The sequence below is a fragment of the Macrosteles quadrilineatus genome, unplaced genomic scaffold, assembly GCF_028750875.1.
Source record: "Macrosteles quadrilineatus isolate MER2022 unplaced genomic scaffold, UCM_ALF_1.0 Scaffold_5__1_contigs__length_97177068, whole genome shotgun sequence".
Classification (NCBI taxonomy): Eukaryota; Metazoa; Arthropoda; class Insecta; order Hemiptera; family Cicadellidae; genus Macrosteles; species Macrosteles quadrilineatus.
This window is the reverse complement of record NW_026542598.1, coordinates 71,224,840-71,284,404: the sequence shown is the minus strand read 5'-3', so window position 1 is coordinate 71,284,404 and position 59,565 is coordinate 71,224,840. Positions and strand designations below refer to the sequence as shown.

The following is a 59,565-nucleotide window of genomic DNA, read 5'->3' as shown; positions in this document are numbered from 1 at the left end:
GTAGAGTAGACTGGAACTGTATAAATGAGTTAGGAACTTAAAACCCAATTTGGAAAAGACTCTAAACCCCAATTTTGAAAACCCTTAACATTTTCTTACCTGGACCCAAGGCCAAGGGCCTTGGGCTCCAGCTCCCCCAGCAGGACCCCGTCCTCAGGTGCACCACACAAACACTACACACCAAAACTGACCCCTTGATCAAGTGCACTGGCCTACTTAAAGCAACAGCCTTCAGTAGGTCAGCACAACAAGTTATTGTTTAACAACACTACCAGCCTACTCACACAACATTGCCAAACACTTCCTCTTTACAATATTTGACCCTCCTATTACACTAATTTAACCAAATCCAACCTAACCTAACCAAACCTAACCTGTCACGTGAATAAAGTAGTAATTGACAAATAAAAGTGTAACAATACTTTGGGGAAATACGGTATGTATATTGACAGTTTTACATTAAACACATATCATATCTCATACCAAAGCACAACAAAGTATAGTCCTCGTCACCCTAAGTTGAGGCAGCCCAAGGCCGCACGGCGTATATCTAGTACGGCTTATAGCAAACCGTATTCCTTTCAATGCTGGCCAATGTCAATGTGGCCAATTCAACACTGCAACAACCACCATAGTCTATTCTATGCTACAGTATTACCATTGAGCATCTCCCAACCGTTCTCATTCTTTCAAGGTTGAATTTTAACTCAACAGAAGGTGGTCTACGTGCTCAAAAACTGTCACTCCGTTACTGACGTCACAGGAGATGATTACAACGTGATTATTCGGTCACACCGTCGACGTGTCAAAACCTGTTTGGACCTACAACCGAGGACTCCGCGAGGGACGGCACGTAGAGATAATAAGGATGGGTTATTAGAAGTTAATGTCGAGAGGGGTTATCTCGAGTCGACGAAAAGTCGGACAAGATCACGTAAAAATTGCGAAGCGATATTTTACAGCCTTTCAGATATTTTGCTAATTGATACCTTAATTCTTTTAGAAATCAACAGATAGTAAGGGAATGATGGAGTTGAGTTCTAGCATTTATCGAGGATTGTTTTACAATCCGCACAACAAAGATATCTTCAAGCCATTAGATTCATGCGGTTGATCAAATAGGCATCCCTTAAGATAACTAAAACTTATTATATTTCAGATACCGTACGTTAAGCTTTTGTGATTATTTAACTTTGTATTCTTTTGTTAACACACCCAATTTTCTCAAAACCCGAGGGTCTTCAGGTTTTTGCGCGTATTGAAGTTGATATTTTCTTTTGATATTTCCTAGAACGACCAATTTTTATTAATCTTATCTTATTAGCGAATTTCCCATATAGGGAATAAGCTATTACCGTAGGTCTCATGGTAAGACCTAGACCCGGGACCGATTTACTTTTTCGTTTTGAGGTCCCCAGAGGCCAAAAACACCATCCGTTCAAATTCATATATATATATATATATATATATATATATATATATTTATATATGTGTCCGTTAGCGCGATAACTCGAGCAAAATTGATCCGATTTTGATGAAATTTGGTACAAACGTGTAAACCTACATTTATTCGAACGAGTTCGCGAACCAGCATAATCGGACCATGGGATCAGGGGTTTATGGGGGGTTTTATGGGGTAAAAATGGGTTTTTCTCGTTTTTGACCCTAAAAACTTTAAATTTCTAAATTTCTCTAAATTTTTTTCTAGCTTAAAAAAACAAATAATTTAGTATATTGAAGTGTTTTTGAATGTTCATTGACTACGGAGAAAATTAAAAAAATTGTAAATTTAAAATTCCCATGTTATTCTTATGGAGAATAAATAAACTGTTCTAGTTTGCTTGTTTATGGATATTTTTTAATCAAATTTGGCAATTTGGTTTATTTCATACTAAGCTATCAATATTTCAATTGAAAAAACACACCTCAACATCTTCCCCGTAGCAGCAAACCTAACTACTCACTAAAATAATGTTATTTAAATAGGAAATAAATCTGAAAATTTATAGGGAATATTTTAGTAGAAATCAAGCCGGGTAAATGGAAATTCGCTTAGTATGCAGGTTTGCTGCGACGGGGGTATTTTTTAGAAGTTCTTGGGCGAATTGTAATTGGTATATCTTGAGAACCTAAGGAAAGTTCCGAAATTTCATAACCACGTTTTGCTTACTCATTTTGAAGTTTACGTCCTTCTAGAAATTTAGAAACAATCAAAATTCTGTAAAAAAACTGTTAAAAAATTTCAGAGCCGTAAAGTTCTTATGCTTATAAAGGTTGAAAACCCAACACCTAGAAAAGATATTGTACTTAAAGACGATAGAATAAACCATTTTAAGTTTATACAAAATAAAAATTGTGGTGAGAGCAATGTAATGATAAATATGTTTGGAATCAATTTGATCAATGGTTAAATACATGTTTTCAATTTTATTGTTGCCAATTGTATGTAACCTTTTACTAGTCTATAAAACCCCTTAATTAAACAAACAAATTGGAAACCCTAACAAAAAAGTTAAGTATAATCAATAAGTTTTTCCTACAATATGTCAGATCTACGTCTACAGACAAAGAAATACAAATTGTAACAGCAATAAAGTGTGCAAGTCAAAGTGACGTCTACATTCGCAAGAGAGTGGTTCAAAGGCTGGATTAGGTCTGGGGTAAAGGTAAAACGTAGAACTTCCTCCATAAGGTCTAAATTCATACTGGAATGGTTCAAAGGCTGGATTAGGTCTGGGGTAAAGGTAAAACGTAGAACTTCCTCCATAAGGTCTAAATTCATACTGGAGTGGTTCAAAGGCTGGATTAGGTCTGGGGTAAAGGTAAAACGTAGAACTTCCTCCATACGGTCTAAATTCGTACTGGAGTGGTTTCATAGGCTGGATGAAGTCTGGGGTAAAACGTAGAACTCCCTCCATAAGGTCTAAATTCGTACTGGAGTGGTTCAAAGGCTGCATGAAGTCTGGGGTAAAACGTAGAACTTCCTCCATAAGGTCGTACTGGAGTGGTTCAAAGGCTGGATTAAGTCCGTGGTAAAACGTCGAACTTTCTCCATAAATTAACCGTTTGACAGATTCAGAACAGTCCAGTGACTGCTTAAACCTGTTCCGGACACATGGAACTGGTTGTTATGATGTAACGTAACAACTGTTTGTAACAGTTACATAAAAAAGTATATGGTGTGGTTCTCTCGTAAATGAAATGTTGGCAATTCAGTGCTGTTATTTTTTGGTTGCGATTTATAAGGACCTATTTATTTCCCACTAGCTATGACAATAAGATCAGCTGTTTATTAATAACTCAACGATCATAACTCAGGATAGCTGTCCTTTTTTTTCAATTAATAGTACCGGGGTGCCAAGTCAAGTCATGGATCGGTATACTGTAGTTAATTTCGATTGTAAAAACAATATAAAGGAAACTCATGTTTTATTTGCAACAAGTTTTGGCTTTTATTATCTAATTTTCACTTAAATTTCGATTTGTATTATGATGGAAATTTAAACCTGGCAATCCACAGCACATTAATTTATTTTACAATCGATGGTAAAATTCACTCGTTTATAAGAGCCTATATACTTGCATGAACATTGTTTTGACAGTAAATTTGCAGTTTGTTTAAATTAGAAAAGTTGATTGAACATTTTTGTTCGAATTCTAGTTTGCATAAAAAATATTGTTAAATATTGATTTCACTGCTAAATTAAAGTTTGCTAACAATTGCAATTGCCTCAGTACTTCGGGGTTTACTTTTTGGTAGGAGAGAGAGCCAAGTAAAATAATCAGTATTTTATCTGAACTACAATCTTTCCCTCTATATCTAGTAATATTTGCTCTACCAACTGATGTTTTCCATTTGTTCTGTATATTGTAATTTGCTAGTATACTGTGTACTTCTTGTTATAAACACATGTTACAAGCATTTTCTTTACTTTTCCTTTTTTATTTTTATCAACCATTGGCAACCCATAAGGCTAATGTTAAATTTCCAAATGAGTTGTGTAGCCAAATACGAATTTTCCTGAGGTAATGGCTGTCGTCAATCGCGTTTTTGGGCCAGAAATAAAATATTTACAGCATTTGAAAGAAATCGTCGAAGCCGTTCTCGAGATCTTTGAGCAAGCAAGTATACATACATGTAAGCAAAACATTGCTCACAAGAGGATAGGAAGAGGATACGTTGGATCCTGACGAAGTCGAGTACAGTATTTTGTTAAGTAAATAACAAATAATAGGTTTGCACTAATTTACTTATCTCAGGATCGAACCAGGACTTTCTCATTGCTATGCAAGCACTAAGTTATTCAGCCATAAATAGTTTTGATGATTTTAACATTATTTGTTCACACCATTTAAGTTTGTTTGAAATAAAATTGTTGATAATGTTCGCCCAAATCATCTCTCCTGCAACCAATTTTGGCTTGGTTAAAATGTTAACACGTTTATTACACTGCACAAAAACTCCTAAATTAAAAAGGTTGTGTATATAAAAAACAATTGCAAATTTTAAAAAAATACATAAAAGTTATAGTGTGTCGACATAAGACAGCACAAAATAAATCAAATTTTACCTAATTATTCCCTATGTGCTCTGTAGAATAAGCAAAATCTGTTCTTCTTCTCAGATAACACAGTTTTTTGTGTTTATGTTTGTCTACAAGATTTTTTAATATTTTAAAAAGATGTTTTATTTGAACTGAAACGCGAAAAAGTAACGTCTTCGAGAGATGTACATTAGAAGAAGAAGATTTCAATCTTATCTTTAAGAATAGGTACTTTTTAGTTTTAGAAACTTTAATATACATACTAATACTGTATGTGACAAATGAAAATTTACTCTGCTAACAATATGCAGTCACCTGCAAACCAGCATTTGACTACATGCTATTTTAACACCGTAATGTTGAAACGTATGCGTTTGTAAAGCGAAGGCACTACTGTTCGTGAAGAATAATAATGCGCTATTGCATTGGGATGGGATTGATAATTCTTTAGTTGTATTTAAAATTAGGTGATACCTGTCGACATCGACGGTTACTTTTATGTTTAAATAACACCAATCCAGTTTACTGTAACAGTAGCTGGATTGGTGTGACACTGTAGCATTCATAGGATAGAAAAAGTGAAGCTTACTGGATCGCTCTCGTTTTCCAATAAGGCTTTGTTGCGACGTATTTAACGTACTCGGAGTTTAAGGCACAGAGTTATTATTCACGATTGGAACTCAATAAACTTCTTCTTCGTCGTGGAAATCTGTTGGCTCAAGAGCAATGACCGGAATGTCACAATCCAAATCCAAAAATTAGTGCTCAAGTAGTGCTGTCGAATGGTACAAATATAAAGATTAGTGCTCATCATTAAGACAGTTAAAAAGGGGTCTCTTTTTTGGGTCAAGAGGTCAACCTGCCCCAGCCCCACCCACTCAAAATAAATTTTACCTTCCAAGTTGTGTCAAAAATTAGTGCTGAATTAGTGCTGTCGAATGGTGTAAGTATAAAAATTAATGCTCATCATTAAGATAGTTAAAAAGGGGTCTCTTTTTGGGGTCAAGATGTCAACCTGCCCCACCTACTTCAAATTTTATCTGGAGAGGGAACTTTAAAGGCCTCTGGGGCAGAGCACCAAGGAAATTTACCTCTTTTCTCTTTTGGGCTCATCTACAGAAAATACCTTTCTTTATACACCCCTACCAAAGTTTCTACGCCCAGCCGTTCTCACAAATTAGCTGTGCCAAAAAAACCCTTTTTCCTTCATGAGAATAACATGGGAATTTAATTTTAAAGGTCACTGGGGTAGAATTCCAAGGGAATTTACCTCATTTCTCTTTTGTTGGCTCATCTACAGACCAAGACCTTTCTAGACACCTTCTACCCTCGTACCTCTAATCTACTCTACAGTAGTGTACCGAGTTTCTACGCCCAGCCGTTCTCTCAAATTAGTGGAGATAAAGAAAAACAGTTTCAAATTAATATATAAATGCTACTGTTGGTTGGGAAATAATCAAACCACCGAGGTTCGAACATTTGTTGGCAGTCAAGTCCTTACTAGTTAGTGTTAAAGTCCATATTGCGTTGACTTAGTGAACAGAAGTGCAAGTATTTTGATTTCATCATATTTTTGAATGTGAAACCTGTTTTATATGCGTCTCATATTGGTGAAGTGTATATGATCGATGTCAACTAGATGTTTATCTCTTATTTTAGAGTATATATTTTGAGAGATTTACTCTCATTATGGTTTAAATAGCCTACCAAGAAAAAATAATAGTGTACCAATAAGAAAAAAATGTTTTTCCCTGAAGTTTAATTGGGTTTGAAGTTAGTTAATTCAATTATACAAAGAAATATAAAAAAAGCTTCATATGCATAAATTGAACGGAAAATTGGCCTTAAGATTGTCTTTGGCTCAGACATTTTTGAGTATGGTAAATAATGGACTTAAGGACATGTGACAAAATATTTGGTACTCAATATATTTACACCATAACTAACTACCGGTATTATTGGTCTGGGTAGCCGAGTGGTTACAGTGATCGCACCTTCAAGTTCAAATCTGAAGGCAACTCGATACCAATCGATATTGTTAACACATCTAGAATGTCATTATTCGTTGGGCTTTCAAATTATGCTATCTAAGAAAAGATCGACGTTATAAAGTATCACGGGCAGATGGAACATCTTGCAAAAAAAAAAAAAAAAACATTGAAAGCATGCGTAAAACACACACACACACAATTGAAGAAGCCCGATGTGAGGTGACATTCCCAAATACAAACGCGATCATTTTGAGTATAAAAATAAATCACAACCATTGACAATATATACCTAAATGTATAGAATGACAGAACATAAAATGGCAAAACAAGATAGCCTCTATCCGCGATAAAAAAGCTTTCAGTTCTTGGTTGGGCAAGGAACTAGAACCATTACCTGGATGCAGTTAGAAGACGGGAGTATAAAGTCACACCAGTAAGTGCACGCATACTTGATATAAATTGGTAGTCAAAGAAATCTTGGAAGAAGTATTAACCAAATGAACGGGTAGTCATGACATTATTCAGGTAGATTTACTCATCTGGCACGTCACAGTCAATCAAAATATTCTTTTTTTTGTAACATTTTATTTAATTTACAATCTGTTCAACAAAAAATAGAACAATAAGCAAATTTGTTAAAATTTAAACACAGAGTTAGTCTTTATCCAACAATAGAGCTAACACACAAACTTTGCATATTTGGTACAAAGTTTAAAGTCTAAAAACGACTACTTAAGTCCAAAACATGGTATCTTTTCAATCTGTATGTATAGTTGCTGTTGTCCAATAAATTTAAAGCGAGGTAGTTAGGATGGTACTCTCTTTAAGTATTTGGCACTTAATTTTGAAATTTCTTCTTTGACTGTTGGGGTTCGACTGTCCCTGTGAATTACTTCGTTATTGACGAACCATGGTGCCAGGAGAATGTTTAGAACTTTAGATTGGAATCTTTGGATGATGTTCAGATTGGATTCACTGGATGTCCCCCACAGTTGGATACCGTACGTCCACACTGGTTTTAGAATGGTTTTATATAAAAGCAATTTATTTTCTGTTGTTAATTTAGAATTTTGATTTAATAGCCAAGAAAATATTCTTAAATGGATTTTCTATTGTGTTTTATATACACTCATCCGGCGCAGGTCCGACAGTCGCTCTGCCGGCAGTGGATTTACCTATTACTCTAGGATTTTTCCAATGTATAATGTGAATTTTTTCATTCCTATTACACCACTCAATTATTATAAAAAAATTAGAAAAATTTCCAAAACATAATATAAACAGCTTACCTTGCCAACACCCCCGGGCCTGGCGAAAGAAAGGAATTACATTTTTTCAGCCAACAGACTGTTGTAAAGCAGAGAGAGGCAAATTATATTTTAAATATTTAATATTTTAAACAAAACCCTTATATAATATATTTGAAAATATTACCTTTCAGTTTATTTTTAATCAATGCTTATTGTAGTGGCTTACATATTCGTACATATAACTCTATCGATTTATATTTTATTTCGTAATGATTGCATTGTTGTGGTATGTCCTACGTCATAAGTGTCGATAGCTGATTGGCCAGTTGAGCTGACATTCAAAAACTACTGCCTATCGAAAAACTGGGATACCATTGTCACAAGATTTCTTAGATTTCACTCAATTTTTAGTTCAAATAGATTCTTAATGGCTCAAAATATAAACCCTCTTTATTCTTTTCAAACTACACCAACTAAAAACACAGAAGAACGCCCGGGCAGACCCCAAGATAACCACGCAGTAACGAAAAGGTAAGACCATAGCAAGCTTCATTTTGGAGCCTCACTGAAAGTGTAACGGAAATCTTTCAAATAGACCCATTGATTACTTCAGACGTCTTTTGTAAAATCTTTGTTTGCCAGAGATTAGAATAAAATACAATTCAGTTTCGTGCCATTCTTAACTGCTTTTGGGATTACCCATTCAACAGAATTAACTTTCTAATTAGGCCTAACTTACCTTTGTTTTTGAGATCTTTCAAGACCTGTGTAGCCTATCAGAGATAGGGCTAGGCCAAATCTACCAGCAAGTACGAGCCTGTTATTTTAACGGATTTTATGTCTAGTCTTCATAATTTGTGGCCTCAATTACCATTTTATTGTTCTGTACCTATGTTTCAATGGCTAAGTTAGTCCATAATTTATTAAGTTAGCTTGTTGACATAGAAGTTAAATCAGAGATAAGTAAGCCTTGCTAGGCCTAAACATGTTTCGACTAGGCCTACAATTTTTTATAGCCTATTTTCATCTTAAGAAGTAGGGTAGGCAGCCTATTAAGTTATACACAAAAGGCTGTAGACTAGCTCTAAGGTGTAATGCCTTGATAGGTAGGGTAGGCATACTTTGTTCTGGGTTCGTGACCTAGCTGCTGCACTTTACTTTAGGTCCTTCACTCATTCGAATGAAAATATCTATCGATTAATCGATTGTTTCATCCGATACATCGTTTGGTTAGTTAGGTAAGGTTAACCTATTAACCAAACGTTATATCGAATGAAACAATCGAATAATCAATATTTCCATTCAAATGAGTGTAGGACCTAAAGTAAAGTGCAGCCGACCTAGCTTGTTCGTTACCGCAATCAGGGTTGCCACCTTAGGTTTGGAAAAAATCGGGACATTGCCCACCTCCCCCCAAATTACATTAACAGGCTTAAGTTATATAAGGGCGTAAGGAATCAAAATCGGCTCTGTCCCGCCAGAATCGGGACGGGTGGCAACCCTGACCGCATTAGTACTAAATTTATCATTCATATGGACCAGCGACGCACATATAAATGTGATGGCCGGTTTCTACCCATAGACTGGTCACATCAAAATAGACTGAGGTGGCATAGGTATTTGTGTTGGTGTTCCAATGTTAATAAACAGCTTATCTTCTTAATGGTCTATTTGAAGCCCCTGAATTCTCTGCAGTAGGGATGAGCATCGATAGGTCAACCACCGATGGTAACATCTACGTCATCCATCGATGTAGGGCCTACTAATAAGTTAACATCGTTGCGAGACCATCGTTTTTTTTCAGTTTTTCGATAGCTTTTTGTACTCTCCAGTAGGCCTATCTCAATACTTGGCCAAAAACGTTGAGGTTTTATGAAAACATTGTAACAAAAACATAGGGTAACCTACCATCGATGTAAAAAAACATCAAATAAGTTTATCGAAAGAAAAACATCGATGTTTTAAAAACATCGACTATCGATGCTTATCCCTACTGGTGGCTTTGGTCTAACTTACAGGGATGTCTGTCGCACATGTGCGTTGTGCGTCACTTTGTCTCTGTAGAAATGATGATTTAAGTTAATGATGTCATATCATAACTTAGTTGGAAAACGTTTTGTACTTTGCTGCATCTGAATTTTTTTAACTAGGTAGGCCTAGGCCTAACTAACACATTTCAACCCAAATATATGAGTGTAGGCCTAACTTAAAATGTCAGATGATCTGTTTTTAACTTATGTAGGTACCGTAGCTTTGTCATTAAGATCAGCTGTTAATGATCAAAACTGCATCTTTTTGATTGTTAGAAGAGCACTTTGACCACCTAGCTACGCAGACCACATAACTTAACTTATGGTTGCTAATAATAGGCTATTCTGGTTCCTGTAAAAAGGAAGAATGAAAGAAGAATCAACATGTTTAGCCTAGATAGCCTACAGTAGAGCCTGTACCTACATACTTAGCCTTTCTTAGAGGTTAACTGTAAGAAAGAACCTTGAGGTCTAAGTTCACATCAATAAAGGGATTTTCATTCATTCATTCATACTGTAATAAGATGGGTTAGGGTAATCAAAAACTGATAAATGTTATGCAATCATTTTACAGGGGTAAGTTAATTTCTGTAATGTGTTAGGCTAAGCCAAGGATGAACAGTACGTTAAGTTACTAAAATCTATGTATTGGACCAAAATCTTACTTAGTTAGTGATACTTAGTTCCTACGCGTTTTCGCCCCACTGTTACTTTCTGTTACTATTACTGATACCACTACTATTACTGATACGGTACCACTACTATTCTGATACCACTACTATTCTGATACCACTACTATTCTGATACCACTATTACTGTCTGGAATTACACTGTTGATCCAGCCAATATCTTTAAACGCCCAACCCTCCAATCTAAAAGTGTTAAGTTACTAACTTTTTTTTAATTATTTGGCCTAGCTTACCAACGATTTCTTGATTTTGCAGGTTGCAGAAAGAGCTCATGACCTTGATGGTAAGTGAAAAAATGTAATTGAATCTTAAAACCCGTAGGCCTAAGTTATTTAAATGAAAAAGCTACCTACTTGTGCAATTTTTAATAAATCTTAATTTTTTTATTTTATTATTAATTTTTTTGCTAAATTAACTATGGCATTCTAAGCACTTTTTTATGCTTACATTTTCGAAATAGTAAGTATTTTGCAATGTCTTAGCGATGGTTTAATTGCACAAGAACACTCTGGAGCTAACATACACTTACAACTAAATTAAGTTAATTTATCTTATAGCTTTCTACATAAAAAAAAAAAACACAAATTAAAATTCTCATACATTAGTCATATGGAGAAAAGAAAAAAAAAAACTGTGTACACCGCTAGTTGCATGTTAATGGATATATTTTGTGTGCCGGTAGGCCTAATTAATTTTGATCTAATTTGCCAAATTTATTTCAGGCTTAACTTATTCATCCTATAACATATGTGCTAAAAAAACTGTTAGCGAATTTTTAGGGGAATAAGCTATTACCGTACCGTAGGTCTCATGGTACGGTAAGACATGTAGGCCTACCCAGGACCGATATTTACTTTTTTTTGTTTTGATATTTCCCAAAGACCAAAAACACCATCCGTTCAAATTCATACACGTGATTGTTCATATAACCCGAACAAACATTATCAAATTTTCAAATCTTGGTCTTCGGCTAATGACAGCGTTGTTGAAATAGTGAAACTAAAGGCCGACGTTTTGGATGCATAGCATTTATTCATCTTCAGCGCAAACTACTATTTAACTCAGTTAAACTCCATTGGCCTGTTAGACCAACTGGTCATCACCCGAAGACCAAGACAATCAGCCGTGACCATAACTTAGAAGCCTATCATCTAGATTATCAAAATACAAATAAATTTGGTACAAACGTGTAAACCTACATTTATTCAAATGAGTTTGCGAACCAGCGTGATCAGATCATGTGAAGGGGTTTTTATGGGGATTTGCCGGTATGGGGTGAAAATTGTTTTTTCTCATTTTGACCCTCAAAACGTAAAATTTTCCAATTTCTCTCTATTCCATTTTGAAGAGCTTAGAAATCAATTTCTGTAGGCTAGCCTAATTAAGTTTTTATTTACAATTAATTATTGGTTAGGCCTACTTAGATAATAAAAAAAGTTTTACATTTAAAATTCCCATTATTGTTATGGAATAGGCCTAGGCCTACTTAAGTTAGGCCTATAAGTAAACTGTTATATTTTGCTTTTTTATGGATATATTGTGAAAAACTTGGCAAATTTATTTATTTTATAGGCCTACTAAGCTTTTAGTATTTTATTAAAAACACTTAATGAAATAAAATGAAATGTATTAATTTGCTTTTAACATGAAAAACATGCATTCCAATCGTCAATGTTATAGTCACTTATCATACAAAGCAAACCATGCAAAAATACAGATTTGAGCACAAAACCATGCATTCTACTCTACAAACTTCTAATGCAAGCAAAACATCTACTCACACAATAAGCATACATCTTTTCTTAATCCAAATCCTCAAGGCTGGCTGGACATCTATTAATAAGCCAAAATTTCAAAACATTTGTGATTTTTTTACTTTCCAGTTCCTTTATTGATTTGGGTAACTTATTGAAAAATATTGCCCCCTTGACATAAGGGCTGTTTTCTGTTCTTTGGAAATTTCTCCTCTCTCCCTGGAAAAATAATTACCCCTGTCTAGTGTCATGGTCATGTATTTGTCCTACATTAAAAACTAAATTACCAGAACAGCTGCTAAATTTAATCAAACATATAACCTGGTATACATACATTGCGTACATAGTCATAATACTATGTTAATCAAAAATAACTTTACTGAGAGTCCTCGGGCTGAATTTTGCAACTAATCTTAGAGCTCGTAGAGCCAATAGGTAGGTATTTGACTTGGTATTGAGACTATATTCTACTAGCCATAGTGTAATCATCAATGGTTTACAAATTATTCCAGATGTGTACTGACAAGTCCGTGTCTGCATTTCCTGATGGTGAGAACCTTTTCAAGTGGGTAGCAACTATCACCGGCCCAATAGAAACAGTAAGTAATGGATTGTTAATGCTTGAATAGTATTAAGTATGTGTGGTATTTTAGTCATGCTTTGTTCAGGCATACCAATGTATGGTTATAACAGCAGTTCGGTGGCCCCTTACCCATTTCTCTACCTCTCTATCCCCCTCTTACTGGCTGTAAATAGGAATAACATATTACAGAAAGTAAAGGAAAATGTTCTGATCACATTTTGTTTTAGGGTGTATATCAGAATTTTTTTAAGCCCCACAAATACGTATTCAAAGTTTTTTTTTTTTTTTTGCTGAAGTATAAAAAACATCTGTTTTGCAGGTGTACGAAGGTCTCACCTACAAGCTGTGCATGGAGTTCCCCAACAGCTATCCCTACACAGCCCCCGTGGTGAGGTTCACGACTCCCTGCTTCCACCCTAACGTGGACACCTCGGGCAACATCTGTCTGGACATACTCAAGGAGAAGTGGTCGGCTCTGTACGACGTACGCACCATCCTGCTGTCCATCCAGAGTCTCCTGGGAGGTAAGCATCGTAACTTACTACAGATAATTCTCCTTATTTGTGATAACTTAAGAAATACAATGGTGTCACAAATACAGGGTGAGTTTCTACTGACCGTGTTAACTTCGCCAGTAGGTTCTACTCACTAAAAGGAACAAAAAAGTTCATTTAAACCCATGTCCGATTTTCAACCGTTTGGCTGTAATAGGGGATTTTGTGTTTTTCTTATTTTATTAGACTTTGCTCCACAATTTATGTAATAAAAACTTAACCAATTACTTTGGAGAGTTATAGTTAAAATCATTGGAAAGAATATTAAATTTGCTATAAATCAAAGGTTTCATTCAGCAATTATACCATTACATAGTCCACGTTATATCCAAAATACAGTAAAAATGTCATTAAATTAATTAATTACGAAAATGTTCATGAGCCCACTTTGATACATAAACCTGCATTTTTGCAATGTTGAAATGCATAAAAAACTTGGTCATTTAATAATCTTTCAAATGATATGCTATTCAATACTATTATTGATATAAACCAGTGAAAAATTACTAATAAACTACAATAAAACACGGTTTACAGATTTTGTTTTTGCACAGTTTTACTGTTGATAATAATTACTGTATACTCCATGTTGTATTTTATTGAACAATCTGATAAGATTTGTACATTATTTTAACTTTTAAATATTTATTAAAATTATCTGAATTAATAAAATGTATAAACTCAAGGTATTTCACATTTTCAAAGATGTAGTGTGATTGATTCTTAAATGCTGTATAATTAGTTTTACCTTGTGCTTGATTAAGTCAGCTTTTATTGATTTGTCATCTATAGCTAGATAACTCAGCTGCTTAAACATACCTTGTTGAGTAATTTGCTGTTTTAACTTTATATTTCCAAGTCAATTTTAAGAGTTTTTTAACATTTATTAAACTATGGAGCCTTTTACCAATCAAGAGTATGCCAACATGACGAATACAGTAATTATTATTAACAGTACAAACTGTGTCAAAACAAAATCTGTAGACCGTGTTTTATTGTAGTTTATTAGTAATTTCTCACTGGTTTATATCTATAATAGTATTGAATAGCATATCATTTGAAAGATTTTTAAATGACCAAGTTTTTTATGCATTTCAACATTGCATATATAAATGCAGGTTTATGTATCAAACTACGTATTACGTACTAACTCTAGTTCCCGATAACCCGGCATTTCACAAACTCGGCACCCTTCCAGTCCACATTACGCCAAGTTTGCGGGACTCTACTGTACCACTAAGAGCTTTAGTGATATCATTGACTGGCGATATTAAGCCTTTCTGCAGCTGTTTGTTGGGGCAAGGTTGGAGAGTGTCCTTTAGGTTGTGTAACAGTTTTTGGTTGAACAGGATTTTATCAAGCTCATGAACATTTTCGTAATTAATTAATTTAATGACATTTTTACTTTATTTTGGATATAACGTGGACTATGTAGGTAATGGTATAATTGTTCAATGAAACCTTTGATTTATAGCAAATTTAATATTCTTTCCAATGATTTTAACTATAACTCTCTAAAGTAATTGGTTAAGTTTTTATTACATAAATTGTGGAGCAAAGTCTAATAAAATAAGAAAAACACAAAATCCCCTATTACAGCCAAACGGTTGAAAATCGGACATGGGTTTATATGAACTTTTTTGTTCCTTTTAGTGAGTAGAACCTACTGGCGAAGTTAACACGGTCAGTAGAAACTCACCCTGTATATTAGGCATTTTTTAATGTAAAAAGGTAATTATTGTTGTAGAAGTAGTATCTAAAAGAAAACTTTCAATAGATATCGTAAACAAACAGGGTTTTTACTAGCCAGTTTGAAGTTATTCCTTCACTTTGTTTCCTGTTTTATTCTTCAGATTTGGCAGTGCAATTATGATTTTTGGTCTAATGCTTAAAGGCTTTGTATGTTGAATTGGAAGTCGACAACAGCTCTTGTGTGATATGATTGAAAATCCTGATTTCTGGGGTCTAGGTTATTGTCTGTACGTGACAACTGGATGGATGTAGATAATTATTTAAGTAATTAAATAAATTAATAAATAAATTAAATTAAGTAGTTAATTATTAAGTGACACTACATCCATAGTTAAAGCAAAAGATATACCCAATCTAAAATTAGAACTCAACCGCTCACTCATAGATTTGTCCAGTTGGTTTACAGTAAATGGGCTTCAACTCAATAGTTCTAAAACACAGGTTATGTTATTTCAAACAATCGAAAATAGAGAGAATCAAAATTTTGAATTACGCTACCAAAGCGATACTTTACCATTCGTTGAAGATACAAAGTTCTTAGGCTTAATTATTGATAAAAATTTAACCTGGAAACCACACATAGACATGATACTAAAGAGGCTGAATACAGCCTGTTCTCAAATGTATGTTTTAAGGAATATAATTGATCTGAAAACTAAACTTACTGTATATTATGCAATGTTTTATTCCATCATGCAGTATGGAATTGAACTATGGGGCTCAACTTCATATGCCGACACAGTTTTTAAAAAACAAAAGAAGTATTTAAGAATCCTATCTTTTGCATCAAAAAGAGCATCATTTAAACCTATTTTAAAAAAATACGACATATTAACAATGCCTTCTCTATATATATTTAAAATGATGGTTTCTTTAAAAAGTAACTACCAATCATATGACAACAATCAGTTCATCCATCAATATCCTACTCGTTTTAAAAATAATTTGAAATATCCAAGACATCGCCTCTGTCTGTATGAAAGATCACCATTTTATATGAGTCTCAGGCTTTACAACAGTCTACCTACCAAATTCAGACAAATTACCAGTATATCAAAATTCAAAAGCGAGTTTAGAATGTATCTCTTACAAAAACAGTTTGAATCTGTCTCTGAATATTTAAATAACAGTTAAACATTTTTCTATTACATTTATTTAATTTATAGGAATGAATTGTAAATCTAGTTTTAATAATGGACAATGTCACCTGTTTCATCAGCATTGCTGAAAAACTTGAAATGTATTGTGACAATAAAGGAATATTTCATTTCATTTCATTTATTACAGTTTAGAGTCCTGCAAACTCGGCACTCGATAACCCGGCAGTCTGGATAACTCGGCCATCACCTGGTTCAGAAAATTAGTGATTTTTTGAGTCCAAGTTAAACATGGACACAAGCCAGCTCAAGTATAATCATTTGCAACTCGTATTAACTCTAGTTCCCGATAACCCGGCATTTCACAAACTCGGCACCCTTCCAGTCCACATTACGCCAAGTTTGCGGGACTCTACTGTACCACTAAGAGCTTTAGTGATATCATTGACTGGCGATATTAAGCCTTTCTGCAGCTGTTTGTTGGGGCAAGGTTGGAGAGTGACCTTTAGGTTGTGTAACAGTTTTTGGTTGAACAGGATTTTATCAAGCTTAAAAACAATATTAAATTTTGGGTTGCCGGAATTCTACCCTCAGAAATTTACCCCCATGAAAAAAGCCTAGGCTACATATCATTTTGATGTCACAGGTCTTGGGGGTAGATTTCCGGCCGTAAACTTTTAGGACGGATAAATTATTATTTATTTCAATCAACTCACATTTCACTGTTTACTTAGCAGTTGTAATTAATTTAAATCCCAATAAACCTAACACCGGAATCTTTTTGGACCCGGAAATCTACCCCCCGTGGTCGGCTACACTTCGTATCGGCCAAGATTCATCGTTGTAGTTGATTTTAGCGAATTTCCCATATAGGGAATAAGCTATTACCGTAGTACTCATGGTAAGACCTGGACGCGGGACCGATTTTTATTAATTGGTAACCTAACTTAACCTAACCTAATAATACTGGATATTAAAAGGCATGATTAACCCTTAGGAGACCCAGACCAACTTCCGATTTTTCGGAAGTTAGTATTTTTTCCTAAAAAGACAAACGGTTTTTCTAAATCAACGGCAGTTTAAATAAACGACTATCTGAAAAAAAATCAACAACAGCATGCATGAAATGTTAATGAGGGCTGCTATTCAAAAGTTATAGCATTTTTTCTATAACATTGCAGAAACTGTTCAAAGTACCCTGGTCCTACGCAGCAAGTCATATACTATAGGGTCGGTCTCTAAAGGGTTAACCGAAGAGCCGTTGATTTACATAATCAATTAATTAAATCAACTACAACAATGAATATGCCCTATACGTAGCATAGCCCACCACAGGGGGTAGATTTCCGGGGGTAGAATTCCGGGATCAGACATTTCTGATTTGACCACTGGGGGTAGATTTCCGGAAGTTAAATTCCGTGGTCTGGCAAATCACGTTATAAGCAAACAATTGTCATGTTGATTATTTAATTATATTATATTGGGGGTAAATTTCTAGTCACGGGCTGTTTCTCGACTATATATAGCGTTGTTGTCAAAATGATAATGGGGGTTAATTTCCAGGGCTAGAATTCCACTACCCCAAAATTTTTACTTTAAAAGATAAAAAAAATCCCAATTTTCATTATAGTCATCATGTAGAGCTTAAAAACAAATAATTTGAACAGAATGGAACCATTTGCCTATCTGTAGCTGACATGTACGCTTTGCTGTGCGTTGAAACAATTTTTAAAATTAAATCTCCTGCCGCATTATTTTTTTTTTCAAAAGAAACATCAGATGACATTCATGGCCAGATGACTAAAAATTATGACCCTAGTTCAATGAATAAGGGTAAAGTGCGGAAATGGGTTAAGGCGTTATAAAAAGTGGCCATGAAAACCTTTTTCCTTTGTGATCTCAAAAACCCAATTTCTTCTGAAATGGTACTTTTCACAGCCTTTTTTACTATATAAGCAAGGCGGAGGCTATAGGATAGGACTGTTCAATGACTAACATTCTATAACGATCTCATTCTCTTGTTACAGAGCCCAACAATGACAGTCCGTTGAACCCCCAAGCTGCTGAGTTGTGGTCCAGACAAACGGAATACAAGAAACACCTACATAGTAGTTTTAAAGAGGCTGTCCCAGACTCTCTTTAGAAAGTAAGATTATTGCATGCATTATTAGTTTTTAAAATTATTTGTACATTTTATAATATATTTGAAGAGGTGATGACTTTTAAATAAATTTTCTGTTCATTAGTTCTGGTTTTAGTTTTTTTCCTCCTTTTTTATGTTAACAGTATAATAACTGTACTGTTTTCAATTTTTCTTTCTTTTCCATTCAAATGTTAACACCACTAATCTCTAAAAGCACAATAGCCCACGTAGATAGGATATCTCTGTATGGTGTAGCTAATCAATAGTCTCATCATTAATATCCTACGTCTATGGTTTTCTAATCCAAACCTTTGTTGCAGAATCCAAAACCCCCTCCAAGATCTCTGTAGAAGATATTTCCATTCTAGATTCATGAAACTCACTGTACAAAGTCCTTACGTGTTAAGATCAAATTTTAATGATAAAAAATGACTTGAAATTAACTGCAATATTTTGATTTCTGTTGCTTTGATATTTATTTAATTTTATTATATTTTGTATCGCTTTTTGATCATATTATGTATCTATTTGTTATTTATTTAAACCTTGATATAATAAATTCAAACTTAAACATACAGTAGATCTTTGATTTCTGATCCTTAAATTTTTATGTACAGTAGGCCTAATGGTTTGGTTATATGTTAGTACAGAGAAATCGTTGGTTTTAATGTCTACAAGCAAACTGACACCCTTGCCAATCCCATACATAACCTACTGTCTCCTTTGTGTAGTACCGGTATAAAAAATTATACAATAAAAAGTAGACTTTCACCATAGATTCAATCATGAAATTCTACTTACAATTTTACTTATAAGGTGAGGTAAAGAATGGACAAATTAACAAAACAACAGCTACACAAAGTAAAGTATATTTACAAAAGAAAGATTTATTATAAAATGTCCTAGCTAATTAAACTTTGTACACGAAAAAGAACCTTACAGATATTCAAGATGTGGACAGTCTCGTAAATTGGGTGTATGAAAATCCAGTAAAAGACAAAGAACAAGTAACATAGGAATTAACAACTCCATTCTAATAAATCATTAATTAACAAATTTATCTATGAGCTGAAATTGTTACAACTCATTAGGATTCAGTTTAAAATTGAGACAATAATTGTCCTGATAAAGAAAAAAAAAACTAGTACCGGTATTAAAAAACACTTAGATGAATAATATTTACAATTACACTAACAAGACATCATGTTCTATTTACACTTGCATATCAGTACACATATTCTCAAGTTGACATTGTTAACAAATACATTGTTTTCTGTAATTTGGCTTACATAGCTGTTGAAATTAACCACAAAAACTATAATCTGAAAGGTTTGTTGAGGGAAAAGACTTTCTTTAGTGGTCTTAGAAAAACAAATTTTCACAGAATTTCAAGACTTCTGAGATTTCAAACTGTCAATGTTTTGTAACGAGTTACTTCCGCAGCTGTTGGTGCTGCATCCGCAGCCACAGTGCTGCAGAACATACGCAGGAAGCTGCTAGCAGACTCAGCAGTAATGTTGAAGCCATCAAGAACACTGACGATGACAGACAGACAGTATCCTGACCTGCAACTGTGACAGACGTAGTATGATTATTGCATTGGTTTGCTTAAAGTCACACTCAGAAAGTATCTGATTTGGTTATGGTTATGGATACATTATGGAGGAAAGAATAGATACACAAGCTATCCAAGAAAAGTATATTTCATTGCTAGGGCGTAAAGTGTCTTTTTGATCCAAGCTCGTGTTTCATAGCTGAGGTCTGAAAATAAGCGAGGTTGAGCACTTTTTGTACACTCCGTTCTCAAAATTTAGGCGATTTGAGGGGAAACAATTCTATTCCCACCTCACCACCTCATACTAACTTTATAAGAACAGGTAATCAACTGATATATGTTACACTCAAACTCCGAATGTCTGCCAGAACGGTCTGCCTTATATGTGTATTTATTTGAATGTTCTTGATGAGTCTACAATGGATGAAGATGTAATGTTCTTGAAGGACCACTTGAAAATGCCTATTTATGGGCGAAACATGTAGTTGATTTGACCATACTATAGTGTACTGGGGACGTAAAGGTATGTACAGAATAAACGAATAAACATAACAGAACATAAAATACCAGAATAAATTACAACAAATTACTACAATCGATACATGCGATTGCATTGCTTACAATCAAAATTTATAACTGATTTTTATTCCCTAGGGAGAAAAAGAGCTACTTTAGACCCGCTGTGCATTTATACAAATTGGCTGTTATTGCTGCAGTAGGACGGAAAACAGTTTAAGGGCACACAAACATTTCACAACATTGTTTAATTTATACAAGGGGGCTGTTCAGAAGAAAGTGAGTAATTTTGTGTATTTTTTTTTCAAATGATGAGTTTTCTGTGCGATTGTAGCTTTTTGATGGTGGTTTTAAACTCGAATGAGCTGAAATTTGGATTTTATAAGGTGCTGACTGAAGAAAATGTTTCCCCTGTTACTAGGTAGTACATAAGTTATAACCCATCTTATGTTTATCATTAATTGATTTTGGTTACAAATTGCATACTTGCAAACCTATTTTAAATAGTGAAATTAGTACTTCGTGATCCATCGCTAAACAAAATTACAGTAGACACTCGATTATCCACAATAATTGGAGGTGTTCAAAAAACAGATTTTTCCACGTAAACGATCTTTAACCGAAAAATGAAATACAACAATATTTTAACTTTCTAGGTGTTGATTGTCTACCACAATCGTAGCAATAACCATGAGCAAATCTTTTGGGCTCGGCAACACCGATGATCGTCTTTTGCTAATGACCTGTGTGTATCGGTCACCTTAAAATTTCAGCTGTAAAAATGTATTCAACAAGTATTGTATGATGATTCCTCTAAATTTTACCTGCTGCCCCGACATTGATGACCATGGCTGCGCTCTGTCTGGACTCCTCTAGGTCCTCTGGAAGGAACACCCTGAGAGTTCGTCCCACTGTCACGGGGTCAGTCAGGTCTAGGGTGGAGTTGTCTGCACTACGTCTTCTCCTGCCTGGCTCGTATTTCTGCAACAGTGTGAGATTGTGTTGAGAAAGCAAAAAAATTATTTAACATCTTTTTGTGGAGGGGAGATATAAATTTAACCTATTTGAATCCAAGCCTTCATTATAACCCGCTAGCTCTTGTCAATTGCACTCTGTTTATGTATATTGCGAGTGTGTGCCAGTTCACCGTTTTCAGTGTCATTATATTTTGATATTGTTCTATGTTTAATGTAGATGCCAAAGTCAACCTAATTAAATCCAAACCAGCATTATGAAACAAAACTGGAAACGTCTGGCAAACTTTACCAATTTTGGAACAAACCAAATTCTTGCCTTTGGTTTATTGAGTGCACTCTTTAAAGATCCATTGTGTAACTTTTACGAAATCGATGAATTTCCACATTGCCAAAAGGTGTTTACAAAGGTTTGTTGCAGATTGGCCAACTGTGAATTGCAAACACATTTATCACGCTATAGGGAAAGATACCGCATAGTGTGAAAGAAACTTAGACACAGCGTAAAACCTTTTTTTAACCGGACAGCAAAAACATATACAGTAGTGTGAAATCACAATTGATGTTCTAACTTCTTAGATAAAACATTGAAAATAAAAATTTGCTTAGTTCCTTTGTTTTCAAAATTTTGAGAAGGTTAATTGTAAAAAGTCTCCTATGACCTAAAGAATTTCATTTAGACAATATTTTTTGACATTTTAAAAACCGTTTAAAGTAATATAGTAAGCTGTGTGGTATACCATTGATCTACAGAAGTATCGGTACAGCATCCAAAGTGTTTCCTTAGAAAATTATCTAGTAAAATTTTATTTTCTAACATTTGTTTCTGGGATAAGTTGGCAAGGATAATGAAATGTTATGCTAACTACTAACTAGTTATTTTGGTTTAATTTATTAGTTCCCAATTCAGTAGGCCTACAATACTGAACTGTCTTGGACTACTTTACCTGGTTGGGATCTGAACAAGGTGCACATTCTGTTTTGCAGAGTTCCACGTTGCATTCTATTGTCAGGTCCATAACATCAGGGAACTTGAATGCCTGACAACAAAAAATACCTGTTTTTACAATCCAAAAATCTATTTAAAAAATTAAATAACACTACAAGGTGTAGTATACTAGTATACCTAACAGCGTCTTTGCGTATATTTAAGTCATCATTGCAGAATTACTTTTGAGAGCCACATTTAATATAACCTTATGTATTTGTGAGTTTTTTTTTCAAATTTACCGTACATATTAAATTTATGCAATGTTTTACTATCTCTAATTTTCAAAGCTATGCTTGGTTTAATTCATCATCTTAAATTCGGTGTCTAAATGCATTACTTCAAAGTAGATCTTTTAGTTTTTTTAACAGTAAGTAGGATTGTTAATGTAATCTGCAGATGTAAATCGACATATTTACATCTATTTTCATTGATAGTTTCTTTGAAGAACCATCAAAAAGATAAACTTTCTTATAGTATAATACACCAAAAGCACTCTGTGTACCTGGAAGAAAGCATATGCTATGACAGCGTTTGTCTCAGGGTTTCTGGTGGTCTGGAAGGCTCCCATCAACTTGGGTTTGACGACACACCCTCTGTCGTCTGTCAACTGTACGACGTTGCCTGACGTGGGGTCGTTGTCACGTGCGACACATTGCCGCACCAACACGTTGAACCCTGGATCGCCCTCAACTGTGACAACCAATGTCATTGTCTCTCCAATCTTCACTAGACCATTGGCAGCTGAGGCAAACGGTCCTCGTCCCATCTGAAAATGTGATGTGAAATAAGATGGATTGAGACTGTGCAATTAGAAACCACTGATGGTTGGTAATAGTACATACAACTTTGTTGTGTGACACACACAAAGACCTGGGTTAAGGATTTTTAAGATTAAGGATTATCACTTATCAAGGTATTATTCGTAAGGCTTTGGAGATGAATTTTGCTTTTTGAACCTTATTAAAATGTGCAATTATTGCATGGGCCACCTCGTACTTAAATATTTCTTATCAAGACTTTTTCAACAAACACATCCAACAAAACAGTGTATTTAAAGCATCTGAAAATCTCACTATCGAGAATCTGCGAGGCCTACCTATTGTGTAAAATACTATTGTTACATACCTGTATGTCTAGACGAGCTGTGGCAGTGTCTCCGCTGAAAGTCACAATCTCTTGACTGAGCATTCCGACGGACAGCGCAACTGACAAAGCTTTGTTGAGATTACCTTCCCATAGACATCTGACACTCCTGATTGTATCCCATACCTGAAACACTCATCTCTGATACATGCTATCGACATGGGAACATGTTGTTTCTACGATTGTTGTTTTGAGATCAACTTGGCTTTTTACAAGAGCCAAGGATTCTACATTAAGGATGCTATGTTCCTGGTAGTTTGGAATACTACATCTGGATCAAGCACCGGTAGTAGCTTAATTTGGGAACCTTGTCTGGGACAACACATCTTGGAGCAAGTATTTAGCTATACACTAAAAGAGGATACTGGAACTTTGTTTTGGATTCTAGATCTGGAGATAAGTACAGAAGTATCTACATCCAGGAACTTTGTCTGATATCTGCATAAGGGTTACTGCATCGAGGAATTTACAATAAGGACACTATAGTTACTACATCCATACAGAAGGAGTAGTAGGAACCTTTTCTACTGCTACTACATAGGAGTTGCAACCAGTGCTGAATGTATGCCTAGGGCCGCAGCGTTTTTTAAATAAAGTTTTAAATTTTTAATGTTATAATTTGCCATAATTTTGCAGCGAACACAGTTAACGATGATTATGTCTACGAGATCGTGGGAGATGTTCAGGGAGTCGTCGCAATTGCAAGGTTCCGTGTAAAACTAATAAATAGTGCTCGATTTGTAAAAAAATAGGTGCCAGAACTGTAACCTATTTAATGTGATTAGTACATATTTATACCAATATTTTTATCCTTCCGATAGAGAGGTACCGGACCGCGTTCCTCCGCAAATCGAGCACTGCCAATACTATTTCGGACAGTTTAACCTAGGATATAGAGGCACAGGGGTTCCAATTTTTGCCACTACACTTATTCAATATCAGAGTGGATATTTATTTTTTGCGAAACATTATGCCATACCAGATATACCAAGTGCCAAAAAAGTGAAAAAAACAGTGTGCATTAGTTTTTGTTCAAGTTTGTTACAGTTGGTTATGGATCAGACTGATCTGTTACATATTCATTCAAGGATACTATTACTAACTCAACTTAAGCCTAGTCCACACACTTGGATATTGAGTCTCTCGACACAGTTTGGAAGCAAGTTTCAAATTTTTTTTGCGTCCACACTAGCTGGCCAGTGTTTATCGGTATATTGACTGAAGAGGACGAAGTTTTATCCTGCGTGTGCTTACTTCTTAACCATGGCTATTATCTATTATATTGAGGATGAGACAACACCCAAATTTCTCTAGGAAAGTTCATACTATTGTTAAATCCTACTATCAGACCTTTGAATTAGAATATGTCGTGGAATTTAGAAACTTAAAAAGAATGACTCCAACAGATTTTGAGGTTCTGTTAAATGCTTTGTTGGGCCAATGATAACAAAGAAATATAAAAGAGACATCACTAGATTAGATACAAAAGGCAACACTACGGAGACACTTCCGAAGACAAATCACCAAGTGTGGACTAGGCTTTATATGTTATTTGAAATAACTATAGGCATTACTCTTTCAAAAGATATTTGCCATACAGATATTTCTCTGTATTAAATACTGTAGAGAATTTTACATTAAACATTATTCATTACAAATAAACAATTGAAATGAGCAAAAGTACATTCCAGAACATTTATTAAGTTTTTGCTTGACAGACCTATTAATACAGAATCAAGTTTTCAAATTTGGTTTAGTTCTTTTTCATGAAAACAAGGCAAACGTCTTATAATACTACTACTAGAGAATGTTGTTTCAAATAATAGAAACAACTAGTGCACCTGTTGCTCGAATTCGAGCAATTGCTAAGTATTACAGGCGTTATATATATTATAAAGCAAATAACAGTCACAATTTCCGATGACTTGAGTCAACAAAGACAGATTTACTCCACTCCAGTTATCTAAACTGGAAACGAACTCACTCTGAAAACGAACGCTCACTTCACTCCATATATCTATCGAATCTGAAAACGAACACTCTTGTGTGTATCATGTGTTTACTATGAACAGCTGTAATTAATACAAATTATTCGTCCGTTTAAGTAAACAAAATTTTTTATCCATAAGAAATAAATTGGGATTTTGATGGCCTGTGGGGCAAAACCCGAGGACTTTTATTACAGGAATTGGTGAAAGGGGTATCTACACAAACAATACTTCATTTTGACACATCGTTTGTAAAGATCCGTCCATTATTAACGAAGGAGTAGTGTTTCGTAGAAATTGCCTTCACGTATTATATATAAGGATGTCTATGCTTGCTATAGCTGTGTGAATGTGCAGGTGCATTAAATAGTGTTACTACAAATACACAAACATGCTTCATGCTGTCAGTTAGTTTGATGCAAGGATTATTTTTGTTAATTCCAGTTTTTATAACTAAGTTACAGGTATTTGTTAAGCGCATGTTAAAACACAGACAAAATGAAACATAATATTGATGTTGACACAGATGATGATAATAACACTTAACTATAGTTCGGCCGCTTAGAAAACGACCTGCGCGCTAATGCTAAACCAATGCTGGAGGAGGTCGCTTTCTAAGCGGCCGAACTATACAATATAATTTCTAACTAAAATAACTAACCAACTCTGGTAAACTGCACAAACATGGGTCGATAGCAATAATTGTGATAAATAGTTAAAAATCCTGTTTAGTTTTATAGAAGTTTAGCAATATATTGTACCAATTTTAATTCAGAATAATGTGTTTGATAATAGAAGAGATTATAAGATTGTGTGGGACACTATTTATTAATATTTCAGTAAAAAAATGTACCTGTGTATTAATTTTACTAACTTTAAAAATACTCTACTCCAAGGTTGTTTTAAATTAATAAATGACAAAAGGGTAAGATTAGAATAGGTAAAATTTTTACATTTTTAGGTTGTTTAGCACCCTACAACCCATCACTTGGGGCTAGGGTGGAATTTTCAAATATTTTGAACAGCTACAAAAAGGAAACAAGCTAATAATTTTCTTTTTTTGAATTTTCGCCAAACACATCTCCAATTTTTTTAAATAAAAAGTATAATCTTAATTTCTTTGTAACAGACCTATACCTTGTAAGGGATACATACCATTATGGTATAAGTCAAATGTATAGATTAATGTTGTTTGGGAAAATAAGTTAAAGAATTAAAAATAAACGTCCTCCTAAAGTCCTTTTAAACAATATGTGATTAGAAAAGCGGATCCCAAAAAAATCCCCACTTGGCACCCGGTCAATTTCAAATCTTTTGTGTCCAACTTATTAACTCCAATAATAATTGGGTTTAAATAAACTAAGATTATTTGTTTTAAACTAAAAGTTAACATAGAATAAATCACTGGATTGGAACTGACAAAAAGTAACTTCTGTTTCTAAAAAAATGTGACACATTATATAATTACCTCACTAATGATTTAAAGAAAAGAACCCAAGGGAATCAGCTAGTGCTCAAGGTGATACAAATGAGGGAATTGATAGAACCCCTGGATTGATATTTTCCCAAGTATTGAGATTGAAAATTTACCCAACATAAATATTCAATCACATAAGGAGTAAGTGCTATCATAGTAATCAGAGTTAGGACTAACAGAGAAATAGCTGTGTATGTACAGTATAGTTAATGGTACAGTACTATATAAAAAAGTAATTACTGTTCATTGTTACTAAATTAAATCTGTATTTATTTATCTTATGAATGCCTGTATATTCCAAAACGATTTTGACAAATGATTACTATTGAATATTACATTTCATTAATATCTTTTATAAAGGGTACATACAAATATTTGAAATTAACCAAGGAAAATCTTTGATATTTGCCACCCTTGTCACATAATTTCCATTTAAATTTGTTTTGTTTTCTTTCATTTTCCCCAGTCAAAAGAAAAAAACTCAGGTCTTTTTGCAGCCTTCAAAGTCTATGATATTTTAAAGAGGGGGAATTGAGAAACAGCCAAATCAGGTGTCATTGGCTTTAGCAATCCCTAAAATCCGCCACTAAATTATCTCAATTTAAATCTCAATTAGAATCAATGCCTATTACTGCACTTACACCCGCTCTGAGTTTATCCCTTGGATTATTTCTTAAACACTTTCAGTTCTTGTTCCTTGAATCTTTTTATTATTGCATCGATTTTTAATATGACAATTAGTTCTTTACTTCAGACAATCAATTTTATGTCCAACCCAATTTATCCAGTGATTTATCTATTTCACCAGTGAGTATTACTACGGATGGATGTGAGAAGCCAAGCGTTAGTTGCTTACAGGATTGAGAGGTGGGGGTTCGACTCCTACCTCCTGAATGCCTGGTTCGTTTTGTAGCACGAGAACGTTCTCGAGGTAGGCCTGCTTACCCTCACTGAACTGATCCACGAACTGAGTTCCACAGCTGTTCAGCATCACGGTGAATGAGTACTTGGTCTGGCCTGAGTTGGGGGTGACGTATCTACATTCAGGGTTGTTGTAAAAACCCTGTGGAAACAATTGTTGTATGGATTATTTGTTTGGAAGAGGTTCTGGAAACAAAGAGCGGGTTGTAAAAATACGTAGTAAAGCTATATACTTTAATTCTTAGATAGACAATGTTTCAATCATGAGAACATCCAGCAATTTAAGATTATATTGCCTTCTTTCATTTGGTGGCTAGATATACTGGCTTTAATCCACAATTAAACACTCAATGGGAAAGTAATCTATAAATATAAAAGGCAAAGCCCTCACTGACTGACTGACTCACTCACTCACTCATCACTAATTCTCCCACTTCTCATTTACCTAGGAGGCCGAAATTTGGTACACTGATTCTTTAGGCATTAAATAGGAAAACTAAGTTGTTTTTATTCTGATCGGACTCTCGGGCTCCGCCCCAGTGGCTCTGGAGTTTCCCATGTTAACCTTATGAGTACTCATATTTAAATGGAATTAATTAATCTTATGGTTTCAATTAAACAAGTTGGTTCTGTTCTATGATGTTCAATAGCATTAAAGTTACAAGGATTACCAACAGGGTGCAGCACTATTTTTTTTTTAATTTATGACAACAGCTAATTTGCAACCAAAAGGTGAGTGAGCGTAGCGAACGAACTTCAATCTGGAGGCGAGTTAGCGTAGCAAACGAGCTAACCTGAAGGCAAGTGAGCGGAGCGAACGAGCTCCAACCTAAAGGTGACTGAGCGTAGCGAACGAACTTCAACCAGGACGTGATTGAGCCATGCGAACGAGCTCACTTATGAAGTAAAACGGGGCAAAGCCCGCGGGTACAGCTAGTAATTCTATATTCGAACTTTTAAGTGCTGTAGAACACGTCCCTTAGGAATGTATCAATCTAAAATAGTCAACCAAATAACCTACATAAGAGAAAATTCTTGTAAATTTTCAATCCAATCAATTGAGTTGATTTTGGGCCGGGAATGAATATAGCTCAACAACTTTGTTTTATGTATTTAGATTAATTAATTAATAAAAAAATATGGTTTGATCAATATTTTACCTTTGAGTAAACCACTCCGTTGAAGGGCCTGTTAAATTCAATGTCGATAGTCATCATATCTTTGGCACACTGAACATTGATCTCGTGAATATGAGGAGGATGGGATTCATCAGAATCAATCCCATTGCCGATTTCCATCCCAGGAGAGGGGGGGAAGTAAACACCTCCCCCGCCCCCAGATGGGCCAGTAGGGGAAACACCAGGACCAGTGGAGGAAAATCCTGATCCCCCAGAACTCCCGCCACCTCCACTTCCACCTCCAACACTACCGGTGGAAGTGAACCCTGGGCTGCTACCACCCGTGGAAGGAAGAAAGGGAATTTTGGAAGGTCCCTCGTCAGGGAGAAAGGGAGCTTGAGGGGAGGACGGAGGACCGTAAGGTGGCTGAGGAGAAGATGAGGGTCCAGGAGATGGCTTGTAGGGAGGAACGGTTTCCTGGGAGTATGGAGGAACGGTGCCTCCGGTGGAAGTAGGGTTGTATGGAGCAGGAGTCTCGGGAATGTTGAAGCTTGGAGTGGGTGACTGAGGAAAGGGGTAGCCTGTGGGAGTGGAACCTCCAAAGGTGGTTTGATACCCGTTGGTCTGGAAGGGTCGAGGCTTCTGGGTTGTTGTGGGGTTCGGACGCTGAGGTAAGTACTGCCTCGATGGAGTTTGGACTTCTTGTCGTGCTGGAAGGAAAAGAAAGTCTGTCAGGAATATGTATTCTATTGTGAACTTGAAAGGATTTCAGAAGTAAAATAGATTCGTAAAAATGAAAAGTTTTGGGCCATAGAGGCAATATCGGGATTTAAATCAGGCGTAAACAGTTTATTTGATACTGTAGCTAATCAATTAATTATTTTTTAGCCACCATCGACTTTAATGTGATCTGACGTTTTATCCCTGTTTGAGGCCAGTAACCTTGTAGCTTCAGATCAGTAACAACACACTACTGTACTATCAAACTAGCACCCCTTGTACTGCACCAGCTCATCCTTTGCTTTGCTGGATACATTCTTCGCATAGGCCCAAAGCCTAAGTGGACGGACAAATGCAATGTTAAAAGAGGCCACCAACCTCTTAAAAAATTGACTTTATACCAAATTGTACTGTGGTCAGTATGTTACTGGTTATAAGGTACTAATGTCAACACACCTCGTCAGTACCGGTAGTGGATGTTACTTTACTAAAATTGAGATCATGATAGGAATATTGTGCGAGTATTATCGTCTATACATTTCTTTGTGTTTAAAACTGTATACTAATTTTTTTTAAATATTGTAAATGCTCTACCTTTGCGGGCGTTGGAGTATTTGCCTTGTAGCCACTCTAGAATCCCCTGCACTGTCTGGTCCATGGTGGAAGAAGACAGCGAGGATGTGCTTTGTCTCGGCACTCTGTCACTTGTGTGTTCTGTCAATGAAAATACATAATATTTAATTACCGGAATCCTCTGCAAGCTTTACAAACTGAGTAGAGGTAGACTTTTTCTTATTGTGTTATTGCCTTTTTATTTTGTTAATTATTCCCAAAATGAATCATTAATATATTTGCCACATTGCTACAAATTTGAAGAATTCAATAACCTTATCTAATGCTAAATAGTCAATAAATCTCAATCCTCGATTCACAAGTTACATTAAAGGTAAGTATGTACAGTTCAATCGAATCTGCAAGAATGTATACAAGTAACTAGTTAATCCTAGGGTTCACTCCAAATTTGGATTGGGCTTGAGACTGCTAAACCTGACAAACAAGAAATGTTCATCATCCTTACATGAGACCAGATTGAGAATCCGTCTTCAGGTATATTTTATTATCTTATTGTGTGTCCAGCATGGTTTCTTACAGTTTGGTGAACTTCTAAGAAACACTAGGCACCACAAAATAAGAAGTATCATAGCAATTATGCCTTCCGAAAAAGGTATAATACATGGGAAGTGCAAGAAGAAGTACACTGTCTTTCTTCTAACGGAAGCACCAGAAGAGTAGATATTTTATTAATCGAAAGAGATACTAACAAAGGCATAATTCTCGATCCTACAATTCGATTTGAAACAAACATAAATCAAGCTAACGAAGTAAATGAAGAAAAGAAAAAAATTTATGATTCTACCTTTGAATATTTCAAGCAAAATTTTAAAATTTCAAAAATTGAGGTGATTGGATTGTTTATTGGTTCTAGAGGAACATTATCAAAATTTTTTGTGAACTTTTGGAAACAATATGATTTGGACGGATCCTTTTTGAAAATTATTATTCATGAAACATTGAGGTTCACTGGCCATAATGAGAAATCATCTATATGGCAAACATCAAAATTAATCAGTCTCATAGCTGTGTATAATCCTTTGATATTTCATGTGTACTATTTTTCTGTGTCATTGGCAACCTTATTTTTAAGGCAGAGGTATTTATTTTTATAAATAAATTCTTTTCTCTCTAATTTTCAAAAATTGACACTTATGTAATGCATTTCCCACTTACTAGAACTACTGTTACTTGACTGTTTGATGTACTTTACTGTTAATTTATGAGTTTAAATTTATGAGTAAATACCATATCGGTGCAAATGCTCGTTGTATGGGGATGGAGCATCAATATCCCTCACAAACAGTGCTTGTTGTACATGAGAATGGCTGTTGTGGAACTGTCCATGTGTGTGACATACTGCCAGCTGTAATCAGGGGTAAAAATATACATTGATTAGTGTGGCAAAACCAGATTCAACCTTGTAGACATCATTGCCATGTTAGTCTTTGTAACCTTTGTCTGTAGCCAGTTTTACAATAAAAACTTACTTAGTTAAATTAAACCACTGACAGAGTATGCTGTCAGAATGTTTTTATGCAGGGAATAGATCTGATAAATTTAAGAAAATATTTAAGTATAAATCCATTGGAAATATGCAGGTTTGCTATGGCGGGGTATTTGAACTATTATCACAAGCCATGATCCAAAAGAGCTTTATGAAGAAAACTTTACTGGCTGAATAAATAAAAAATAGCAAATGTAATTTGTATAAACTTTAGTTAATCTTTTGATGCCTCCAGAGATAATTTCATCCAGGAGGGATAAAATTCTTAAAACTAGTCAATGCATTAAGACAGTTTTGTTTATTATAGTATATGTTGTGTTAGCTCACCAACAAAAGAGTTGCTTGGCCCAAAGTCTGCATTCTGGTCCTGAAACAAAAAATTCATTTAAAACACAATTAACTGAAGAATATTAAGCCTAATAATGACAAACGAACAAAATGCTTCTTTTTGCACCATCGGAAATATGATTGGTTTGCAAACTCTTCGATTGTTAGTATTGTGAAATTGACTCTTTCTTCGCAGTGATAATTTCACACGAGGTACGCAAAAAACCTATAGGATATGAAAGTGAGCAAAGAAAACTAAAAATACTCGTATAAATAATCAACCAGTTGATCTAAACCCACTGTAACACAACCGATGTTGTTTACTTCCGTAGTCCATAAATATACATATATTTCCTGGAAGGTAGGTTTCCTAAACTTTTTCAAAACTGACAAATACTTAAAAAATTCCTATGCTGGCTGTACACAGGTTTGTGAGATTATCATAAAGTTTGAAGTAATTTTGGTCATTGGTAGGATTTGAACTTCAGTCTCCGTGTCAGGAGGCCGGCACTCTAACTTCTCTAACCACTAGATCCACACCTCTCATATAAACTAAGGTTTATTTAGAGTAACTATCCAAAAAACATTAAATTAAAGGGTAGGCTTTCACAGTCAAAAATCTGTCTAATCTTACTCATCTGCCGAAGACCAAGATTTGACGGTCAGTACACAAATCAAATCTTCAGTAGGCAGTAGATTTGGCAGTAGGTTTGACTGCTAGATTAAAAAAAATGTAATTCCTGTCCGATCAAAATTAACTTTCCTTCAAAATAAGAATTGTGTAAAAAGTCAAGGGGTTGATTCAAAATCTGTAGACAAAAAACCTTAACGTTTTAATATTTACTTTTCGAATATTGCCCACTCAATCAGCTAAGCTAAAAGCATGTCATAAAGAGCGTGTGACTGCATCACATACTCATTCAAGACAAAACGATTCAGGTGCTTTCTCCTAAAGTAGATGCGTCATCGTCTGCGCTGCCCACTGAAGATACTCCTCCACAGATACCGGCGCAGTACCCGGACAAAGATAACAGCTGAGAACTAGAGTCACTCCCACAAGGTCAACGCTGTTTACGGATCGTGTCAGGTCGTGACTCTTTGAAATCTCTCCGACCTTCCCGAGCTAGGCTGTGACAGCATCCGATCTTCACTTTCTTCTGGAGCCTAATCACTTTTATTAAGTCAACCATGCACCTACGCACTTTGTGTTCTTTAGATATGACTGCAATGTGAGTGTAGAAACGAGTTTAGCTCGTTCAGCCAGGTCATATAACAGTTTTAAGATGGAGAGCAGCTAAGGTCAGATAAAGTGAAAAATATAATGAAAATGTATTCAAATCAATAAAAAATATTGCGTATGTTTTTGTCAAGAGAACTGTAAACACCCATCTATCCGATCCTACATTTGTAAATTAACCATTAAATTAGGCCAGCGTAAGCGTCTTTGATGTCTTTTAAGCTGAATGTGCTGGAGGGTGAGCTTCTCGTTTTAAAGACAGTGAGACATTTGCAAGAGAGCAGCAGTCCAAATCCCACACATGTAAGTGGATATGCAGAGGAGAAAAAAGGCATTCCTTTAGTTACTTTCGCTTCAAAGTCCGAGACGCTAACCACTAGCAACCCACCAAAATAATTAATCAATGAATAGGATTCACCGTTCCTGTAGCCAGGATCTCAACCAGCCTAATGAAGGGCAGCTAAGCCCAGTTTCGATCATTCATAAATCTAATAAAAGTGAAATCAAAAACATTCAAACTATTACAGTATGTTTTTGTATAAAGGAGAGGAAACATTAAAAGTTAAGTTGTCGTAATTAAGTCAATAAATGGGACTGAATCAAGGCGTTTCGATTATAAACGGCTTTATCCTAGAATGATGACAAAAGCATGGACAAGCTAGAAGTAAGTAATTGTAACCATAGAATAGTCGACGCTCTCTCATTCCTAACTGTTCACTTATAGATAGGCCTACGTGATCGTTAAGGACCACATGAAGACGATATCAAGGAATGTTCCTACCTGGTCATTTAAATAATTTATTTTCAATAATATTATTATCACTCTTTCTTGTTGTTGGGTTCTTGTCCTACACCTAAAAGTGTACAGACCCCTAAGTGAAATGTGACCAGGAGTAAAAAATTAATCTTCAGCGTATTCAACATAAACATACATCAACAAATTTGCGATTTTATAATAGGATAATAAAATTATTTTTACAGTATCCAGCAAAGTCAGAATAATGGGGAATTATTGTAAATGGTGTCAAGGACTATGATAATTCATTATAACTTATCAGCTTTAAAACATCGCAGTTTGTTTTTCCTATTTTCGTTACAAACCTATGAGCCCTCATACGTTGCGTAATTTTTCTAAAAATAATTCGGTAAATAAATGTAAATGTCGTTTATTATTAATGATTTTTTGTGAACGCAATATGTATAGACTTTATTTAGATTTGCTGTTATGTTAAACTTAATATTTTGGCAATAATATGATGATGTGATTGAAATACGGTATGATTAAATCTGACCCAAAGTCAACTATAGGAAAAAGTACCGTGTTTTAATGAGGTTAACGGGAAGTAATATTACAAACATTATGAGAAATAACGCAATAACCAACAAAACAATAGACCGACGACATTGGCGTTGCTCAAGGTAGAGTCCAGTTTTATTTTGCCTATGCAAATAATTGTTGCGTAAGTCAAAACAGACACCGACTAATAGCTTTGTTAGATGATACCGTGTGTCTTTTAATTAAGAATGTGTATTCAAAATGTCTACTGATATAGTAGGCTAAGACTTATAAACTTTCTCACTAATTATAGGTATAATATTCATTTTTTTTAGTCGTATAAAAATGTATTTTACTTAAGTTAATTTTGAAGACATTTTCGTTTGGTCAAAGTGATTTGTAATAGTAAAATTTTGTAAAATAAATTTAAATTATTTAAAGAAGTATCCAATTTGATATGTGGGTGTTTTTACTGAAGCTGGCCTAGCCTTTGCAGAGAATTGACTTGGGGGTTTACATTAAATCACATTAATAATCAACTAAAACCCTGAATTGTAAGCTTTTTGCACAATTAATTATCAATCAAATACAGTAGGCCTATAACCAAGGATAGGCCTATCTAATTACACTGACAGGTACTTTTGCAAATTTAATCTTATTATTGATTGTTGGATTTATGACTGTATACAGGATGATTTCAAAATTCGATACTGTTACTATTGATTATATACTACTTATAGACAATTTTATTCTCATCCTATTTAAAAATCTTAAGCATTTTTAAAATGTGTATATTATGTCTGGTAAGGCTTGAGTTTTTAAATGTAGAATGGAAAAGTTTAGAGTATAGACGATACTGAAAATGTTATATTGAAATACCAGTGGATAAGCATTACTTTGTGAATGTATAGTTTATAATAATTTTAAAGTTGGTGAAATAACAAAAATCTAGTACATATTATCTTTCTACACACTCTTCCCAGATCGAACAGAAAAATATCTTATAACTGGCTTCCATTAATCTATAAGATGACCAAATCTGTAAGGAAGAATTTTTTACCCACGATGTACCAAACCGAGGGTTATACTCCTTTACAGTCATTCCCTTGGTGTTAAAAACGTCTATATAACGTATATACAAAGTCTATACAACATAAGAAATCAACATATGGTCCTAACACCAGATGAATTGAAAATATTATGAAACCTATCACTTCAACAATTCCTCTCGTAAACAAATAACTCAACGGAAAACCGGTCTGCAATATTATCTCACATTTTTAGAAGATTCCTTAGTTGTGCAACCTGGGTAATGTGCCATCAGGGGTCGCGGACCTTGGACAGGGGACTCCTGGGATCGGGAAGTGAGAGGAGGAGGAGAAACCTGTACAAAGGTTCCAGGGGTCATCCTCATCCTGCGACCTTCCGTAGCCGCCGGCGACACTGGCGTGCACAATGTGCAGGACATGCAGGATGCAGGATCTGCAGAACTACAGAAGATGACTCAATCCCAGGTGACGATTGGATAGATTAGCTGACCGAGGTGTCAGCAGCCCCGAGCAGTTCATTTGTTCACACGCCACGAAACTTCTGTCCGCTCCACCGTTGAAGTCTCCAGCGTAGATCGTAGTTTTCTGAACGATGGGTTTGCATAATCTTAAATCTTCCATATATTACTTGAAGCCCTCAGTACATATATTTTTCTTTTATTTACTAATGGTTGTTCATTGGGGTTTAACTATGATGTAATAAATATTTTCTTGTAATTTTGAGACACGTAATAAAGAAATTGACTTTTCGCCGTTTAAGTCTTTCGCACAGATCAAAAATGTCAAAAGTTTTATTTTTTCAGGACGCAGCTGGTCTAGTGGTTAAAGCACAAGTCTTCAAGTCTAGAAGTGCGAGTTCAAATCCCACCAATTGCTAATGGTTTTTGGCTAATGATGATGATATTTTCTCGATGATTCGGAGACCACACTAAGCTGTAAGTTCACCAAGTTATACGAATTTTGAAAGTTTCTGGGACAAAACATATTTTGTGTATGAGAAGAGCCTCTTCAATAAAAACGAAAAACTCATTGGCTTAGGGTCAAAACGTAATTAATTTACAAAATTACTTCAACGTCTTTATGTATTTTCGATCATCTCTCACTACAACCAATACTAATCGATGGTGAGTTAACGGATGATTTGTTCTGTCAAACCTGTCGACCTATTGCGTTGGGTTGAATTGCAACTTCAACTTCGTCATCGCAGTACATAAACCAGGAACTAAAGTCTTCGGTGAAGGGAAAGTGGCAGCAATGATTTACAATGACACATTTAGAGTCAATAAATGACACTGCTTGGTTTGAAGACACCTAATCATGGACATGCCTGTCAACTTACACCATCAATCAAACGAATTTTACACGTCGTTGGATATTGGGCAATAGAAGTGAGTAGTTGAAGATTTTTATGCTTTTGCAATATTGTAATAACCACCATCTTCTTGTTTCTATATACTTATGATGTTACAAAACCTACTGACTTTAATGGGTAGTGTTGAGAGAAATGTTCACAAATTAAATAACCATCTTGACCTTTGCCTTTTTAATCCATATAGCCTACTAAGATTTACACAAATTCGCGAGTCATTTTGGAGATATATACTACACAGTATTTAAAACGAATCCTCAGCTTTTGCCAACTTTACTGATCGAAATAATAGGCAAATAAAGTCAGCAGATAAAACAAATATAAGTTTAATATTTGTATTATATTATTGACCTTAAATGAGTTTATCGATTACAATCTTTTGCGCCTAGAATAATCGTTAAGGTGCCGGGCTTTTCTCTTGGAGGCCCAGTGTTAAATCCCACAATTTACATAAACCACATTTAAAACTTGAAAGTAGTGTCGTAGTGTCTGTCTTTTCACCATTGCACGCATAAGTAAAAACATTATCAGTCCCGAAAATCACGAAATGGCTTTTAAATCCGGCTGAGAGCCAGCGGTTCAGGTCCACCTTCTCGCAAACAAACAATAGAATATACCTCAGAACGATATGCTGCTTTGTTTCAAAAGGAACTGTCTGAGGAAAAATGTGTAGCTAAGGTTCTTTAAGTGTGTTTTGGTAGAGACTTTTGGAGTTATGCCTTTTATAGCGATTCCAGGATTCCTTCAAAGTGGTTCCAGAATATCTATTATCACTTTTGAACAATTTTACTAAACTATAGTTATTTTTACTGGAGCCATACTTTTTACGATATTATAAAAAAGGAGATCACAAATATCACATGAGTTTAAGTGGAGGTATTTCTACCAAATCAGAGGAGTCGTTCATGAGACAAACGCATTAGAAAATTATTTTTAAAAATCCCAGATAAACGCTCATAGTTTGTATAAAACACGTTTCAAGCGCCGTTTCTAGTCTGAAAGTAGTTCCCACATTTTCACCTTTACACCCAAAAGTAAAAGCATTATCAGTTCCATCTAATAACGTATCATTAGAGAGTAAGCACGTACATAATCAATGACATCCCAGCACGGTACTGCGCGAAAGGCAGAATGCGCGGGAAAGGTAGCCGAAGAGGCGGGAAAGTGTCATACGCATTAAACCTCGTGATCGTCCGGACTGGCTAACAGCTGATTATAACGGATGTTACGTCACTGTCAATCAGCTGATTATGCAACGGGTTTATTAGACTGATGAGTCGCAACAATGGAGTGGAAGAAAGGAGCTCCCACTGCTTGTTGACAAAATTAATTACGGTGCGAATCTTAATTTTACATCATGCTTGGGAGAAAGTCAAGCGGTGCGAGGAGCTTCTTCATGTTTGGATTATCATCTGTGTCAGCCGGAATGGTAAAGATAACGAGTATGGTAAAGATAGGGTCGTTGTGATCGAGATTATATGGCTTAGAAACTTTAGTTGTGACCTCGCTCATTCTCGTAATCATAAACCAAGTACTATACTATTGTAGCGGGATAAGAAGGTCGATCTCTATCGGCCTCATTTTTTGAGGAAACTGGAAGGAAAGCCCTAGTGGCGTAGTTTAAAAGGCCTAGCCCGAAGTAATGTGCCAAACAGTTCCAGGCTGGTGTCCTAGGAGATGAGGGGTTTTTTGCCGGTAGTCCGTGGACATTGAGCCCGCGTTAGTCCGGCACTACTGAGAGGCCATTGAGCATCTCAGTGTGCGTAAATGCATTTTTACTTCCTCCCCATAAAAAAATAACTATTGCAGCAAACATGTATACTACTAAATTATAGTTGTCTTATTGTATTCTTTTAATCTTATAGGTTAACAAATAAAGGGAATTCACCTTTGGATCCAGGTTTGATGTAAATAATATTATATCCTCCAAGAGTACTTAGATTCGCATCTAGGAGGAATATGCAAAAGTTATAATTTGTTATGTTTTTAATCATGGTGTCTGGTAATCAAATTTAATAATGGAGTTATATTTTCATTAAATTTTATCTTGTGTATCCAAAAAAGGAATTACATGGATTTTTTCATACAAGAGGAAAATGGGAGAAATGAGTTTGACATTTTAGTATATCTCTGTGACCTAAAGGTGTTAAATGAGATCTAAATAATGAAATGTACGAATTAAATTGCGTGGATTTGTAAGCTAAATTAAAGGATGGGTAATATTTAAAAAAATCGTAAATCCAAATTTATGGGTGCAACGTTAGTCATCCTTTCTATCGGATTAATCTTAGATTTCGTCATACATTTTTAAACGTTTCAACCAGATTCAATAGCAATTAGAGAATTTGAAAAACTAATCGTTGTGAGAATTATCGTTTACGAAAGCTATAGATATTTAAATAAATATGTACCAGCCATAATTATTACCAATTAAGATAGGGACGCAACTGGGGGTATTTTTACCCAATGAAAGAATAACTGTAGAATTAAGTAAGATGCATCTATAGTTTTGTCCACACAGATAAGCTATTTAAGCCAGGACCATTTCATATTTGGATTATAAGTTATCAAAGACATCTGGCCCAATTTCGAACCATCAAAAATCTACAGACTATTCTCACAATAAAACCGACCTATTGATTATATAGGCAAGCACTATAAAAGCACTATGTAAAACCACTCAGCTACCCGGCTATTTATGGCAACAGATGGTTTAAATGCATTTATAATTTAAGTCAAAGAACTGTATCGGTACCAGTCCATTACAGATAAGTTCCACAACAATGCATACGGCCGTGGGCGCGCAATACGATTGCGCTTTGACAGCGCAAGCACGCGCAGTGTGATCTTGACAATGAGCATGCCACTTGCGCATCGTGACCACGGAAAGTGAGGTCGGAAAGGTCGCTTTCACCCGATGAATCGATTCCCCAACTTGCGATATCGATCTTTGTCTATCGCACAATATCGATAATGATTCACTTTCGCCTTCGGTTAATCGAGTGCCGTTGTTTGTCTTTGCACAGCATGATCAGCTGATCCACAGGGGCTTCTGATTGTTGTGGTACAATGATATTGTGCAACTGTGGTTCATCAACATTAGCGAGTAAGGTTGTAATCACCTGTTAGAACACTGGGAAGAGGTTGGTTGGTTTAAAGACTGGATGATCATTGGGATAAGCTTTCAAAAACTCTGATGAGAACGGTGTGAATGCTTTTGTACCACGGGGTGATTAACGGAAGATACCTTTGAAATTGCTAATGATAGTGACAGTAATTAGTAATCAAGTGTGTGAAGAAGATGAAAATGAGAAGAGTAAGGAAGTCGCCCACATTGTAAGCCTGCCACTCGAAACTTAAGATTATACTTGTCATGAGACCAAAATGTTCATGAAATGATTACAAAAACATGCGTAGCAAAGATCCACACGCATAGAGTAGGATTATTTATGTATAACGTATTTATCCTAAGATTTGTCTAGATAAAAGTTGTGATCACTTGGTGGACACAAAAAATTAGTTTTGCCAAATTTGTAGAACATTATGAGCACTTATCGAATGGAAGAATCCTGTCTTGTGAAATTTAAAGACAAATATTCTTATCACTTTGCAGAAAAAGAATGGAGTTTTACCAAACTGGGGTTAAGTTCACTTGTCGCATGAATAAAATTCTATCAAATTATTTAAAAATTCTAGAAAAAGTTCTGATCACTTTCCAGGCAGAAGATTCAAGTTTTGTAAAATCTAGAGACAACCTTCCGTCACTAGCCCGGTACGTGGACATAATTTTGCGATCTCTAGAAGCAAAGACAAAGTATGATCAAATCCAGCTGACGAACTGTTTGTTGAACAGCTGACTTGTTCGTAGTGGATCTCAACTCTCTCGGCATCTGACGAATCATTGTTTAAAATGTGAATTTCTCTAATAGTGAAATCTCCAGTCACCGCCTTGGTGTGGGCGTCTAAATGTCTGCTATGAATATTCCATCCTCGTCTCAGGCTATTGGCATTCTTATTGGACTTCTGTTTATAGCTTCATTTATTTTTGTTGAAAAGAAATTGTGTTTAAATATGACCCATCACATTCAGATTATGGAAATTAAGTTATTATTTATTAGTACCTTAATAATCATTCATTCCGAGGTCAATTCAGAAATGTAGTAGGCTACCAGGGAACCGAGCCATGGCTCGGTATAGTTTATTTCCATTGTACCCCTATATCGAGTAATCTTCGCTCAATAAAAACAAATGATGTTTTCCTTTGTACTGTATTTTGTAATTTGCTAGTATAATACTGTGGATGGCTTGTTATAAACACATGTTACAAGTAGTTTGTTTACTTTTTTCTTGTTATTTCCTTCAACCAACATGGTTACTTGGCAACCCGTAAGGCTAATGTTAAAAATATTTGACTTTCAATTTCATTTTTTTATGTACAGTAATTAGATTTTCTTTTTACAGTTTCAACTGCGGTAAACACGTTTTAGGCCAGAAATAAATTATTTACATTTTAAGGAAATCGCCGAAGCCATTTTCGATATCTTTGTGCAAGCAAGCAAGCAAATATACAAGCAAACATTGCTCATACAAGGGTATAATATGATATTCACATTTTGATAGGATATTTTATTTGTTAAGCTCATTTTAGGCGGAGTCAGAAATTGCTGATGTTTGCGAAACGTAATTCTGGTGTCCGAGGAAAAATCATAGGCCTACTGGATCTCTAAAATTGATAAAATTAGTGTTTTTTGTTTGAAGAGTATTTTAACTACTTAAAAAACAATACTTTAGTTCGAGATTTCATATAATTTGTTTTTATACTCAGGCCTTTTAGATTTAAACTGATTTAGTAAATTACAATAATTCTGATCAACACCAATCATGGGTAGTTGACACTTATCCAAAATATACTTAAACTCTTATCGAGACATATCTAGGTTAAATTGTTTAGCACTTAGTTTTGGTATGTAATTTTCTATTAACGTCCCTGCAAGAAAATTGTATAACAACTTGAGTATTGTTAATGGGGTTTCACGTTTCTTATTCTTGATTTGTGATGACAGAAGCATATCATGCTTAATACAAATATAATTGTGCTAGCTAGAGGCCTTGAACTCTCACACACGACTAAAATATCATTGGTGGCAATTTTACGCGGTCATTTTTGCAGAATCAGAAGAGGCAAAACAAAAGACGACTAAGGTGTACAATTTGGCGCAGCCTTGAACCCTTGTATAATTTAAACTCACGTTTTTGCTTCCGAGATGAAGATTATTATGAGATGTTACAAAAACCTAATTGGAGAGCGTCGTGAAGTTTTTCTAGAACGTTCTGCAACATCCATACCCACGCTTCTATTGTAAATACTCCAACGTTAAAAACGAACAACGCTTTTAGTGTTGTAGGATGTGTTAAGATACTTTCAAAGTACAATCACCATATACCCATATTCGGTTACACAACCTACATAGCTACACAATTATACAAGTGTCTTCCGAAGACCACCATAACTTAAACCTACGAGGGGGCGGCACTGGAAGCGGAACTGTGAGTGAAAGTGTTATTATGCAATTCGTGTAAAAATGTGTAAATTTGGCGGTAATTCAATGCAAATCGGCGGGAACTCATACGGCGGCCTTTCCTTCGCCTTTGATCCGACTTGTGTTACCGATACGGTAATAGTGGTGCAGACGATACCAGATAAGTGGTAACAATGCTACCGTCATAATAGACCTTCAGTCTGAGATAAAAGAGGAAAGAATTGTGCTGTAATAGACTGAGACTGAGCCACATTTGATTACGTGCTCTATTTCACAATGCTTTGTGTGGATGTGCCACAATTTCTGTGTTTTCACCGGAATGGGATTTAAGAGTTTATTACGAGTCCTTGGGATTTTTGTGGACACGCGATGTTAGTTTAACAGTTTTTTTTTTTATTATTTTGAACCACACAACATAATGTGGTGTGATTTATTATGCTCGTTATGATAATTTTGTATCATCGTTAAGCTTGGGGTTTTTTTGAATCACAAGAGTGATTTTTTGCTTCTAAAACTGAGTTAAAACTGAGCCAAAAGTCACACTATCCGCTTGGTAAACGGAAGGTTGCTGATTCGATTCCGAGCAAAGACATTTAGCTTTTTGATGGATCATATCAACACTGGACTCGGCCGTCCCTGATCGCTGGGCTTTCAATTTGGCGCTGGCTAGTTAATTAGTCAAATAATTAATTAGTAAAGAGAAATATAAATTCTTACCAATCACTCTTTTGAATTCAATTTGGTCTGCAATACCCCTAACTGATCCTCCTTTTACTGTCTTATTTAATGTATTGTTAGTTCACTTTTTTGTAAAATAAGTTTTGGTAATTTTTGGATTATTATAAATTCGCCGTTTTTTTATACTTTTATATGTCCAACTCTTTGAAGAAAAGCATATCAGTGAGCTTTTACGAATGAAGTGACATCTATGGAGTTGTTTATAGTAGGGTTAAACACCGTAACAATCTCTAAATGGTCATCCGCTCCAAAAACGAAACACTCTATTCCCTTGTCTGAGCTATAGCACTAGCACATCATTAATTCGGACATAAAATCGTTTTATGTCTGCGAAACATAACTGAACACAAAAGGTCAACACATTCGTTAGCTAACGCATGTTACCACTTACTGATTTGGATTACACACAATGCGTAATTCGATATTCCCTAGACCATAATTTAGCATTTATCGACAGTAAAAGCAAAGAAAGTGGAAAGCTAAGGTCGTGTGGTCGATTCTTTACCGTGTCAATTATATCCCACGCGGCATCACGAAATCCATTTGTTAGGCATAGTAAACTTGCAGTGTAATAGTACTTGGCTAAGACAGAAAAAAGACTAGAAGATCTAAATTGGTTAATGACCAATGTCACATCCACAGTTAGTCTGCGAATAATTGAGTTCAAACAAATATACCAGATATAGATGATATTTACGAGAAAATAAAAATCTTCAACTTTCAGTATCCAATTTCCATGTCAAAATTGTACTGTGGTTTTAACATGTAAATTAAATTAACTATTTTAGCCTCCGAAAGATTGTGCTGATTATAATTAATTGTTTCTTACATGTTTAATCTATGCTAGTATCTACTTTGCTAAGGGAGAAAATACAATTTTAGACTGTAGCAAACCCCACGAGCGGTTTATTCAACAATAATTACTTTCCTTTAAATAAAAATAAAAAATAAAAAAAAATAAAATAGTTAGCAACTGGTCCATATACATGTCGTTTTGTGATGTTTTAGTATTTATCTAATTACTTTTAGATGAGAAAGGGTTCTCCAGTACAAGGGAGTTTCTTATCGTCTAAGAACATATCCTTTCGTGTTTTCTATACATGTATACCAAGCTTAAAAGACGGCCCATAACAAACGGGTAACGAAAATGTCACATAACTAAAAACATAGACAGAATAATTAAATTCGCATGCTTCCTCAGCTGTTTATTCCTACTAAAAGCCATTGGTTTTTGGAAGGATATGAACCATTAGACTTACGGTGCAATTTTATCTTAACTACACATAGCGAAGGATGTTTTTAAAACTATTCTACTTTAGGTAATACCATAACTTAAAAAAAAAAAACATGATAGCATATATGATAGGTACAGTAGTTTTAAAGTTGGCGTAATAACAAGAAAATAATATTTGTGTTTCGATGACATTGATGTTTTTACGATTTGGTATTGGAACAGTCGAAACCCTTAAAACTCACTCTATATACATGTACATAAACTTATACCGGAAAGACGGTAAACATACTTTAGCTACAACAACACATACTAACAAACTAAACTAAATGGTTGCACTTCTATCTATGTTTAATTATAGGATCATGTTCAATCTGTTGAAACTAAATCAGTCAATAAATAATTGAAACACATGAAAGGAAATGAGAAAACGAAGGAAACACAAGTCATAGTTTATGTGAAGTCACCGTCATTGGTTACAGCATATGCGGGCGTTTAAACATATAATCACCATCATTATGTTGGGCAAGCACCAAGTAATCTGCTGCAGCAAATATTTCAGTGTTTGACTTGGACGTTTTTACTAGCCTATCGTAGGGCTTTAATAGGAGAGGGGTGGGTTTGATTCGTCAAATGTACAACATGTTTTGATATGCGTTTTACCAAAATGATTGTGGACCTACTCTAATTCAGAATGTTAAAATGGTGAGATGGTGGCATATAAAACTTAGTTTTCCCCAAGATATAAATGTATCTTATGGGTGAAGATTTTCCATCATCATGGTTCAAATGAATGCAATTAATTTATGATATCCTTCCATCCTATCTAATTATTTAACTAACATATCACATTATTTATATATTTATTTATATATAACATATCACATATTATTTCACCAACATAAAACAGATTTGACCAAAACTGGTCTCCCAGAATTTATAACCAACTAGTAAGAACGCATTACAAAATTTAGCCTTAAGTAGAGAAAATATTTAGTCAACTTACGAGCATTCAAATGTTATCAACGTAAAACAAATAAAACAGGGTTGCAATTTTATACATAATAGGACAAGAAGTTTATTTGCAGACTGCTGTATCCAAAGTCAATGTTTCTGTTCCAAATACATCATGGCAGCATCGTCCAAGTGTAGTTCCTAGGCTAGCCGATTATATTTGCGGTTTTACACAATGAAATATGAAATGCGAGTCGGACGGAAGGGCAAGCTGTTTAGAAACTGAAAGTGACGTCTTCCGTAGAATTCGGCGACCGGGTGTTTGACTGCGAGCACAGCTGATCTTGTTATAGTGTCTATCAGCTGGGCAATGATGTCGACATCAGAAAAATGTTCTCCATGAATGATCACTAATAGTTATTTGTGCAACTAGTGAGAAAAGTGAGCAATTGACTCACTCGAGAGAAATCCTTACTCACGATCCGTAGGCGAGTGAGGAATGGTTTCTCGAGTGAGGCAATTGTACTTTGAACTCGAGTTGCACATTATACTTTTCCTACAGTTACCATAAAACAAATAAATTGGTGAAGAAACATAACCTATTTTTACACAGAAGTGAACTTTTAATATAACATTTAATGTGAAGTGACAAATACAACAGTACAACAGCTGACCAGCTGATTTACAGCCAGTGCTGCCAACGTATTTCGCGCGCATACGACGTTGCCTGCATGTTGCGCGCTCATTATTTCGTGCCTTCACGTTGAAAATCTGGAGTGAGACAAAGTAATTAGAGTGAGACAATGTTAACATTGTCTCACTGATGAGTGAATTGGCCACTTTGCTTTCTCAAATCAGTGAGAGAACATGTACATTGTTAGGTAACTGTAGGAAAATAATTATTTCTACACGTTGGTTTTTATGACTCATTTTAATTTGATTTGGATTTTATTATTGACTGCTGCTTTAAAACTTAGTACGGTTTAAGATGGTTTTGGATTGAAAGCCAGAAACAAGTAATTAATGGGTGGTTGATTGGTAGACATGCTACTTGATATTAAATACTTCCAATGTATTTAACTTTTAAATACTTAGACTAATTTTATCTACCCCATCATTTTCATAACGTAAGTGGTTGCACTTTTTTAAGAATCCAGAAGGATCAAGAAATAAGCCTAAAAACCAAAGCCAATTTAAGTAATATTAATGTAAATAGACACTTAAATATGAACCAACAAAAAAGTAAGGTAGTGGGAATTAAGATAAATTTCTTCAAAAACTACTCTTTTATGCTAATTAATGTTTAACAATACGAGAAGTGACCGCAATTAAAGTTTTAGCAAAACAGGCCCTACATATTAGACGAATACGTAAAGATCAAGATAAATCTATAATTTCTATATGTTCGAAATTCGCTTTTATTCGATGGGTCAGTGATTAGGGAAGTTGTGTCCCTATAGTAGTAAACACTTTATTTACATCTTGAACTACTTTAGACCTGTGTTCTACTAGTTGTAGATGAATTGTACAATAACATGCTCATACAAGGGTATAATATGATATTCACATTTTGATAGGATATTTTATTTGTTAAGCTCATTTTAGGCGGAGTCAGAAATTGCTGATGTTTGCGAAACGTAATTCTGGTGTCCGAGGAAAAATCATAGGCCTACTGGATCTCTAAAATTGATAAAATTAGTGTTTTTTGTTTGAAGAGTATTTTAACTACTTAAAAAACAATACTTTAGTTCGAGATTTCATATAATTTGTTTTTATACTCAGGCCTTTTAGATTTAAACTGATTTAGTAAATTACAATAATTCTGATCAACACCAATCATGGGTAGTTGACACTTATCCAAAATATACTTAAACTCTTATCGAGACATATCTAGGTTAAATTGTTTAGCACTTAGTTTTGGTATGTAATTTTCTATTAACGTCCCTGCAAGAAAATTGTATAACAACTTGAGTATTGTTAATGGGGTTTCACGTTTCTTATTCTTGATTTGTGATGACAGAAGCATATCATGCTTAATACAAATATAATTGTGCTAGCTAGAGGCCTTGAACTCTCACACACGACTAAAATATCATTGGTGGCAATTTTACGCGGTCATTTTTGCAGAATCAGAAGAGGCAAAACAAAAGACGACTAAGGTGTACAATTTGGCGCAGCCTTGAACCCTTGTATAATTTAAACTCACGTTTTTGCTTCCGAGATGAAGATTATTATGAGATGTTACAAAAACCTAATTGGAGAGCGTCGTGAAGTTTTTCTAGAACGTTCTGCAACATCCATACCCACGCTTCTATTGTAAATACTCCAACGTTAAAAACGAACAACGCTTTTAGTGTTGTAGGATGTGTTAAGATACTTTCAAAGTACAATCACCATATACCCATATTCGGTTACACAACCTACATAGCTACACAATTATACAAGTGTCTTCCGAAGACCACCATAACTTAAACCTACGAGGGGGCGGCACTGGAAGCGGAACTGTGAGTGAAAGTGTTATTATGCAATTCGTGTAAAAATGTGTAAATTTGGCGGTAATTCAATGCAAATCGGCGGGAACTCATACGGCGGCCTTTCCTTCGCCTTTGATCCGACTTGTGTTACCGATACGGTAATAGTGGTGCAGACGATACCAGATAAGTGGTAACAATGCTACCGTCATAATAGACCTTCAGTCTGAGATAAAAGAGGAAAGAATTGTGCTGTAATAGACTGAGACTGAGCCACATTTGATTACGTGCTCTATTTCACAATGCTTTGTGTGGATGTGCCACAATTTCTGTGTTTTCACCGGAATGGGATTTAAGAGTTTATTACGAGTCCTTGGGATTTTTGTGGACACGCGATGTTAGTTTAACAGTTTTTTTTTTTATTATTTTGAACCACACAACATAATGTGGTGTGATTTATTATGCTCGTTATGATAATTTTGTATCATCGTTAAGCTTGGGGTTTTTTTGAATCACAAGAGTGATTTTTTGCTTCTAAAACTGAGTTAAAACTGAGCCAAAAGTCACACTATCCGCTTGGTAAACGGAAGGTTGCTGATTCGATTCCGAGCAAAGACATTTAGCTTTTTGATGGATCATATCAACACTGGACTCGGCCGTCCCTGATCGCTGGGCTTTCAATTTGGCGCTGGCTAGTTAATTAGTCAAATAATTAATTAGTAAAGAGAAATATAAATTCTTACCAATCACTCTTTTGAATTCAATTTGGTCTGCAATACCCCTAACTGATCCTCCTTTTACTGTCTTATTTAATGTATTGTTAGTTCACTTTTTTGTAAAATAAGTTTTGGTAATTTTTGGATTATTATAAATTCGCCGTTTTTTTATACTTTTATATGTCCAACTCTTTGAAGAAAAGCATATCAGTGAGCTTTTACGAATGAAGTGACATCTATGGAGTTGTTTATAGTAGGGTTAAACACCGTAACAATCTCTAAATGGTCATCCGCTCCAAAAACGAAACACTCTATTCCCTTGTCTGAGCTATAGCACTAGCACATCATTAATTCGGACATAAAATCGTTTTATGTCTGCGAAACATAACTGAACACAAAAGGTCAACACATTCGTTAGCTAACGCATGTTACCACTTACTGATTTGGATTACACACAATGCGTAATTCGATATTCCCTAGACCATAATTTAGCATTTATCGACAGTAAAAGCAAAGAAAGTGGAAAGCTAAGGTCGTGTGGTCGATTCTTTACCGTGTCAATTATATCCCACGCGGCATCACGAAATCCATTTGTTAGGCATAGTAAACTTGCAGTGTAATAGTACTTGGCTAAGACAGAAAAAAGACTAGAAGATCTAAATTGGTTAATGACCAATGTCACATCCACAGTTAGTCTGCGAATAATTGAGTTCAAACAAATATACCAGATATAGATGATATTTACGAGAAAATAAAAATCTTCAACTTTCAGTATCCAATTTCCATGTCAAAATTGTACTGTGGTTTTAACATGTAAATTAAATTAACTATTTTAGCCTCCGAAAGATTGTGCTGATTATAATTAATTGTTTCTTACATGTTTAATCTATGCTAGTATCTACTTTGCTAAGGGAGAAAATACAATTTTAGACTGTAGCAAACCCCACGAGCGGTTTATTCAACAATAATTACTTTCCTTTAAATAAAAATAAAAAATAAAAAAAAATAAAATAGTTAGCAACTGGTCCATATACATGTCGTTTTGTGATGTTTTAGTATTTATCTAATTACTTTTAGATGAGAAAGGGTTCTCCAGTACAAGGGAGTTTCTTATCGTCTAAGAACATATCCTTTCGTGTTTTCTATACATGTATACCAAGCTTAAAAGACGGCCCATAACAAACGGGTAACGAAAATGTCACATAACTAAAAACATAGACAGAATAATTAAATTCGCATGCTTCCTCAGCTGTTTATTCCTACTAAAAGCCATTGGTTTTTGGAAGGATATGAACCATTAGACTTACGGTGCAATTTTATCTTAACTACACATAGCGAAGGATGTTTTTAAAACTATTCTACTTTAGGTAATACCATAACTTAAAAAAAAAAAACATGATAGCATATATGATAGGTACAGTAGTTTTAAAGTTGGCGTAATAACAAGAAAATAATATTTGTGTTTCGATGACATTGATGTTTTTACGATTTGGTATTGGAACAGTCGAAACCCTTAAAACTCACTCTATATACATGTACATAAACTTATACCGGAAAGACGGTAAACATACTTTAGCTACAACAACACATACTAACAAACTAAACTAAATGGTTGCACTTCTATCTATGTTTAATTATAGGATCATGTTCAATCTGTTGAAACTAAATCAGTCAATAAATAATTGAAACACATGAAAGGAAATGAGAAAACGAAGGAAACACAAGTCATAGTTTATGTGAAGTCACCGTCATTGGTTACAGCATATGCGGGCGTTTAAACATATAATCACCATCATTATGTTGGGCAAGCACCAAGTAATCTGCTGCAGCAAATATTTCAGTGTTTGACTTGGACGTTTTTACTAGCCTATCGTAGGGCTTTAATAGGAGAGGGGTGGGTTTGATTCGTCAAATGTACAACATGTTTTGATATGCGTTTTACCAAAATGATTGTGGACCTACTCTAATTCAGAATGTTAAAATGGTGAGATGGTGGCATATAAAACTTAGTTTTCCCCAAGATATAAATGTATCTTATGGGTGAAGATTTTCCATCATCATGGTTCAAATGAATGCAATTAATTTATGATATCCTTCCATCCTATCTAATTATTTAACTAACATATCACATTATTTATATATTTATTTATATATAACATATCACATATTATTTCACCAACATAAAACAGATTTGACCAAAACTGGTCTCCCAGAATTTATAACCAACTAGTAAGAACGCATTACAAAATTTAGCCTTAAGTAGAGAAAATATTTAGTCAACTTACGAGCATTCAAATGTTATCAACGTAAAACAAATAAAACAGGGTTGCAATTTTATACATAATAGGACAAGAAGTTTATTTGCAGACTGCTGTATCCAAAGTCAATGTTTCTGTTCCAAATACATCATGGCAGCATCGTCCAAGTGTAGTTCCTAGGCTAGCCGATTATATTTGCGGTTTTACACAATGAAATATGAAATGCGAGTCGGACGGAAGGGCAAGCTGTTTAGAAACTGAAAGTGACGTCTTCCGTAGAATTCGGCGACCGGGTGTTTGACTGCGAGCACAGCTGATCTTGTTATAGTGTCTATCAGCTGGGCAATGATGTCGACATCAGAAAAATGTTCTCCATGAATGATCACTAATAGTTATTTGTGCAACTAGTGAGAAAAGTGAGCAATTGACTCACTCGAGAGAAATCCTTACTCACGATCCGTAGGCGAGTGAGGAATGGTTTCTCGAGTGAGGCAATTGTACTTTGAACTCGAGTTGCACATTATACTTTTCCTACAGTTACCATAAAACAAATAAATTGGTGAAGAAACATAACCTATTTTTACACAGAAGTGAACTTTTAATATAACATTTAATGTGAAGTGACAAATACAACAGTACAACAGCTGACCAGCTGATTTACAGCCAGTGCTGCCAACGTATTTCGCGCGCATACGACGTTGCCTGCATGTTGCGCGCTCATTATTTCGTGCCTTCACGTTGAAAATCTGGAGTGAGACAAAGTAATTAGAGTGAGACAATGTTAACATTGTCTCACTGATGAGTGAATTGGCCACTTTGCTTTCTCAAATCAGTGAGAGAACATGTACATTGTTAGGTAACTGTAGGAAAATAATTATTTCTACACGTTGGTTTTTATGACTCATTTTAATTTGATTTGGATTTTATTATTGACTGCTGCTTTAAAACTTAGTACGGTTTAAGATGGTTTTGGATTGAAAGCCAGAAACAAGTAATTAATGGGTGGTTGATTGGTAGACATGCTACTTGATATTAAATACTTCCAATGTATTTAACTTTTAAATACTTAGACTAATTTTATCTACCCCATCATTTTCATAACGTAAGTGGTTGCACTTTTTTAAGAATCCAGAAGGATCAAGAAATAAGCCTAAAAACCAAAGCCAATTTAAGTAATATTAATGTAAATAGACACTTAAATATGAACCAACAAAAAAGTAAGGTAGTGGGAATTAAGATAAATTTCTTCAAAAACTACTCTTTTATGCTAATTAATGTTTAACAATACGAGAAGTGACCGCAATTAAAGTTTTAGCAAAACAGGCCCTACATATTAGACGAATACGTAAAGATCAAGATAAATCTATAATTTCTATATGTTCGAAATTCGCTTTTATTCGATGGGTCAGTGATTAGGGAAGTTGTGTCCCTATAGTAGTAAACACTTTATTTACATCTTGAACTACTTTAGACCTGTGTTCTACTAGTTGTAGATGAATTGTACAATAACATGAGCTACGTTATTCAACAAAAATACCCCCTTACATTCAAAGTAAAAATTTAACAAAAATGATTAATACATGTTCAAAAATTCGCTTACTCTATGTGCGATGTGTCAGTGATTACTCTATGGAGAAGCTGCGTCCCATGGTGGTAATTATAACCGGAAGTAGCGATGGGAGCTCGTCACTTTCTTCCGCTGATGAGCATCATTGTGTCCCAGTGTTTGCTAATTCCTGCTGCAGTTACAACTATGCAATATGCATTTGTACATCACTTCACTGTCACTTTCCGAGCATTTACTTCCTCAGGTCACTTAACTGCTCACAGTACGTAACAATTAGTAGAAACAAGTCAAGTTATATGCAGAGAATGTTAGGGAACTACTCTTTCCTTCTTGCATTTCAGTATTATTATGGTTATAAGATCTAGGTGAAATGAATTTGAACTGTTTGCTTTCTATTCACCTATTTTGAATGGCTGGGTAGCTGAGTGGCAACAGTGATCGTCTACAATCCAAATATTGACAGGTCTATCTAGAGAGAAAAGTGAGTAGCTTTCTGATGGTTCGTAACTGGACCCAGCTGTTCCTGATCATTGGGCTCTAAATAAATTATCCTTACTAAACAGCTGATCTTACAGCAACAAAGCTACAAAGGATATCTTATACCATTCTTACACTCATCCATCACTCATAATTTGGGTTCAAATACACACCCAGGTGGCATCTCCATCTGATTTATATATGATAATTGATAATTGATTACAAGACCTACTAGCTAAATTGACACAAAGCTATTTTCGACCTATCCACCTCTTAATAGTGTTAAGTATACGAGATCCATTGGGCTGAACACTTTGTTAGGGGAAAAATGCAATATAAATAGCAGACTTGGTTTGTTTAAAACTGCTAATGCGAGCTGTATTCGAGAATTAATATAATAATATGAATTGAGTAGTAATATTTAATAAGCAATATGTAATACTGTATGTATATAGTAATAGAAAATTAATGTGGTTTGGACGAGAAACTACATTTTGTTCAAAGTTTGAGGCGTATATGAATCACACGTTATTAAAATACACAAAAATTACACAATATTCTAATGACCAAAACATCTTGATACACAAAAATTTTTATTTGTGCAATTAGTGAACAAAGTGGGTCTTTTTAAACATGAGAAAAAATTGCACGAGGCATTCCAAGAGTGTCAATATTATCGTGTTCAAAACGACACTTTTATCTCGAATTGCACAATATATATTGTCCACCATTTTTGGAATTTGACAACTAAAATATAATTGTGCTTAGCAACCCTACTTACATCATTGAGGTTAGGATGTTTTAGTTTTGTTGCTGGGCTGCGCGACGTGACGTGATAAAGAATGTGATTGCCAAATGTCAACTTCAAATTAGGCAAACGAAAAATAGGCTACTCTCCATTTAGTGGCTAAAAGTAGTGAGAAAAGTAGTGGAAGGTAAAATACTGGGAAATCAGCTGTTTCACAAACTAATTCTAGTGAACAAAATGTTACTTTGAATGCCACAGCTGTAGTCAAAAGAGGCTGATTAAAATTAGTTGTTAATAGACAAAGCATAGTCAAAACCTTTCAAATTTGAGGTTATGTTTACTAAGAAACTATAAAAAACAATGAATACTTTAACATAAAAACCGATAGTTTGGGTTCCTTAAATCTATGGTTGCAGTTGAAACAAAACACCAGGCATTGATAATTTAAATTCTCCCTCAATAAGAGCATATTTCTATCTCTTTAAATTGTGCAATCTTATTCTAAAACACGTATGCACAAATTAAATAAATTTATGTTTGATTTTAATTTAAAGATGCTAAATTAAAACTGCTTATCCTAAAATGTAGTTAAAAGCTTAGTAAGTTACAACTTGATACCAGTTTTGATTCATTCTCGGAAGTAACTTGTACAATTAATTAATTTATGACTGCTTATGTAATGATTAGGTATTTAACTCACTGAAGAAGGTTTCCTAATATACCGGTACATTTCTGCGAAACCATTGATTTTTTATTTCTTTACACTTTGATAGCTAAACCATTTTACCCTTATTTTGATCCTTGTATGACTATCACTGTTGCCAGCTATATAAGCAAATTCAAATCAGACACTAGAGTCATTTTATTGGATTATTAAAGCCATATAAACATTCTAAACCAGTTTAGTTCCAAAACTTCTAAAGTGTTTGACAACAGTAAACGTGTTTTGAAAATGGAACTGAATATAGCGAAGGATAATTTATTCAACCGCAATGAAATTCTCAAGACAAAATTTTTCAAAACTGAAACTATTTTCAATCCCAAAACGGCTCAAGCTATTACAAACAATAAACGCATTTGAAAATGGAGGAAGATAAAGTAAAGGATAATGAATGATTACCCACTAACACCCTCCAGACAGGATTTTTTTATTCATCAAATTTCAGTCTAAAACGTCCCAGGCTTTTGTCAACAGTAGGCCTAAACAAGTTAGAATGTGGAGGAAGTTGGAAGATGGAGAAATGAGGTAAAGTGTGTGCAGACAGACAGACAGACAGTTTTGTGCAGATGACCGTACAATACAGCGGTCAGAGACCCTAATGAGCAACTAACACCCGCGTAATAGTTACCATTATGTGACGGCGAGTGTGGTCAAAGCTAAGGTAATCGCTTGCCGCTTAGTCGCCATTCCCACCGCTTTAGCAGGTTTTAGCGATTTGCAGAAGGAACTATTTTGTGTAAATATTAGGATGCACACACTTTACCAGTATCAGTCCACAGTCCAATAAGATTAAATTTGTCGTGGCTCATTCAAAAACATACAATTCACTCGAAACAACGTCTTGAGTTAGCTCATGTAAGCTGTATTAAATTTTAGTTTGTTATAAACCTTCTGAGGCCATTGCACAATATATTATGAATGCTGGAAATTACGTTTGGTGTATGCTTTTCTAACAGATACGTTCTTAACAAGTCTAAGTAACATAATTTTTTTGTTTAATATTGTGAACAGATCACATTTTGATAGTAAATAATTTTATCAACTGTACATTTTATCATACAAATTTAACAATACCCCCGCCGCAGCAAACCTGCCGACTAAGCGAATTTCCATTTGTCTTAATTGATTTTCAATTAAATATATTTTAATAACATTAGGTTTAACGAGTACCTAGGTTTGCTGCTACAAGGAAACTAATAAAGTGTGTTTTTTTTTGTAAAATATTGATAGCTTAGTACAAAATAAATAAATTTGATCAAAATACAAAATATATCCATAAACAAGCAAACTACAACATTTGACAATATTCTCCATAAGAATAACATGGGAATTTTAAATTTAAAATATTTTTAATTTTCTCCGTTACTATTAACCGAACAAAAATACTTTTATATACTAAATTAATTGTTTTTTTAAGCTCTTTAAAAAGGTCTAAAGAGAAATTGGGAAAATTTGTGTATTGAGGGTCAAAAGTGAGAAAAACCAATTTTTGCCCCATAAAACCCCCCGTTAAGCCAACGTTCCCATGGTCCAATCATGCTGGTTCGCGAACTCATTCAAGTTTATCCCGCTTTACACCTTTAAACCAAATTTCATCAAAATTGGACAAAAATTATTCAAGTTATCGCGTTCACGGACGTATAATATATATATATATATATATATATATATATATAAGTCTATATATATATACATTAATAAAAATTTGAACAAATGGTGTTTTTGGCCTCTGGGGACATCAAAATGAAAAAGTAAATCGGTCCCGGGTCTAGGTCTTACCGTGCCACCTACGGTAATAGCTACTTCCCTATAGGGAAATTCGCTAAAAGGCATAACAGGTGTGTTAATTTTGAACCCAAGACATACATACGGTATACAATTCTTCAATTGTTAAAAATTGTGATTCTGAAAAGATAAAATCTTGGATTGAGCGTTCAGACAGGCAGCTATTTAAATTTTAAAAATATTAAAAATGTAATGGAAATAATACAATGATATGCAATTTTAGCAATACGAGTGTATTTTTATCATTGCACTAGCTGCTGTACCCGTACTTCGCAACGGGAAGAAAAATCCGTTTCATTATCATTGACATACATTTAGAATAAATAATCTATGATGAAGTTTTAGATTAAATAATCCTACCACATCCATATATAAATCCCAATGTACTCATGCACTTTTGAGAAAACTACAAGTCACACCCCCATCCATGAACCGTATACTTAAAATGTTTGTTATGACGAGAAACCTTGCGCAAAACTATCTGTTATTTTATAAATTGTGTAATTACTGTCTAAAGGGAATTTTCCATATACCTCATGTTATAAATACCTCCGCTGTACTTATTTATTAGTTATAATTTCAATTTATTACTTTATTAAGATCATGTGATTATTTGTTTGTATTACTGTATTTTGTTTTGTTTATTTCAGCTTAAGTTAACTAATAAATAGTTTTATGAAAAGCAACTTATGACGTCAAACGGATTGAAGCCAGTGGGTAACAGCTAGTAGTTGTGTAAAATATATCTCTTTGGATCAGCTGTCTGAAATTGTGAAATGTGCATTTGGCGGTTCTTGTTTACATTGAAATGCCAAAGCAAAGATAAACATGAGTTTTCTCATTCTGCCATGGAGACCAATTAATATTTACTTTTGAAAACCTCACCTCAAAACTTTGGGCATCCATGGGGCGAAGTCCGGGGGGAACCAAAGGTAGTGAATAGACCTATGACGTTCCTAGGTACATGGACCACTTTTGTGGTTAATTTGGTCTGTATTTGTTTGGTACTTTAATCGTGAGAGCTGCTCAGACAGACAGACACCACCTCAGTTTTATAATTGTATAGATTTACAATATCTGTGGTTCTAGGTTCTCCAGGATTCACTCTCTGCTTGTTATTTAAAACTACTTTGATACTCGCTATATTAAAATAAAAATATTATTCAAACTTAGTAATTTATACAGCGTGTTGTATATGGATCATATATTACACCTTGATAAAAAATATTAATAATAAATCAATTATACAGTTTCTCACATCATAATTCTAATGAATAGTTTGAGCTAAGGTTCATAGATAGATACACATTTTCAACATTGGTTTGATTCTGCATTAACGTCTAGCCTTTAAATTGCATTAGTATTCTAACATAAGACCGGTGTTTACTATCACTTTAAATACTATACGCAAATATACGATAATTTTGTCAATAATAGGTGCATTATGTATTAAAGCATACTGAGAGGTATTTACGGATGATATTTAGAACTTTCATATCATAGTACTATTTCCATTGCATTTTTAATATTTTAAAAATTTTAATAGCTGCCTGTATGAACGCTCAATCGAAGATGTGCTTTTCAGAATCGCAATTTGTTACAATTGAAGAATACCATATACCATATGTATACCATATGTATATCTTGGGTTCAAAATTAACACGCCTGTAATGCCTTTTGTTAAATTTGTATGATAAAATGTTTTACTATCAATGATTGTGGCAATACAAACGTGCCTATGTCGATATATGACAATAAGTGTATTTCCAGAATAATAATAATAATAATAATAATAATATCCAACGTGATATTTCTTCATGGAAAATTACGTACGAGCAAAGTAAATTTTTGTAATATAAAAATAATGAACTGCAGTTTTAAAGCTAGAATAATGCATACTTTGATAATAAAAGTTTCATTTAAAATATTGATAGTTAAAAATGTGCATTGGTCCCTTTATAAATAACATTTTATGTTGAAAGTCTTAAAATTGTTTTAAAGAATATGTTTTATGTTTCTAAGTACATATTTAAAGTTTATTTACACCCATACTAATCTGTAAATGCATTTGTATTTAAAGTAATAAAACACCGTGTTCAGTAAAGCATTGCATAAAGAAAAATGTTGGAAGTCGCTTACACAGACAATATTATACATAACGAAAAATGTGTGTTTAAATTTAAGGGTTTATTACTGTTTTACCACTTTGTTGATAGAATCTCTTGTTGATAAATAAATAATATAACTCCTAACTTTTAATTGGTATTTCCCATTTTAACTTTTAAATGGTATGACCCAACCAAAATATTACTAATTGTATATACATTGAACAGTTCTAATTCCAGTATATTCGTAATTTGATGGTCTAAAAAGACTAAAACAACCGATAATCAAACAAGAATAAAAACCATTCTTTCACTACCATAAATCCTCAACAATGTGACCAAACCACATCATGTGTTTCTCCAAACAATCATTGATGACCAATAAACGCCGGTTTTTTTTTCATATAAAATAATGTAAAGACTTACTTACCAGCTAGGGTTATCCACACGACAGAAACAGACAGACAGACAGACGCGCTGCAGCACCTATATTTATATATTCGCACCGAAAGGGAAAGTGAAGATGCCCCCCTCCCCACGATGGCACCCTGCTGACAAAGCCTAAGTATCTGTTTTACCTTTGTATCATCAATGGAGTAAAGTTCAAGGTCGTAGTTTTTGGATTGTTACATAATTATCTATTAATTTATAAGGCCATGGCTAATAATTAGGAACCAATAATCCTATTCGCGTTCAACAATATGCAAAATATTGACCCAACTGTTTTGTTGTTTTTGTTTATTCTTGAATATCTGTATATACTGAATATACTCTCGATAAATCCATTAATTTAATGCATTTACAAATAATGTCGGTACAGTACAATGATAAGGGCCACCATACAAATAGCTCAAAGTATTGGCGAAGGGGTTATGGTCTGATTTTTCATATGTGAAGTACGATGTATTTTAAACGAGAGAAGTATAACCAAAGAGAATTAAGATACCTTACTTCTCTTTGGTCCATCGATTCTCTTCACAAGTAAAGTATTAATATAACGTGGGAAATGGAGCATTTTTGTGACAAATATCTGGATTCGATGTTGATTACCAATTAATATATTGTTCTTGTTTATATTTGAATAACT

General features: G+C 34.6%; 2 protein-coding genes across 4 annotated transcripts; one reads left to right on the top strand and one right to left on the bottom strand.

Moving 5' to 3' along the window:
• Positions 1 to 8,107: 8,107 nt before the first annotated feature.
• LOC128994612 (ubiquitin-conjugating enzyme E2 C) lies at positions 8,108 to 18,955 on the top strand. Of its 2 annotated transcripts, XM_054419277.1 has the most exons (6): positions 8,109 to 8,316; positions 10,760 to 10,787; positions 12,771 to 12,857; positions 13,161 to 13,365; positions 18,272 to 18,390; positions 18,708 to 18,955. In XM_054419277.1, exons 1-5 carry the CDS (start codon positions 8,213 to 8,215, stop codon positions 18,385 to 18,387), a joined length of 540 nt encoding a protein of 179 aa, XP_054275252.1. In that variant the 5' UTR covers positions 8,109 to 8,212; the 3' UTR covers positions 18,388 to 18,390; positions 18,708 to 18,955. The 2 variants fall into 2 exon arrangements, with proteins under 2 accessions (XP_054275253.1, XP_054275252.1); XM_054419278.1 differs by lacking the exon at positions 18,708 to 18,955 and having other exon boundaries at positions 8,108 to 8,316; positions 18,272 to 18,489.
• A 285-nt stretch (positions 18,956 to 19,240) lies between these two features.
• Positions 19,241 to 58,934, bottom strand: LOC128994989 (uncharacterized). 2 transcript variants are annotated; one of them, XM_054419851.1, is made up of 11 exons: positions 58,909 to 58,934; positions 32,237 to 32,276; positions 31,651 to 31,768; positions 30,385 to 30,504; positions 29,113 to 29,780; positions 27,918 to 28,094; positions 23,549 to 23,692; positions 22,926 to 23,189; positions 22,380 to 22,472; positions 21,283 to 21,439; positions 19,241 to 19,958 (listed from the first exon to the last, which is right to left on the bottom strand). In XM_054419851.1, exons 2-11 carry the CDS (start codon positions 32,267 to 32,269, stop codon positions 19,819 to 19,821), a joined length of 1,914 nt encoding a protein of 637 aa, XP_054275826.1. In that variant the 5' UTR covers positions 32,270 to 32,276; positions 58,909 to 58,934; the 3' UTR covers positions 19,241 to 19,818. The 2 variants fall into 2 exon arrangements, with proteins under 2 accessions (XP_054275826.1, XP_054275827.1); XM_054419852.1 differs by having other exon boundaries at positions 19,241 to 19,952.
• Positions 58,935 to 59,565: the final 631 nt, after the last annotated feature.

Bases quoted from the DNA above. Each gene is read 5' to 3' on its own strand.
- LOC128994612 (XM_054419277.1), top strand. From the start codon at position 8,213: ATGGCTCAAAATATAAACCCTCTTTATTCTTTTCAAACTACACCAACT. The intron at 8,317-10,759 runs GTAAGACCATAG...TTGATTTTGCAG, and splicing joins AACCACGCAGTAACGAAAAG to GTTGCAGAAAGAGCTCATGA. The intron at 10,788-12,770 runs GTAAGTGAAAAA...AAATTATTCCAG, and splicing joins AAGAGCTCATGACCTTGATG to ATGTGTACTGACAAGTCCGT.
- LOC128994989 (XM_054419851.1), bottom strand. From the start codon at position 32,269: ATGCAGACTTTGGGCCAAGCAACTCTTTTGTTG. The intron at 30,505-31,650 runs GTATTTACTCAT...TTTCATTGACAG, and splicing joins CGAGCATTTGCACCGATATG to AACACACAAGTGACAGAGTG. The intron at 22,473-22,925 runs GTACACAGAGTG...TTTTGTTGTCAG, and splicing joins TAGCATATGCTTTCTTCCAG to GCATTCAAGTTCCCTGATGT.